General features: G+C 39.9%; 1 long non-coding RNA gene across 1 annotated transcript; it reads right to left on the reverse strand.

The window, feature by feature from the left end:
- Positions 1-14,370: 14,370 nt before the first annotated feature.
- On the reverse strand, positions 14,371-18,493 carry LOC145553267 (uncharacterized). The gene is made up of 2 exons (XR_014089570.1): positions 15,933-18,493; positions 14,371-15,592 (listed from the first exon to the last, which is right to left on the reverse strand). It is a non-coding gene; the product is annotated as an uncharacterized LOC145553267 (long non-coding RNA).
- Between the last annotated feature and the right edge of the window lie 53,596 nt (positions 18,494-72,089).

Here is a 72,089-nt window from a genome sequence, read left to right on the forward strand (position 1 = left end):
GCTTGTGTTCTACTGTTTACTACATTAGCTAGAACTAACCATTAGCAGGAGCTAACATAATTATCAGAATCTAATACCATTAGCAATTAGCTACAGCTAACATCATTACACAAGCTAATGCTTCAACATGTCAGAAACTGGGTGTCATCTCGTGCGGGGCTAGTGTTTCCAAGCTGCTGTTCTTTTTTCAGCAAACTCTGTTTATTCCTCTCCATTTCTCCTCCGGATCAAACTGAAATGACTGAACATTACACAATGCACAAAAATACTGTTCTGGCTGGATGTACCTAGCATCGTACCACCTCACATGTGTAATCTACCCAAGGTGCATTGCAGCGTAAACAACAATATCTATATGTAAAAATATTGTATTTAAACTAAACAGCCTACAGGATTTTTGCTGTATTGTTTTCACACCTGAAATAAATCTTTCTCAAATTAACTCTCTTTAGTAGTTCACTGTGGATTTCTTTAACCATTGTGTGTAGAAATGGAGTCCAACCGACCCCACACACGTAAAACTTGTATCATTTACCATAGTCCTTTACATTTACCTCAGTCCTCGCACGTACAAGGGTTAAAAAAAATATGTTTTTACTGTTCTGCTTCAAGTAACTCTTGCTTACTAAGTTTCTAAAATCTGACATAGCTTTCTCATTGCAGTAGGAAACAAGTTTCTGTTATGCCATAGAAACTGTCTTGATTCCAGCCACTGACAGGAATATCAGAATGAGACCTAAGACGTCCCAAACTCTGAGGAGTCTAGGATTATCTTCGCCCAACGTAAAGGTTTCATAAAAAGTTCTCTCATCACTTTGTTGATCTATTCCGAACCTGATTGGAGGAGGGAACCATGACAACGCCTGCAGCAGTGTTAGACAGATGGTATGCAGATGAAGTGGATGAACTAATCAAAAAACATGGTCTTCATTTATAATGCACTAAAATCTATTAATTATAGGTTATTTTTACATTGTGTCCCCATTTAAACTCCACCAGGTTTTAAACCACCTCAGTCTGTTTGATGCTCTCCAACATGTTTTCCTGCTTTCTTGCAAGAAAACAATTTTGCAAGAAAGCATTTTGTTTGCTTGGATGTGGCACTGCTACAGATGATGCAATTAGCCTTGCCATTCATTTTTTTTTCTGTTTCACTTAGAGATGCTCCAAGAAATGGACTGGTGATTGAAATGGGATGATTTGACCAGCACATTTGGTAATCGGCTAGCTGGAAGATGCAAGCTAAATGCCTTGTATCAGACTGCTAATCGGCTGCTATGACAACACTCATATGTGTGGAAGGTGCTGATGTTTGGATGAAGACGGTAGACTATTTCCAGTATCGGTGAAAGGTTTGGAAGATCAGAGGAAACAACATCAGGTGACTAGTGTAAGACTGGATGTTGTGCAGATCTGCTCTGCTCAGTGAACTCCAGCATGGTACTGTGATATATGTGATACTATCTTGGTAGCAAAGTGAAAATCACAGCAACTCAGTCATGAGTGGTAGGCACACAGGATGCAGTAGCTCTCCAGACTTTATGTGGCCTCCAAATTAGCTCCTGAACAGTGAACATGGAGCTTCATGGAAAGGCCTGCTGTGGATGAGCAGTTGCATCCAAATCTTACATCATGAAGCAAACAGCAGATGTTAGTCTGCCTGTAGTTTTAGCAATGGCAGCAGAGGAAGTGAATGAAGCCGTTCAGCCTGTGTTTCAAGAAGTTACTTTTTTCAAGGAGTAACCAGTAATTAGAAATGAAGTCACTTCTTGAAGGTAACTCTGCCAACCACAGACAAACTGGTTCTCAGTACTTTAGATTTCCCTTGAAATTATTCCCCCACTTATCTTTTAAATCCTTGTTAAAACTATACCAGCACTACATAAAGGAGACATTAGTTTATTACTGTGTGCTGTGTGAGTGACTTCTGGTCGTCTATGAAGAACTGTTCTCTACAGCAGGGTGTGACACAAGAGTGTAGGAACGAGTCTGTCATTGGGGGGACGCATATCGGAAACCTGACAGATCAGTAAATAGCTTGAGCAGAAATGTCAAACAATTATGCCATCAACACATCAGTAATGCGTTACTGTTATCTGACCCTGGTTTCAGCAACAAGTATTCTAACATGTTACTATTTACAATCCAATAATCAGATTAAAGTTATGCATAGTATGACCGTAATTCCAGGATGAACACTCACGTTAGCATTTGCCTCACAACTAGCGAGCAACAGACTCTGGTAGCACACACAGGCTACCGGATTCTGAAATATATTATTGGTCAGAAGACATTTGATTATTGGTCAAAATGCATTGATAAAAATTGACTGGTAATTGAACAGGTTCTACCTCTTTCTAAAACCAAAGTAGTTCATACAATAGAACTCAGCAGTTTTAAATTCAATACAGCAGTTTGACCAACAAAAATAAAGTCTAAAAAACAAGTTTTGTTCTTCTTGAACATCTCTCTACATCAGTGCAATAGTTTGATCTACAAAATAAATAAAAATTATACTTTTCACATCTAACAAACACCTTAGCTCCTCACTGTTAACTCAGTCTCACTTTATGAGGGGCTGTTTAGGACAAAATCTATATTTTGTCTCTCACACATTACAAAAAACTCACGCACACTCAAAAAATACTCAAATTGCGTATACACACTACTAAAATGTCACAGGCACACACATTTTATCTTTCTCGCACACATACACTGTACTAACAACTCGCACACACACACAAATATAAAGTTCTATATATATTTAAAAGCACAAATATACAAAGTAATAGAACATACAGTGAGCCAACAATCGAAGCTTATAGTTTAGGATCAACGCATGCGCAGTTTGATCAAAAAATTATGCCCCGCCTCTTCCGTGACAATTCTCACACATTCAAAAAACGAGTCTCGCTCTCACACATACATAAAACGAGTCTTAGTACTGTGTGTGTGCGTGCGTGTGTGTGCGGGTGTGTGTGTATGTGCGTGCAACTGTAGTCTTGTGTATGTGAGAGAAACATCTGTGTGTGTGTGCGACATGTTAGTAGTACAGTGTACGTGTGCGAGAAATATAAAATTTGTGTGCGTGTGACATTTTAGCAGTGTGTGTATACGCAATTTGAGTATTTTTTAGTGTGCGCGTGAGGTTTTTTTAGTGAGTGAGAGATAAAACATAGATTTTGTCCTAAACAGCCCCTCATATCACTTTCCAGCTCTGCATTCAGTAACTTACTTTGGTAAGTTGAACCCTAAAAAACACTGAAGTAAAAAGACAATGTTTTTTTCACTTGTCATTTTTAGCCGCAAACATCCATCCATTTTCTTGACACCCTTGTCCCTTGGTGGAGTCGGGAGGGTTGCTGGTGTCCATCTCCAGCTGACGTTCCGGGTGGGGTGTGGAGTCACCCTGTTGCAGGGCAACACAGAGACACACAACCATACACACACATTCACACCTAGGGAGTGTGAATGTGTGTGGAGAGGCCAATTAACCTGACAGTCATGTTTTTGGACTGTGGGAGGAAACCAGAGTACCCGGAGAAAACCCACCATGCACAGGGAGAACATGCAAACTCCATGTAGAAGGGCTGGGAATCGAACCCAGAACCTTCTTGCTGCAAGGCAACAGCTCTACTAACTGTGCCACTGTGCAGCCCGTCAGCTGCAAACATTTAACTAAAATATGTACTATTATGTGTTTCTGTCTGCCTCCCTCTGACTGTCTGCAGCCTGATGCTCCTGCATAGATTCATGTATTTACAGACACTACAGTAATGTAGTGTCAGAATGTGAACTAAATATAAAAAGTATGTTTTTATCATACAGAATGAGAATTTAAACAACTTAATTTTCAGATGTATAGATTATTATACATCTAAACTCTATTTACTGTGTAGCAAACATTTTCACAAATTTATTTTTAAACCTCTCCTCAAGCACTTTTCTTATTGTCTCCTAACCATTACCCTTATATTGTGGAAATAATAAAAAAAATATTGAAAGTTGAAAGAAATTAACCTGACATCAGTCTCCACCTGTTCTCCTTTGTGGTTTTATTATAATTAATGTAATTTAATATCTTCACACTCTGAAACTCCACCTGGCTCTCATATGTCTTCCCTGACATTCTCCTCTCATAATAAAATAGTTTAGTTTATTTAAAAATTAAAAACAGTTAATGCATATTTCAATAAATGAAGACCTCACCAGAGCTTCTTCACCTTTCTTCAACATCATTCTAGCACTGCTGTTCTCCTAAATATCTAAATACTATAATATAATATAAATACATGTTAAGTGGTCAGTATGATCAGATTTTGCTCACTTTAAATAATAAAAAGCCTCATTTTGCTGCTGTTTCAGTCTCATTCTAAATCATTGTGACTAGACTAGCTAACCTTTAAACAGTTAGCAGTAAAATATTGGACATGTGACTGTTCCAGAATTAAAACTGCTTAACCAAAAAGATTTAGTTCTATATATGAAAGAAAACTGACAAGATGTTATAAACGAGCGATATTCATGGCAACATTCCTGACATACCGTTTATCTCGGTCATTCACACGGAGTTTCTCTGACTTTGTCTGCTGCTGCCTTTACTCTGAGTTGTTCAGATGGGGGAGGTAGGAAAGGGAGGAAGCGCTCTGCTGAATGCGCTGTTGTGCGCCTTCAAAATAAAAGCATGCAAGTGGAAGATTTTAAAATTCTTCGTAACTGCGGTGAAATTATTGGGGGGACGAATGTGGCTCTCTAGAATATTGGGGGGGACATGTCCCCCCGTCCCCCCCGCTTCCTACGTCTATGGTGTGACATCTATAGATACAGAAGAACCATGTGCAGGAAGCAGAAAGTTGCTGACGGTTTGTTGCTGCACTTCAGGCGGCATCCGTTCACACTGTTTCCTCTCATGTCTAATACTTTAATTAGAAATCCTGCCCTCCATTGTGGTTTAAAAATGAATCAAATTGTTACAGCCACCCACTATAAAACCAGCAGGCAAACACAGGAACACAGAGGAGTTTGAAGCTGTCCTCCCTGTTGAACCATGTGAAGCAGACGGAGGTAGTGACTGTCAGTCAACGGAAACTTTCTGTTTCCAGAACTTCCACAGCAGCGCGTTGTTTGCTTTGGGCTTTGAATGAGTTTTAACTGAGCCCACACTTACAAATCAGACTGAATTTTCTCCCAAGAATAAAGTCATTAGTTTTCTGTGTAATGAATTGGATTCTGCATCATTAATTGGTCACCACAACACCTGCATGGGCTTTTTTCGATGTCATAGTCCTGAGAATTTCTGGTAAGTGTTTATCATGCAGCTTTTTAAAAAAGGTATTGACATTTGGAATTTGCTTTTATTTACTTTATCATCCTTGGTCTTTGCAGAGAGCTTAGTTTAATTGGACTTTGCTGTAGTTCAGCAAACGCTTGTTCAACTGGAAATGAATTTAATTTGGTGTTTGCCAGAGATTAAGGAAAACTCAAAACCCTTCCAAGGCATGAGAGGAATAAACAAGTTAACAACTAAAAGAAAAGAATAAATGTTCATTAAACTGACCAGAGTGTTTCCTATAATCCCTTTTGTTTGGCAGTGACATGCAGTCATAAAATATTAACATTAATAGAAAATATTTTGGTAACACTTTATTTGAAGGGGTGTGCATAAGACTGACATGACACTGTCATGAACATGACATAAAGAAGCCTTTATGAATGTTTATGACAGCTGTCATGAAGTGTCATTTGGTACATAATGACACTTTTAATGCAAAGTTGCTCTTAAAGTTGCATTAAAAGTCCATTAAAAGTGCCAACTTTGCATGATTTTGTAAATTATGATAATTTAATACCGATAAAAATTTGTTATAAAATTATTACTGATTGCACTTTAAAAATTAGGCAACTTTATGTTATTAAAGGTAAAGTTTAAACAGTATTGATTTCTTGGTTAATGTCAAGTTGTCATAACAAAGACATTTTGAATAAAGTCAACTTTGTATTAAAAGTGTCATAGTTTACCGAATGACGCTTTCTGACAGCAGTCATAAATATTGATGAAGGCTTATTCATGTTCATGACATGTGTTATGTCATGTTTATGAAAGTGTCATGACAGTCTTATTCACCCCCTTCAAATAAAGTGTTACCCACACTTGTCTAGTTCCAGTCTCATTTATTTTCAGGGTTGCAAACACGGACACACCGCCATGCACACACACACACACACATGCACACATGTTAGTTTGAGCCACGCCTGCTTGTCTCTTGGCTTGGTTAGCTGGGCCATGAATTATTTGCAGTGCTCCAACAGCCCTTGTTAATATGATGAGAGTACAGACGACTGGGCAATGCCTTCACACCCACACGCGCACACGCACACACACACACACACGCACACACACGCATACACGCACACACACACACACACACACACACATGCAGAAGAGTCCAAACGGTGAAACTGATTAAAACCTGCAAACACCCAAATTATCCCACTTGGTGCAGCAGCTGAGCAAAATGTGCTTGTCAGGAAGCTTATTTGCGGATGTGCCTGGTCATCCAGAGAGCAGCAGACGGCACACAGGCCAGAGCGCCACAGATCACAGCTGGCATCAAGGGTTAGGAAAGCTTTTAAGCAGCAACTACTAGAATTAAAATGTGTACTTTTCCAGTTACTTGCAAGTGTGAAAGCTTCAGAAATATAACAGTAGAAAGAGGCAAAACTTCAAATTGTATATTTTAAATTCAATGAGATAAGGGCACAATCTTTTTTTTAATTATTTTATATAAACATACGATAAAGCAGTTTTACTAGTGCAGCTAATAATAACGTGAAATTACTCTCTGTGAAGAATAACAGGAATAAACGTTTGCCAACTAAACATTCCTACATACTCGAGCAGTATATGAGCCGCAGTGAAATCTCAACCGCAGTCAGTTGAGATTTCATATCGCCTACGATTCTCGTGACAAAGTCCTTCATTTCCCACAATCCCAATGGATGCCAACAAGTTTGAAGAGTTAGTTGGTGGAGAAGCCCCGTTTCTTCTCCACCAGGGCAGTCACCGCACAGCTGTCATTTTGTGACAGGGAGTGGCAGTCATTATGCCTGCTTTCACTGACTTTCAACGTTATCAGCTCAGTGTGGCATATCAAACAGTTCCATGTGGGTATCGTATCCTGCTGGGCAGTTACTACATGATACAGAGTACACAAATGAGAGTACGTCAATGCGGCAAAGATATCAACGCATTGACTTGTATGAAGTGAAGTGTGCTGGAGGAAGTGTAATCCTGGGCTCTTAGTTCAGTTCACAAAATAAAGGCGTGACCAGTTGTTCTTCTACAGCAAAACATGTGGAGTTGTTAGCTGGAAACTCCTGGAAATCACATATAGAGATCAGAACCAAGACATTTCTGTTCCGACTGTCTTCATTCAGAAAATGATGTCCAGCAAAGTTTGGTTCGGTTGAAGTGAACTCTGCCAAGTAAGACTGTTTCAAAAGCAGGAAGTGCGGGGCATTCTCAGTAAATGCTTTAAAACAAGCACAAATTTCAAGTGCCAGCAGGAGAAATGACTTGTGATTGTTGCCAAAGACAAAAGGGAAATCCAACAACACAAAATCTGACTCCACTCTATTTCTGTTTACATTTTGTGAAGAAGGAAGTTGTGATACTTACATGGTCTCCTCCAGTGGTTCTTGGTGCAGTGCCACCACAGGGGAGGAAGGGAACAGGTTATTCAAATGTTTGGATTCATTTGACACCATGCAGTGTGGAAGTGAATTGCAGCAGTTGAAAACTGGAACAAATATTGCCGTTTTTGTCGCCAATCTAGCAGACTATTAAGTGTGAAAACCTCCTGAATCATCAGTTGTTAAACTATAAACTAAACTATAAAATCTGGATAAGCACTATTATAATATACTGGTCTACTTGTCCACCTTATTTCAAATACTGAAGTTAGTTTGGTGATGTAGAGGTCAAAGGTTGTGTAAATGTTACTTCCTTGAGAATCAATAAAGATAAAAATAATAAAAAAAATAATCTGGATAAGCAGAAACCAATCTGTCTCCACACCTATAATGTTCTTGCTCGATAGCTTATGTAATTACATAAAAAAGAAAGAATGAGCTGGATAAGTATTGATTTTGGAGGAAGCGTTCATTTATTTAAATCAATGTTTCCCAACCCTGGTCCTCGAGACATACTGCCCTGCATGTTTTAGATATTTCTCTGCTTTACTATGCCTGATTCAGCTGATTGCAGTTTAGCAAACACTTGAGAATTGAAATCATCTGTGCTAATGCAAGGTAACTCCTAAAACATGCAGGGCAGTGTGCCTCGAGAACCAGGGTTGGGAAACACTGATTTAAATAACCACAAACCCCCATCCCCCAACATGGAGAGGAGCACATGGACAGGAGCACACGGAACAGCTTCAGCTAGCTGATGCTTTCCTTCATCTTAAATATAGCTGCACAGATTCCTTTGCAGACATGTGCTTCGCTAGGTTGAAATAACGGTAAAGCTGTGAATCACAGCATGAATGTCAACCTGCAAATCAAAGCTGTAGCGGAGAGCTGAGCTATTACTCCTCTGCTCTGGCAACAGAGGTGACACTGAAGCATATTGGAGCTGGATTAAAAGGAACTAAATACAGAGAAAATGAGGTGGAGGTGAGAGGGAGTTAAAACAAGGTGTGCAAAAATGAGAGGAGACAGGAACGGTGTGAGAACAAGGGTGATCAAAGATGACATGTTGGAGGGATTTCAGCAGCAGCAGAGAGGATGTGTTTATGTTTGAGGGTTCGCGATGTAAAAATATTGCTGCTGTAAAAACTGTCTGGTCAATAATTGTGTTTATTAATTTTAAGTAACTTCTCCAACTATTTTCATTTGCTTTTTTTATTCTTGACCCATCCCCTCCATCTAAACACTTGGATTTCACTTGAATTTATTTAAAGCCCTAGTATTATTTGATCTTAGTTTTCAACAGTCTATTTTAGACAATCCCCTAGATTACTACAGAACATATTGTTTCAGTGATTTGGTTTTAACATTTCATCACGAAGCAGAGAGGCTGTTTCTGCATGACTTGCTGGATAGTAAGAACCACTGGTCTATTTATACATCTGTGCTTCACACATGCAGTCTAATTGGATAAATATGTTTCAGCCCTGAATCATTAACACTTCCTCATATGAGTGTGAAACATCATGTCATGGCTCATGACTTGGCTCTTAAGCCTATTAATGAAAATCTGGTCATGTGAGGAACGTTCAGTCAGACTCTTGGAACAGCGTTACCGTTCTAGATGGAATCTGTTGGATACCATGTGTTGGGGTCCAGGGATTTGGGATGATGGGGTTGCTGTCTCACTTTTTATCCACAAGAGGGCATCCTGAGGCTGTTGCCTGTTGGTCTACAGCTACTGATCCAGCGCACCTGCTGCTAATCTCATCATCACTTCACTGCCAGAGTGTCCCCTATGTTTGGTACTTCAGGCCCCAGAGTAATCTTCTCTGTACTTACCTTGTCAAGAATTCTCCTAGTGAACCTCTGTGTACCTTTTCCCCAGGTGCTACCTTCAAGAAAGTGTGAACCATCCTGAAATCGTGACACTGACAAGAGACCTGGGCGACCTGTGTGGCTAAGCAGTGGATCCCCCCACTTACCAGTCTGCCCTCCAACGCCGCCTCTCCAGCCGCCCTCTTCCTCCCATCAAACCCTGGACACCCCCAGACGCTTTTCCCCCTGGTCTGGACCCGCTCCCAACCACATAAGATCCACCTAACTCTGTTTCTTCTCTAGTCTGAAGATTCCTACTGGTACAGGTACCTGTCCTCCTGTGTTCAGATGTTTGGCGTGTACCGTTGAAGAGATTCTGGCCCTAAACACTGATTACTCACCATCCTGTCTTTTTCTTTGCAATAAACCCCTTACATTTAAAACCTGTGTTCTGAAGTTGTGTTCTGCATGTGGGTAAGAAAAGTGGAATCCAACATGACACGATGTTAACATTTCAAACTGAACAGCCTCATTCTTTCTTTCTTACATTTCAGAATGTGAAACGCTTTAGAGTAGTTCATGGTGCAGAGAACAGAATTACTGCCAGTCCATGCAAATTGCCAATTATATATCTATCCACTAAGCCTAGTCAAGTGTTTCATTATCCTGCAGCTGAAGGATCCTGCATTGTCCTTCACCTAGATCTGACAGCTACTTTTCTATAAATATTTGATTAAGGGAAATACTAAATCAGCTTCCTCCTAGAGGGTAGCAGTGGGCACCATACACCCACTGTGTGAGTGCGCCATTACTCTGTCTAAATAGTATGGCTTCCCTCTGTTGTCAAGGTCGTTACATTTGACCTTCCCCGCCCTCCTGGCAGCTGTAACTGATGACACTAACAGGTGTAATGGCCACTCGGGTCCACTGGACCAAAAGTACGTAAATCGAAGGTTTTAGCTTTGTGAAGAGAGTCCCAGGCCAGTGCAGCCGTAGCCCCCACCTACACCCGCTCCACTGTGCCAAACAAGCAAGGAACAAATAAAGCTCACACCTTGGTGATCACCTTAGTGTGAAAAGATTGTAGGGGCAACATTTTTCCCAGGCAACATATTTGGATGAAATGACCTGGGTGGTAGATGCCAGGGCCCAGACTACAGCAGTAAGGGAAAAACTTTGACTTTACCTGAGTACTGCTACTTTATGCATTTTTATAAAATTACTTCTAAAAATAAACCAAAGCCACCAGCTGACAGAGGAGATATTATCTGAAGGTAAAAGTATTAAATATTTTGTTAAGCAAGAACTCTTAGAGAGGTGTGTGTACTTGAGTTTAAAAGTATAGTACGGGTCAGGGCAACAAGACAGAGGAATGGATGCAAATGCAAAGGTTCTTAAAAATGAACCACAGTAAAGCATCTTATTTTTTTAAGGTCATCTAAACTAACCACAACATTTCGTCAAAACAAAACGCAAGTTTTTTCAAAACTGATTTGTTTCGTTAAGGAAATTTATTTTTGAAATGTCAAATTGCACAACTATATGGTCAAGAGAAACAGCTACCATTTCATTTTCTGAGTACGATGTAACACTGTTACACTGTTGGCCAGTTATTTTCTGTAAGAAGTCAGGTACCAATGTTATGGATGTTTATCCTAAAATCGCAAACTCTGGAATATTTCACAGCTGGATTGAGGAAAGTCAAACAGATCTTAAAGATTCATCCTGCTTCAGCAGTGTCCTACAAATACAGTTTAAGCAACACTGACTAATGAGACAGCAAAACTCCTACACACCTAGACGGCAAACCGATATGAGCTACCTGAATTTTTAACTTTCTGGGGATGAGTTATGAACAGTTACCTACACAAACACGCATTTAGGCTTCCATCAAGAAGCTGCTGTTTGCAGACAGAATAATGAGGCCAATCATTTAAAGGTAATATGTTCTGTAAAGTATTTTCATCAGTTACACAGGGACACCGCCAAGTCTCCACATGTTTATGTAAATCAAATTTTGTACTACACCGCCTAGCCCAGAAACAATAACAAACATGGTGGCATTCTGTGTTTTTTATGACAGTGCTACAGCGCCACCATTTGGCCTGGCAGACCTACTACAGCAGTTCCTGTGGCACTGCATCCTGCATTTTTTCTTAATCATTTGCAAAGATTTACCATCCAATCCAATGTATAACATCAAATATCATCAAATTCTGCATACGGCTTACTATCTGTGTGTCCAGTACCTGTTTTAGCAGGTAATATAAGCTTTTATCCTGGCTTATTTGTCATTCTACTGATGAAATCTTTGAAATATATATTCAAATGAGTGGTAGTTTTATGAAAGACGATAATAAAGACTTTGAAGCAGAAAAACAGTGATGTTTCTTTAGACTTTGACGAAGAAGATTTCAGGTTCAGGTTAAAAAAAATGTTCTGCCAGTGTTTGTCCTTCAGTTTGAGGCAAACTTCCTGTGCGTGACCTTAGGTGGCGCTACAGTCACAGCATAGTCTGAGTTCGGCCTCCTGCAGGCGGATCATCAAATCTCTGCTCTACTGTTTGGCCTCGTCCCATTCTTCTTCTCTGCTTTGTTCTTGCGTTCTTTCACCTGTGGCTCTTTCATCTTTTAAAAAAAATCTCTTCTCATTTTTCCCTCCTTCTCATCATTCCCATCATTTTTATTACTTCTGCTCTCACTTAAATGTGGAGTGGCTCGTTTCATCAGCTGCTTGTGTTGAACAGCGATCTATTTGCAGCCTATCGTATCTGTTGAACATGATCCAGGGCGTCGCTCTCTTTCTGCCACTGCAGCCATTAGTCTTTTTGGCCTTTCTATTCTATTCGTGCTCTCCTCTTCTAAACTTTATGTCTCCTTCATTCGCTGATTGATGTTCCATTCCAACTTTGCCTCTTCCTGTTTTTGTCTGTGTTAGGTTTATCAAAAAACATGAATCAGCTCTTAAAGGAGAACTGGAATCAAATCTCAAAATATTCATATTTCATGAATATCATTTGGTCCATTCTGTAAAACCTTACAGGCCTCATTTTCTCTGGCATAAAGATAACATGTTTTTAGCGTGTTTGTCAATAAATGCCAAAGTGAATTGATTTGGGGGGGGGGTAGCTACCATCTTGGGTTAATGACATTCACTGTGTCTCAAACAGTCATCAAAATAATACCTAAAAACAATGCTGCTTTCCAGTTGTCTATTGGTGGAAGTGGAAGACTTCTTTTCTTCATGAAAAACTGCCAGAAGACTATGGGAGTAAATGACCCACAACCACAGCAGTCTGAACTTAGGTTCAGACTGCTGACCAGAACAGAGTGAAAACTCTCCTAATTGTGATTCTGATGATCTGGGATCTCATTTATAAACGTGGCGTACGCACAAAATAGGCCCTGACACTGGAGTATGTCACCTGGATGGATCCAAATTATTGATAATATTGATATCAAGTCGGTATCGGTATCAGATAGATACTTTAGTGTAAGATCCCTCCTTTAAATGTTGTTTTATTTTGTAGTTTCTCAACTCCTTGAAAAAGATGTTTCAGTTTTGGACCGAAATATATTTTTGGACTTTATTTAGGGAAAATTCACATAATCTATCATTTAAGTGTTTTGTAGACACCTATAAACTTTGTCCAAATTTTATCCTGATTTGAACAAAATAATTCAAGAGATAAATACAGGACTATTAATGATGCTTATATCATTTGTTGGAGCGTCCTGAAACACTCCAACAACGACAAAGGATTAAAGCTGGGTGTGTTAAACTTAACAATAACTTCGAAGGTAAGTTAATAAATCGTTTGTATTCACCATTATGCCTCATGTCTGACGTAGCTACCAGGGACAAGCTTACAAAGATGCTACGTAAATGTTAAGTGTTTTGATTATCTGTGCAGTGTCCAATCTACATATCTATGCTTTATATATATATATATATATATATATATATATATATATATATATAGATCTATCTATATTGTGCCCAAGCTATCAGTCGAAGCTGAAGTTAGCTTCCGAATGTAGCATCTAATATGGAAAATATCTAAAGGACGATTACACTTAATTTTTCACTATCTTGAGCTTTTTTAATGTGTTGTACTTTAAAAACAACACCTATACATTTCAAACCTAACAAAATTAATCTGTACTAATAGCAGAATAAATCCAATTATTTGTGAAACCTTCCAACTGATTTGTGAAATTTGTAAAATGTCAATAATAGATCCCAGAATGCATTAGATCTGAATGATCAAATTGGCATTATTTGTTATTTTAACTTTACATAGAAAGTATTTCTATCAGTTGTTCTTTCCATTTTATATACAGTATTTGCTGTTTTTTTATCTTAATGCTTACCTGGCCAGTGGAGGTGGCAATGTACATCCTCTTGATTACTAACAAAATGTCAGGACCACATGGACTGAGCTGGTTACATCAGATCAATCTGAATCTTTATTTCTCATAAAAACTATTTCTTGTAATTTTAAGACATTGTTATAAAATTGCATCTTTATTCTGCTGTAACGACTGCATTCTTGCAATTAAAAATTCTTGTAGCCTGACCTTAATAATAAAGGCACTATTTGAAAGTATTTTCTGTGATTTTATTACAGAAATTGAGGACGAGAGGAATCGATTAAAATCAAATCTGGTATGAAAAAAAATCTTGTCATCATCCAGCCTTATTCAGTATATTGAATTATATGACTAACTACATATTACTTAATATTCACATTTCTTTGCTGGTATTGCCTAAAAGTGTTTCATTTTAACATCTCACTTGAATTCCTGATCTACATGCAAATACTTGATATAACGTAAACACAGAGAAAAGGGGAAAAAAAGGTTTGTGAAATGTAGAGATAAAATTTTATTGTAGGTACAAACAGGATAGCAAAATGAACAGTGAATATATAATATACTTCCTAGCTCAGACATCAGACTTGTTGGTCTTTACTGGTGATGAAAACTCGTCAGGATAGAAAGACCGGCTCAGCCCAGTCCAGGATGACAGTCAGGATAGCCAACAAAGTCTGCAGGTAGATTTTTGCATATCTGGTGCTCCAGTTTCCAGATCATAGTTTAACCAAGTAAATAAAAAGTTAGTCCACATTGTGATGATCTGGCAGACCGTGAACTGATGGACGCCGTACCGGTCAGCAGGTCCAGGTGCTTGGATCCAATGGAAAGGTGATCGGCACAGCGGCTCAATCATGGCTCAGAAACACATCACAAGGTGTTACGATGCAAACCTGAAAAATTCAAAAGAAAAAAAACTAATAGGCGTTCATATTTAGCTGCACAACGTAATCAAAACTAATAACTCCTCAGCTCTTTCTGAGAGTTTTGCTTGAAAATAAAATGACAATATCTCAGGAAATTAAATGTTTAAGTAAAATAGTTCTGGCAAAGAAACTGCAAAAATGTTTCAGAGGTGTAACAAAACTGAAGTTACTGAGTAAGTGAACTGAAATATTTACTTTTTAGAAAATGCATGTTAAAATCTGAATACTCTTGAAAGTGTGCAGCTGAAATTTTAAAGTTTAAATTAATTTAAACTACTAGCAGGCAAAGCACAGGGTTTGCTCATTACCAACAGTAATACAAAAAATGATGCATATGTAACCAAAGAACAGAATTTACTCGGGTTCAGATAGCAGTTTACTATCAACCAGTTTATTTATTACAAGTTACTGGACTGAAACACATCCAACTTCGTCTCAACACTTTGTCATGCAGTTTTCCTGGAAAACCCACAAAGAGAAAAGAAAGAAAAAAAACAATTAGGTCATAAAGAATCCTTTCAGGGTCCTTGGTAAAAAAAAATAAATTAATTAAAAGAAGCTGGCCAGCAAAAGAAAAAAGTTCATATAGAGCTCTATATTTGTGTGTGTGTCTGATGTGTATGAAACAATGAAAGAAGTTGTCCTGGCTGGGATGGCGACCCAGAATGACAATGGCAGCCGATGTCCACAGTCACAGAAATTCCGCAGCCTCTCTCTCTTCCTCCGCAGGCACAGGAGCACCTTCCCAGTGTTCCTTTCCCCAATATCAGCCACAATAATGCACTAGCAGGAAAACATCATATATCAGGCATAAAGAAGTCAAGGCTATGCAGAAGGACGGCAGAGACTAGCACGTCTCTGCTCCGCAGCAGCTCTGAGGCTCCATTTTAAAACAGCACTTAAGATTCGTTATCAGGAATATAACTCCATAAAATAATAAGCACCTCATGAACATAGATGAAAATAAAATATTTCACTTAACACGACAAACTCGACAGTCATTTTAACTCACAATACCCACGGTTAAACAGGAGTTTGGTTTCTAAAACATTACAGAATTAGCGACAACTTAGTACATAAAATTAGAACACATACGACATTACAAATCTCCAGTAATGCTCACCTAGCAGGAACAATCATATATCAGGTATAAAGAAGTCAAGGCTACGCAGAAGGACGGCAGAGACTAGCACGTCTCTGCTCTGCAGCAGCTCTGAAACTCCAAAGCCCGGGAGTTTCCTTAGTAACTGCAGTTGGAACGCTGCCATAAAGTGATGTCGTACTTTGCTCTTAAAGGGACACTACCCATAAAGTAAAAACAATACAGAAAAACAAATAACACAGAACAAACAAATTAAATACAGCTGGGTTACATCCTCCCCCACTTAAAATGTGACGTCCCCGTCACTACCAGTAGTCAGGGACTGAACTAACACTGCAAGTTGTTGTTGCAAGGACGCCAAAAAACTACAAAGCAGTATCTGCTGTGTCGGTGAACATGAACTGTGTTGTTGATAATGAACTTTAGAGCCGACCTGATAGTCACTGAGGTAGGCTGGTTGAACTTGCCATCTTTGGGATCTCCACTCCGTCTCCAACATCTGGTCTCCAAGTTGCTGGTAGGAATCCGCAGGGGAGAAGCATGTCTCGATGCAGAACCCTCTCTCTGCCATCTCCGTCCTCTGGCGTGACAATATAGACTGGGATACTTTCGTCAGGCTGATTGACAACAATATGAACAATGGGTTCCCACTTGTCAGAAATCTTGTGTTTCTTTCTTAGACTCAGATTCCTTATAAGAACTCTGTCACCTATTTCCAAAGGCATGGCAGTTACTTTGGCATCCCAGCGCCTTTTGTTCAGCAACATTCTCTTCTATGCATTTTTGGAGGCCAACTCATAAGCATGCTTAAGTTATTTCTTTAGGTCTCTCACATACTGTGAATGCGTTTTGTGGTTGTAACCTTGAGGGCTGATGCCGAAGCAAATGTCAATGGGGAGACGTAGTTCTCTGCCAAACATTAAAAGAAAAGGAGCTTCTCGAGTCACATCATTCCTAGTACAATTATAGTAAGGGCTATAGATACGGGCTATTATAGACAGCCCGTATCAAAGGGCCCGGTTCCACATACTCCTGGAGAACCCCCCACAGGGCCCCCCGAGGTCCACAAAATACATGTAGACTGGTTGGGCGAACTCCCATGCACCCTCGAAGACCCTGCTGAGGGTGTAGAGCTGGTCCAGTGTTCCACGACCAGGACAAAAACCACACTGCTCTTCCTGAATCCGTGGTTTGACTATCCGACGGACCCTCCTCTCCAGGAACCCTGAATAGACCTTACCAGGGAGGCTTAAGAGTGTGACCCCCCTGTAATTGGAGCACACTCTCCGGTCAGCAGCACACCATTCGCACTATAAATAGTGTTGGTGCTGCCCTGCTTCCCCCTCCTGAGATGCCTGATGGTAGACAAGAATCACCTCGAAGCCATATGGAAGTCTTTCTCCATGTCCTCTCCAAACTCCTCCCACGCCCGAGTTTTTGCCTCAGCGACCACCCGAGCCGCATGCCGCTTTGCCCGCCGGTACCCATCAGCTGCTCCTGGAGTCCCACAAGCCAAAAAGGCACGATAGGACTCCTTCAGCTTGACAGCATCCCTCACCGAAGGTGTCCACCAAGAGGTTCAAGGTTTGCCGCCGCAACAGGCACTAACAACCTTGCGGCCACAGCTGCGATAAGCCGCCTCGGCAATGGAGGCACGGAACATGGTCCACTCAGACTCAATGTCCCCAATCTTCCCCGGAACGTGTTCGAAGTTCTCCCGGAGATGGGAGTTAAAGCTCCGTCTCACAGGGGACTCCGCCAGACATTCCCAACAGACCCTCACTACATGCTTGGGCCTGCCAGGTCTGATCGGCTTCCACTCCCACCACCGGAGCCAACTCACCACCAGGTAGTGGTCAGTGGACAGCTCCACACCTCTCTTCACCCGAGTGTCCAAGACATATGGCCGCAGATCAGATGAAACGATGACAAAATCGATCATCGAGCTGCGGCCTAGGGTGTCCTGCTGCCAAGTGCACATATGGACACCCTTATGCTTGAACATGGTGTTCATGATGGGCAATCCGTGACGAGCACAGAAGTCCAACAGCAGAACACCACTTGAGTTCAGATTGGGGGGGCCGTTCCGCCCCAACCACGCTCCTCCAGGTCTCACTGTCATTGCCCACGTGAGCATTGAAGTCCCCCAGTAGAACAAGGGAGTCCCCAGGAGGGGCACTCTCCAGTACCCTTTCTAAGGACTCCAAAAAGGGTGGGTAATCTGAACTGCTGTTCGGCCCGTAAGCACAGACAACAGTCAGAACCCGTCCCCCCACCTGTAGGCGGAGGGAGGCTACCCTCTCGTTCACCGGGGTAAACCCCAACGTACAGGCGCCAATGATGGGGGGCAACAAGTATGCCCACTCCTGCCCGGCACCTCTCAAGGTGGGCAACTCCAGAGTGGAAGTACATTCAGCACCTCTCAAGGAGACTGGTTCCAGAACCAGAGCCATGCGTCGAGGTGAGGCCAACTATTTCTAGCCGGAACCTCTCAGCCTCGCACACTAGCTCCAGTTCCTTCCCCACCAGAGAGGTGACGTTCCATGTCCCAAGAGCCAGCTTCTGCAGCTGAGGATCAGACCGCCAGGGACCCCTCCCTCCCACACTGCACCCGACCCCTTTGGCCCCTCCGACAGGTGGTGAGCCCATTGGAAGGGGGACCCATGTCTCCTCTTCGGGGTGAGCCTGGCCGGGCTCTGTGGGTAAAAGCCCGGCCACCAGGCGCTTGCCATAGTGCCCCATCTCCAGGCTTGGCTCCAGAGTGGGGCACTGGTGACCCGCGTCCTGGCGAGGGAACGCTAGATCCAAGGTTGTTGTGCATCATAAGGGGTCTTCGGGCTGCGCTTTGTCTGGTTCCTCACCTAGGACCTGTCTGCCTTGGGTGTCTGGGGCCTAAAGCCCCAGACAGCATAGCTCCTAGGATCATTGGGACACTCAAACCCCTCCACCACGAAAAGGTGTTTTCTACAATGAAAACACAAAATATTGTGCTGTCCCAAACCGCATCAGCCTGCGCTATATCCCCCAGTGGAAACAAGGCATAGGCCTTTGGAGGACGATTTGTGAGTGTTGGCAAACTTGAGGTGAGAGACAAAAATGAGGAGATCTTCCACACTTGACTGAACTTCATTGTAGCAGCTGCTGAGAGCTGATGAACTGGTGAGGTGCGGCTGGAGGCAGCCGTCTTTCAAGCTGGAGCTTGATGATGTTTGATAGCCAACAGGTGCTTCTTGTCAAAATGAAAAGCTCTGTGATGGCTCCACTTCACTAGCAGCTGTCACCATGACAACACATGGTAGGGAAAAGGAAACCATGCAGGGAGGACAAGGGGAGAAAATAAACCAGATTCCTGACAGTTTCACACAAAACGAGGCCTTCCAAGGTACCTGAAGAAGGTTTGGGATTAAAATTGAATCATTAATGTAAATACTATATTTGTGTTATAAATGGCTATATGATGTTAAGCTACCCCCTTTTATCCATTGCAGAACACCTTTTGTGCTGTGATTCTCAACATTCCTTGTACATGTAAACACAACAACCCCACATCTTATAAATGTCTTTTAAATGAATATATAATTCCCAATGTGTATTGAAATACCACGAAACATATTCTGTAATAACGCCATGAAAATAGCTTTTTCTTGGATTGTGTTCTGAGTATTATCCTTTCTACAAAACCCTGAAAAAAGGCTTTGTGAAGTTGAACATGTGACAGAATTTAAATCAGATAAATTTTAGGACAGGAAGCCAATTTCTTAAGGATCAGGGTAATGTAATGGGCAGGAAAGAAGTGTGGATATACCAAAGTTTATTAAGGGCTTTGGGTAATCTCCAATAAGCATGTTAGAGCAGCGGCTGAATCCACAAGTTATGAAGGCATGGATTGAGTTTTAGCAGCAAGAAAAGAAAGGGTTATGTAAAACCACATCACACGCATATAAAAAACAGTTGAAAATAATGAAAGTTGAATGAGTGGAGAAACAAAACAGTTACAGATGCTCAATTCAATTCAGTTTGTTAACTGCATGTAGCGCCAATTCAAAACATGTAAAGGCAAAAACAAAAATGTCTATTCAGGTGAAAGAGTATTCCAAGTCAAGTACATACATTCCAAATTTAGTAAAGTTATCAAATAATCCAGTCAAGTTCTGTTTGTTATTTAAATTAGTGAAATAGTTCTCAGTCTAAAGAATCCCAGCAGATTGCATCAAGTCCTTGAGTTGCAGCATTCTCTGCTGGATGAGCCTGTAGCGACAATAGACTATTGATTTTGCAGCATTCCCTCGTTGCAACAGTAGAGAGGAAAAACTCCCCTTTAACAGGAAGGAACCTCCAGCAGAACCAGAACCTGGCTCAGTTCAAGCGCATAAATAAAACCGAAGAGTGCCTGTATGCCTATGGATATCTTAGAAGCTGCATATCGATCGTGTTTCAGTAGGTTATTCCATTTTCAGGATTTCTCTTATTAGTTCTAAAGGAGGGAAACATGCCATGTGTAACCACACAGCAGAACTTTTGTGTCTGTTTGAAAGACGTTCTGGGTAAAAATTGGAGACCAAATGGATTCCAGCGAATGAGGAGAAAGGGAGTACCAGGTGTTGAATAAATAAAACCTTCGCAGTTCAACTGCAGAGCCTTTGTTCCTGAAGCGTCTCCACATCAGCATGTTGAAAACTGACAAAATACACCACAAAGTATGTAGTAAAGAGAATTGGTTCAACACAGAGCACAAGTCCTGAAGTGTGCAGAAGATTTATCGCTCACATGAGATTTAACTCTAGTGCTGTTCCCTTGATACCTACAACATGTTCAACATATTGTGGTAGTGATTCTTGAGAATAGGGACAAAATGGGTTTTAATTTTCACATAATTTTTATTTTTTATTTTTCAACCTGATGTATGCAAATATGACAAATAATATTTTGGAAATGTAAAGATGCTAAGGTGCAGGCTCCCAGTTGCAACATTTTTTAAAAAATTACATTTTTAATCGACCTGACCTATAACGTTGTCATCACCATCTGACAAAAATAAGTAAAAATTTCTTTTTAATGACCCTTTTAGTGATATTTTTACTTATTTTGCAGACAAATGCTTCTCAAGAAATAAAATAAATATTATTTAAACAAAAAACAACAACAGTGAGTAAAATGAAAAACTTGATACATGTGAAGTAATGCAATTTATGTAAAATACATTAAAATGAATTGGTCAAATGATCAACTGTTTGAGTAGCAGCACTGAGACCTAGCAAAACCAGAATAGACATAAATCTGTTATCTGAGGCGCAGAGAAAGCCTATGACTCTAAGTAGAGCTGTTTCAGTTCTGTGATGACCTCAAACAGGTCATTATCATTCTGGTGTCTTTAAAGAATGACAACAAAGCAGGGAGGAGGAAAAGCTAAAATATGGATCTGGATGTTTGTGGAGGAAGTCAACTTCAGATAAGATGGAAAAAAAACTATGCTAATTGGTGAATTTTTCAAACAGAGTGAGGAAAGAAGTAAGAGGTAATAAAAAGAGACACAAAGAGTGAAATACAGAATGCATTTAACAGAACTGCTCAGACAAAGTAAAGTGTTTTGTTTCTCTGTTTCAATGACAGCAGAATAGCTAAGGGAGAGAGAGAAGATTCAGCTTTAGGCAGCAAGCAGAAGGGATAGATGGCGAAAGTGACTGACGGTTACCTTGGAAGGGATTATGTGTAGGAGGTATGAGGGGGATTGTGGGATGTGTGGAAGGAGTGGTAAACTGTGACAAAATGAAATAAACAGCTTAAGTGTACTCCATCTTTGTGGGCCTGTTTTCTTGGGCAAATAATCCTTTTGATCCACAAAACAATGCCAAGAACTGAGAAGTCCAGAGCGTGATACAGAGGTGTATTCTGAATAAACCCCTTTTGGTCCCTCATTCATCATACACTGGGACAGGTCGGCTACAATTTAAGAAAACATTTTTCCAGTTTATGTTTATGTTTTAATGTCTTTGCTTCTGAAATGATGAAAATTAACTTCACACATATCAGAGCCCAGCTTACCTTTTAAGGCGTTTTTAAAATGCTCGACACTGAGTCAAACTGAAAATAAATACTAGAACTGCAAGCAGTTACCAGCAGGTTCCAAGCCCCACCCAGCCGCTCCGCCCCTGGTCAACCCTCTTCCCATGAGCTCTGTTGCCCACATCCCACTAGTCTGGTAACACTAGTAATTACTGACTTTGAAAAAGTTTGATGTGGTTAGACCTAGTGCCCCCTGTGGGTTACAGTCCCTTCCAGTCACATAATCAAGAGTATGCAGCAATGAAGAAGAAACAGAGATACAGGGATAAAATGTCAGTCAGTTTTTACACTGCTACATCTGGCTCAGCCACCGTCAGTCAGACAGAAGACATAACAAAACCTTAACCATAACGAGCAACATGCAAACACAGGTTATATATATATATATATATATATATATATATATATATATATATATATATATATATATATATATATATATATATTAGAGGTGTGCCGATCGATCGGTCACCGATCATAATCGGGCCGATTTTTGTGAAAAAGTGCATGATCGGTGATCGGCGATCATTGGCTCTTGTTGCCGATACCGATCACCTGCATCTCATTTCTCAGCCTGCCTGTGCAGCTGGTCTCCTTTTTCCTTCACACCGCACAAACGCGCAGCAACAAATCCTAAGCGATGTTGAACTATAACGCACTGAGGGAATGGGGACGTTTGCGTGTTGCGGTGGAAAATTGAGGCATGCATCAACACAACGAAGCTAATACGACATAAAAACAATGTTATACTTGACGGAGTTTGGCTACATCGAGGCTCACTGCAGTAAAAACGACATACGGAGGATCAGATAGCAGGTAAAGCAGCGCACAGCTACAAACACTCACCCGGATTATTAGCATGACGGTCAGAAAGCTAAACAAATAACCCACAAAATTATTTAAGTCTTCGAACTGCGATGTAAGACGCTGGTTCTGCTCTCGCTGTTGAACCGCTGCTATGCGCTACAGGTAGTAATATTTCCCAGACGGAGCGCCGCATCTGCTCCACCTGGTAGTGACTCTCACACCGAACCTCTGTTTAAAGCTGCAGCATCTAACCTAAAAAAATACATTTTACATACATATTAAAACTTTCGCTGTCCTAACATGAGACAAATAACCCCTGAAACAATAATCGATCTCCTCTGCCTCCTCCCTGTTCTGCATAATTTCTCCGCTCAGTCAGAAACAGCCACTCAGAACTAGCAGTAATCAGCTAGCCGCCATGCTATCAGGAAGTTTTCATTCAGTTACTCAGTATTGTTTATTGTAATGGATCCTGTATTTGCCTTTGAATATTAAGTTTTATACTTGAATTTCTTTGGCAATGTTTAGAGGTTTTATTTAGACTTTGTGCATTATTTAGCCTCTTCAGAGACTTCATATGTTTTCAGTCTGTTAAAGATAGTATTACAGATAGCAGTACAATTTGCACAATGCCTGTTTTGTTTAGTTTTCTTCTTGGAAAAAGTTATTAAAAAACAAGTTTTTGTCTAAATTAAGGTGAATTCATGGTTCCTTTTTCCACATAATGCAACCGGTAGTCTTTATGATAAAATAAAATAATAATAATAATTATGTGATCGGTATCGGTTATAGGTGATCGGTATCGGCAGGAAAAAACCTGATCGGTACATCTCTAATATATATATATATATATATATATATATATATATATATATATATATATATATATATATATATATATATATATATATCAAATTCATACACCACTTTTAAGCATACTTAAAGATGCTTTACATGGACTGGGTAGCACAGAAAAATAATAATATACTTGAAAAAAATAAAATAAAATATATATATATATATAATTTTTCTATAGAATACATTTTTGACATGGTAATTCTCCCGCTTTAAACATCTTTTTAATTATTCGAACATGTAGCTATTAATTAGTGCAAGCATAATCCCTTAAGGTCGCACAGATAATTAACACAGAAAACAGATTATATCTCAACATTCCAAACAAAAAAAGGGTCAAAGAAATGATAAGTGATGCAACAGCTATACAATTATCTGTAATTAAACTGATGCAACAGTTTAATTACAGATAAAATAAAGGGAAGGATAAAGTTAAATAACTCAGGGTTTGTCTTTATTTTTACAGGAACCACAGGAACTTCACTCAGAACTCACTCACATTTCCTGCTTCACCTAAAATTTAAATAATTAAATAAAATAATCCTTTTTATCCACAGAGCAATGCCAAGAGCTGAGACGTCCAGAGCGTAATATGACTATCCGCTATTATGAAAACCCAAATGTGACACCTATCTAATTTCATACTGTGCTGACATGTGTCTGCGGATCCACATTTCTTTTAGAAACTTCACCTGCTTTCTCACATGTGATTTACTACAGTGTACTGTATGCAGCATGTGACTTTTTTTCTTAAGGCAGATACAAATGATCATTTATTCTATCAGTATCAGTCAGTAGAGTTCACACTAGACTTACAACATGGCGCGAGTAGCATGGAGACAAAATGACGAGTGACGAGTTGATTCAAACAGGGAGTGGAACTAAAAAGCAGCTATTTTTCATTTCAGTCTCTTTATTTAAGTATTGTTAGGAAAATAAATTTAAAATATGCTAGTTTTTGAACGCAACTATATGTAGTTGGGGACAAGTGTGATTATATTACGTTTAGCAACAGTTAACCTTGGTGCATGTGAAATATTAAGAGCATGGATATTTTGAGTAGATTTTAATTTTGGTAGATTTGGATAATGATTCAATTCAAAATAACAACTGATTTTCTTAACTTACATAAAATCACAAACGGTTTTGAAAAGGACCTTCAGTAGAGAATGTCTTCTAACAGAGGAAACAGATGTGCTGTGCTAGGCAGTTCACAAAAAACAAAAGTAATGGGGAAAACAGGATGGGAGAGAACGTATGTCTGTTTTCTATGAGGTAAGAAAAACACTAAAATCTTGAGAAAACAAAACTAGTATTTGGGAATTGCTCAGGCAGGAAAACGAGTAAGGTCTAGGTCAGTGTTTCTCAACCTTTTTTGGGCCAGCGCCCCCCTAGCCTCCATCCAGGTCCCTCACCGCCCCCCACCAAAGAATTTGTAGACTACTTGCACTGACAATTATTTTATTATTAATGTTACTATCATTATTGTAGATGTTTAGAATCGGCGCACCGATTATGTTTTCCCGTACACTTCAGCGCGCCTCAAGCTCCTTCACCTCGCGCACATAACGGGGTAAATGTAGCGAGTTTTGCCCTAAACGTATCGGCGTCTGGAGGAGAGGGCTTGGGGGGGTGGGGGGGGTGAGCGTATATGTTTCTACGCTCCTTCGTGGGGGGCGCCGATTTATGTTTTCGCATCCACTTGAATAATGTGTAGTTGCGCCCCTACCCATGGCATTTCAACAATATTATTTTACCTTTTATCTGGAAATAGTGTCTGTTTATTCTTGCCATACACTCCTCTGTATTAATTATTGCTCGAAAGGTCTTGCCATACCAGTTTATTCCCCTGTATTTACTTTAGTTTCTTAGTTTATTCTTGCATTTTGTTCTTCATTCATTTCCATTTAGTTTCATTTGATTAGTATTATCCTCTCTTGGTTTATTGCTATGTCCACTTTAGTTTCTTTCCTGTTGCTAAATTTATTCTATCATTTATTGACCACCAGTAATTTTCACTCATCACCTGCTGCGCCGCCTAATCGTCATGTGTTTCATAACGTGTGTTGATTTTTCACTGTTCACCGTCGGATTCTTTGTTTTTATGCCATAATTCACATCTATAGATGAAGCGGGCAAAACGGAGCGAAGAACGGAGCGCCGTTTTGCCCGCTTCTCATGTTTCAGAGTTTTGCACAATGCGCGGTCGGGAAACGTATCGATGGAGAAAAGGCAGACTGATATAAACCTTTTAAAACAACGGAAACAATTTATGCATTCTGATGACTGAAATTTAAAAGTGCTGTGTTGTTCTATCACCCCGTTTCATACCGGACCACTTACAGCACCGGTGTTAACGCTATAAACTGAACGCTCTCTATTGTGGCATCACCCATGGAGGGATTTCTTTATTTAAATGGCTTCATTTTTCAGAGGGATACAAAGTCGTGATTTTAGTAATTACATGTTTATAAGAGCGGTTTTCTGTTGTCCTTCCATGGAAGCGGGCAGCTTTCAAACGGAAATAAAACACTTTTTAATATAAATTGCTGCTTTGACATGATCACAGAACTGCCTAAACATATGTAGCCTACATAAATACCAGACAAAGTGAATCACAGCAGCTTCATCAGCCGGTGTAACGCTGAACAGATGCGGAGCGGAGCCATGAAGCTGAATACTGAATAGAAGAAGAGCTGCCATCGATACAGCTGCAGCCAAGCATGATTTAATGTTACACAATACGTTTTTACCAAATTGCTCAAAGTCTAAACTGGTATTGTTGTGGATTTAAGGTGTAAAGCTTCCCTTCGACCAAACGCCCCCAAAGGCATCCCAGCGCCCCCCTTTTGTAAAAATGTCCGCCAGCGCCCCCTGCCGTCTTCTGAACGCCCCCTGGGGGGCGGTACCGCCCACGTTGAGAACCGCTAGTCTAGGTGATAAATAAATCTCTGGTAATTAGGGTATTTGTTCAAATGTTTAGGAAGGGACAAAGGGAGAAACTCCAGATGTAACTGGCATGAGAACATCCTGTTTTGAGAGTAACTTTTGCTCTCTCTGCTCTCTGACCTTTACTCTCTCTTTCTCTTTTTCTTTGGTTTTGAATAGGTCTTAAAGAAGGTAACCAAACCATCTAGATCATCCCATTTAAGTAAGTAATTTGAAACTGCTTAGAGATTTAGAAGAAGAGTACACACCTTCAATGCATATATTCAAATTAGACAACACCTCTTAACAAAAGCCTCCACTTCACAGCAGCAAGCCGAATTGCTTTGTCTGCAGCTCGTGCGGACGAGCAGTTCCCAAAGGCACCTTTGCCTTTTCTCTTATTTTTGTATTTTATTCATTTTTCTACTTTTCTCAGGTAATTAATGTCTGTTTTATAGTTTGGAGTTCTTGATGGTTTGGGTGTGATGCTGATCTGTTTTCTCTACGCATTTAATTGTCTGAATAAAACTCTAGATATGTCTGAAGTTAAATGGCGACTGGTTGTTATCTGTGTGTTTTTCCACTGTGTACATACAGAACTCTGAATTCGGGAAAGTAGAGGAAGACAACAAACAAAGAAGTTTGACATTTTTATCCTCTAATTCAACAGTAAACCCTTCCGACCCCACTAAGGGACAATGGTGCAAGAAAATGGATGGATGGATGGATGGATGGATGGATGGATAATTCAACAGTATTCACAACATTTGGTGAATTAGTAACTGCATCAGACAGCAAGAATACAAAATTGTGATGAAATCTATGAACTTGAAGGCCAGTCCATCCAACTGTGTCATTATTATTTCTCTAACATTTTCTCAGGCATACTGTCTAAGGAAGAAACATTTCTGGAGATCCCAGTGAAACGTGTCCTTTTTTACAGTTGGAAAACAGAGAGAGGAAACATTGAAATGCAATGAGCAAATTATATACATTTATTAATGAAACAGGTCTGAGATTTAAGTTGAATGATTAGAACGTAAGCAGTTCTGCTTTAGTTGCCAGGTTGGTTGACAACTAAGGTTGTTGAAGCTGCTTGTGGCCGGTGCTGACATTGTTCATCTGCTAAATTCCTTCGTTACGGACAAAGGAACAGATGAATATGAATCCTCCGTCTCTGGTTACTTTAGAGCCCTGGACCATCACACCCAAGCCAACAAGAAAGGTTTACCCTGGTTCCGCTGTACACCTCTCCCTGAACCCAATTCCCCTGGAACTCAAGTAAGATCAGCTTCTGTTCACCTGTTTGAATTTTCCTTCGTCCATTGAACACACCATTAACCATTCTCTCTAGTTGGCAATCAGACGACTTGGTTGCCCTCTTCCCACTTCCCCCTGGATCAGGGCACACCATTTTGTTTATTCAATTATTGGTTACAATAAACTTTGTTCCTATTTTCATCTGTTCTCCTGGTTGTGTTCTTGCATGTAAGTAAAGACAAGAACCCATTATGACAGGTGGATATCGGAGATAAGTGGAAATGTTTATTATATGTAAAGGTCATTATTATATATGTTTATTCAGTGTTAAGAAAATATATTTAAAATATGCTAGTTTTAAAAGTTAACCACATGTACAATATTATATAAAATGAACAGCGTTTTAAAATAAGAAAATTTGGTTCTAAATTGCCTCCATTGTCCAGTAGGCATCTCATTTGTAGGATGTTTATATTAAATATAACACAATAAGTTTAATTAAAATAGTTTAGTTTTAGTTTTCTATCATTTAAAACACAGTTCTTAACCTCTCTGTGGACGGAGCAGGCATTCACAGGGGGTCGTGGCTGTTTGTGAGTTTAACCTTTTAACCATCTTGATAAGATTTAAACGGCTGGTGTAAGACTGCAACATAGAATATCTGTAAAACACATAAACTAATGTGTAATCTCTCCTAGTTAACATGACTGAAATAGCCTAATTATAGTTTTCAGATTAATAACTTGTTCTGCCCTATTGACCTTTATGTTATCTGTAGATCTTTTGATCGGCCCTTTGTCTGTGTGAGAAAGAATCAGAAGAAGTTCCAGCTTTCACACTGATCTGTGAAAAGCCATACAACAGCAGGAGTCCAGGCCAGTATAGGAGAGTCTCTGCTTCCACTTTGTTTAGATAAAGGTGACAACTGGTGTTTGATCTTGAAAACAAATTGCAGGGAGTTTCTAACTTTAAAGAGGGTTCGAGACAGCTCATGGTTGGATGAGCAAAGATACGCCTTATTTGAATAAATTAAAGAATATGCCTTTACTATAAAAGTTTGTACACAGGAGTAACAAATCAGATTTGCTCTTGCAACTCTCCAAAGACGTCTTTGCTTTGCTTTTTTTTCTTCTTTTCTATTTGTCTCAGGTAAATGCAAGTCTGTTTTAGTGTGTTTGAAGTGTCTGTGTCGTCAATGTGATTTTATACTTTTAAATGTTAGAATAAACTGAAAATGTATGATGTGGAGCATTGACTGTCATCTCTGTGTGGCTTTTGTTTCCACGCATGGAATCATTGAATCCGGGAGCACAAGAGAATGTAACGAGCCAGAAGTTAATGATTTTATTCTCTTAACATTCAGTTAAAAATGTTAACTATGATAAAACATAGCTCACCTCCAAATCATAGTGCAGCAAATAGAGCAGCTGCTCCTGTCATCTTTTATCCACTGCCTTTTCTTTTTGTTACGTCTTATCTCTTAAAATGACTCCACAGACTATCACTATTGCTTCTACATCGTCATCCGTGTTTGGTCATTCTGAATTCCCATATGGTATGTTGGGGGTTTTACTGGATTATCCTCTGAAATCAGCATGTTTGTAACTGGAATCGGTTCATGTGGTGTGTTGCCTCTGCTGTGTGGCTGGAGACACGAACCGATCGAACCTGTTGTACTTTTTTCGGCTCGTGTCCGTGTGTGATCAGAGGTTTGGAGAATCGGCCGACAATTCTTAAATCTTGCCGTTGTTAAGGAAGAATTTTTATATTACAATTAAATTTAGCAGGACGCTGGCTCTGATTCTTCCTCTTGATCCCGGGTTCTCTCGCGTGGCCACGTGTGGGGACAAAAACACAACAATGTGTGTTGACGTCACAGAATTACAGAATTTAATCCAATCAGAAGAAAGTATAAGATAATACAGGAAACTGAAGAAACACAGATACGAACATTGTTACCTGAGACAAGAAGACAAAGAAATATCAAGGACGTCCTTGGAGAAAGAGCTGGTGCAGAAGTAAAATAAATCAGCTTTTTCTAAATTGTTTCCCTTGTGCACAAACTTTTATACCTGTAGGTGTGATTTCCTCTTTAATGTATTCAAATAAGGCGTATCTCTACTTGACAAATTGGAAGGCATCTCTGGCCCTTTTAAATTTAGAAAAGTCCCGCAATTTCTTCACACGATGAAACACCTTTTGTTAAATAAGGTGGAAGCAGACTCTCCAAATTCATGGTGGTTTATGGCTTTCACAGATCAGTGTGAAACGCTGGAACTTCCTACTAATTGTTTCCCAGACAGACAAAGAGCAGATCAGAGATCTTGGAAAACAATCTGCTTTAACTACAGTAAAATATATCAATAAGTCAGAATATGTTATAATTTTAAAACTATAATTATGGTATTTCAATCAAGTCATGATAAATTCTAAAACTAACTTATTTTAAATTTATTTTCTTAACACTATCCGGCCTCCTGTGGCTCTACAGCCATCTGGGCCAACAGAAACAGATGAATGAACCTCACAGGTAGCTGTGAAATTCTGGTTTCTCTTCTGCTCTGCCAGGAACAAACCTTTAATACTGTACTTTTAATTCAATGAAAAGTTCTCCAAAAACCCAATTTGTTCTTCTGCACTCAGCATCTCCAAAGTTTAGTCCTGATATCAAACCAAAAGCAATAGATAATATCAACAGAAAATAATGAAGTACAATTCCTGTTTCTAATTAGGAATTAGAAACAAATAAGAATTAAGACATTCATTCACCATAAACCTAAGTATTTTCTAATACTAAACAAAACATTTTCATTTGATTCTAATATAGTCAGAAAAATACAATTTCAAATACATTCATCATTAACTAAGTTAATTCTAAAACAAGATAATAGAATTTTCAGTCAAAACATGTTATTAATAACTAAGAAAAATGTCTTACAAATTAAATGTTAGTGATTTAAAACATTTTATGTTATATTCAGTTTTTTTCACCATGTCAGATGTTAGTTTTGGAAGACTTCTCATCCTGGTTACGTGAACCGACCAAAGTTCCCTTTCTCAGAGTAATTCAAGTGATACTGTCCTCCACCTTCCTGCATATGTTAATTTATGACCTCCTGTCTTTAATGATAAGACCCCAGGGGTCTGAGCCGAAGCTCTCCTGCAAATCTCGATTCTCCTTTGTACTTTAAATGCTTAACCCAGCAATAGTTCTTCGGGTTTTAAATCACTAACACAAACCTGTTCAAAATTAAGAAATGTGTTCAAAAAAGATTAAACTGAATTAAACACTAAAAATAAAAATTTTCTCAACACTCTACGTGGCGAAGCAGTTCGCTCATTAGCGAGCCGGTCGCCGCATGTTACGATCCAGGATAAATCCATTCTCCTGTCTCTTCTCTGGGCCTTTCCCCTTTGCAAAGAAACTTTCCAAAGACATCTGTTTCTTACTCATTTTGCTGCTTGTGGGCTCAGTGTTGGTGCGCAATTAACCGAGAGAATCCGGTTAAAGAATTTTCAAAATAAAAGATCCTCCAAACTCAAATAATACATAAAACGGAAAGATTTAATTATTTCTTTTGGGGACCACTGCTGTAGATTATTGGTTACTAATGTGCTATGGTTAGATGGTGTGTTAAAATTAGCATTGTCAGCTATCATGCTAGCAACAAGCAACGTATGATACCCATTAAGCTAATATAATTTTAACTAATTTGAGCAATTACATTGGTTTTTTTTATATACTGCATGAAGTATGTTTTTGTAGTCACCATGCTAGTGCTAGGCTTAGATGCTATATTACTATGTGAGCTAGCTTCAGGGTTTTACCCAGTTTTAACTATTACATGGATTCTTTTCACTATGCATGGAGAATGTTACTGTAGGTCAACATGCTAGTGCTAGCCTTGGTGATAGCATTATTTTTGAGCTAGCTTTGGCTTTTTAGCTAATTTTAGCTTTTTATGGGGTTTTTACTCTGCATGGATTGTGTTACTGAAGGTCGACATGCAAGTGCTATCCTACTCAGTGGTGGAGAAAGTACTCCAAAAATTTACTTAAGTAAAAGTACAAATACACAGACAAAAATGTACTTAAGTAAAAGTCAAAGTACCACATTAACATTTTACTTAAGTAAAAGTAAAAACGTACTGGCTTTTAAGTATTAAGTATTAAAAGTAAAAGTACTTTCTGAATGCATTGCCTAATCACTAATATCATTAAGTGTACCAATCGTATTTAATTTTAATACATCAGTAATGTGCCATTTTAATGAACAAAGCCACTGATAAAGCATGTTTTTATTGAGTTTATTCTGTAACATAGTTTAGACTTAGATATGTGATTCTATGCATCATAATTTCAGGGATGGAAACATCTGGTCTCCTGTCCTAACAGCATGAACTTCACTTTTTTTGCCACACATTTATTTAGAAAGAAATCCAACTGGCAGAGGAGGACATGGAACCAAGGAGCCTCGTAGCAGAGTTGTAGTCTAGACCACCGAACCCAAGACCAAATCAAAACCAGCACCCCGTGCTACATGACAATAAAATTAAGTGCACCTATCAAAATTGCTTCTCAAATTGATCTGAAAGATTCACTTTCCCATAAAAACACCTAGATATTAAATACTTAGAGCTGAAATAAATTTAACCAGTATCAATTCAAACTCTTCTTCATTCTGTTTTGCTTTCATCTCTGTGCCACAATACACAGAGGTCTCCTGCCATCCCTAAAAAAATAACACCCTGGGCGGTTGCCCATATTGCCAATGTCAGAAATAATAATTGTCTGCACCATTAAACATAGCAATTAACAACGCTCAACTATGAACACTGTCCAAGGCCCAATAAGCAAGAAGTAACCAAGCAGGAGGAGCACCGTGACTGTTCTCATCCTCCCTCCTGCTGCAACGTCTGCCACCATGACAGGTGACGAAAACAAAGAGCAATGAGCATGCTCTGTGTTGCTACGTTCTTGTTTTATTTATTCGCCAATTAAATATAAAGATATTTTAATGAAATAAAATAGATACTGCAGTGTACGCAGAGCATTACAAGAACAAAGAACGGCTCTCACTGAGGCTTCAGTACTATAGGACTTTAGTCAAGATCCGTCCAGAAGAATCGGATCATCCATGAATGTCATATTACTTCATATTACTATATTGCTCTTTGGTCACAGCGTTGTCCCATATATGCAACACCTCAGTCAACACCTCCACAGTAATTCAGCGCATGAGTGACAACTTTTTTTCATCGCAGATGCAACACCTCTCAGTCAAGACAGCTAGCTTTGCTAGCATCACGTCCACTGAGCTTACCTTTCTTTAAGCTTTCCTTCTGTAGCAGGAAGAAGCCTGCCCCAATATTCAAAACACCTGGCCCCTAATCACCTCATGAGGGGTGGAGAGTATAAAGGCAGACTCTCACCTGGTTGCTTATGCTGGCATTTGGTCACACGTCATTGGGAAGGTTGCTTGGGTAGCATGCAGGTTTTAAAGCTCTAACATCAGTAAGTAATGTTTCTCCTTCAGCATAAGACCTACAAATTCACTATTTGACTTGAATTGTTTACATCTAGAAAACCACTGGAAGCTCCTGCTTGGTACTGGGGTGTGGCTGTAATTTACCCTCCCCAGTGCAGTTTGCACATAAAATGGTTATGTATTGTTTTATTGCACCCATACAGCTCCATGACACCAACAATAACAATTATTTATATATAGCACATATTGGAAAGCTGATCCTCCTGCTATGGGCTGGAAAGGATCCTCTGGGTTGGGGTGAAGTCATTCAGCTCTGGTAGGTGACAATGGTTTTTTCTGTCTTCTGTAAATCACCTACTAATCTTTTGATTTAATTCCAGCTCTGACACTGCTGCAGCTCACTGGAGACCCTGCTGTTTTGTTTCACCGTTTTGTTTCATTGCTTGTCTGTTTCATTTTTGCAACTGCTTTGTTTAATCTGTTTTGTTTATTTAGTTTTGGGTTTTCTTTGGTTTGAATTTGTTACTTTGGAACATTCTATTGTTTTGTGTAGCCTCCAGCCTCACTGCAGGTAGCAGCCATGGATTGTTTTAGACTATTCTATTAAAGCATTGATTATTTTAATTGGTTATGTTGGAGGTAACCTCATTTTAGTCTTTGGCCAAGTTTAAATTGTAGTAATTGTGTTTTTTGTTGTATTTGCTTGTTTGACCCCACCCTCTTGTCTCCAGGCTGAGAGCTGACGGTAGTGGGAGGGGCCTCCTGGGAGACTGGAACTGTGTTGTGCGAGTGGCCGGTGTTGGGGTTTCTTCACGATTGAATGCCTGTTCACAAGTGTTTGGGGTGATTTATTTTGGATTTATACATTTATTTTAGGAACCAGTTCCCATTTGGACTGCCCTCCCCCTGCTGGTAGGCCTCAGTACTGTACACTCCCTTCCTATTGTGTTCCTTATGTTGTGATTGTCTATTTTTTTTAACATGAAACAATAAATGTAATCCCTTTTTTGGAAAAGTCTTGTTCTCTCTGGTCACGAACCTCGAGCCTACTGGCAGTGTATTTCCTTGGGTGCAATTCCCAAGGTGGCGTTGTTGACAACTTCTGGTTACCCTGCTGTGAGAAGAGTACCAGACTCCTACCCTAGTGTTGCCACACTTCCAAGTGACGTTAAAAATTGGACAAAGTCCCACCGTCTGTGAAAGCGAAGCGCTGCTGATTTTATTGTATGATTTATGCAGCACTATTATATTACTGACGCTCAGAGGAAACCACTGCGCATGTCTTGGAGCTCCGCGTGCGAGTAAAGGGGGAGGCAATGTCACGTTATTGCTTGGATTTTACGGCGCCACCTTAATCCCTGAACTTCACATTTTAACGGAAAAAAGCACAACGCAATTTGGATGTAACGAGTAACGCGACACTTTTGTAGAAATGTAGTGAAGTAGAAAGTACAGATACGTACTGTAAAATGTAGTGGAGTAAAAGTAAGTATCCATTATTAAATCTACTTAAGTAAAGTACAGATACACAAAAATTGTACTTAAGTACAGTAACGAAGTACATGTACTTCGTTACTTCCCACCGCTGCATGTGATTAGTATTTGCTTATTTTACCTTATAAACTGTTGTGCACTGTTCTGCACCCATTTCTATTACTGTTTGGGTGGGCTGGATTTTCACAGGAAATGCACAATTTCTAGTTACTTTTTGTCTTTCAAATGTCATTTTATTCATTATTAGAAATGTGTTGATATGGCAAAAAACCAGGTGTAGAAATCAAATTTAAACTCACAAACAAATCCCCATACAGCAGACACAACCACACAAAACTAAACTGAGGTAAAATAACATTTACACAAATTATAAAGATGGTACATAAAATTAATGTCATTTAAAATAACCAAGATAAAATACATCGTCCACAAATGCTTGAAAAGAAAAACAATAAAATAAACTGGACATATTAAATTCCTTAAGAAATTAACGCGCCAAACTGTGTTCTTCAGGAAGCGAATCTGTCAAAAGCATTTGCTAAACGAATTCTTGATCCTTTACAGCGTCAACTATGGAGCAGCTTCAAAGGAAAGACCATTTTGATCTTATATTGTAAAATAAATTTTTCATTTTTGTTTCATCCGGTTCTTGTCAGTTTCTACTTATCTATTTGAATCCAAATTCAGCTGAAATTGACTCTTAGTTTACTTTCATGTTAGCCTATGTTCTGCAGGTTAAGTGTCGCATATGTTTGACTGAACTGTCTTATTTAAATAAATCCACTTTTTCAATGTTGAGGCATTATGAGACCAGGCAAGAGAATGAAGTCCCAGATACACCTAGGTGAACTCAGATATACAGCCATTCTACAAATTACTCAGTTGCTTTTTGTAAATTATTTCATATACAGTAATCCCTCGCTGTAACGCGGTTCACTTTTCACGGTATCGCTGCTGCGCAGATTTTTTTGTGCAGTTTTTTTTCCACAGTGTTCTGCGTCCTGATTGACCGTATGATGGTAAAAAAAAAACAGTCTCCGCGCTTCTTCTCTACCTGAGTGCCAATAACGTTACGGTATTTAATACAGATTGGCCATTCAGCAGATGGAAACTGAAACTTTGAATGCCAGCTGGAAAAAACTGTGGCTAGAGGCAGCGCAAAACCCGACCGGATCGCTTGACAAGATCCATCGCTCTGCCGTAGATACAGCTGTGAGTCTCGCGCGGCAGGTTGAAGGAGACGCTTTGATGACATGACTCCGGATCACATTAATGCCCGATTGATGCACACGCACATCCGCTGATCTGAAAGCAGGTTTTGTTCTTTGGTTTCAATGTAAAGTATTTATTTATGCTGTGTAATAACTAAAACATAAAGGTAACTACTTCACGGATTTCGCCTATCACGGGTTATTTTCGGAACGCAACCACTAAGAAAAACAAGGGTTCGCTGTAAATGAAATGTTTACTTCGTTCTTTTCTATAGCAGGAGAAGTTTTGTCAAAAAAGCTTAACAGACTAAATTTCAAAATGTTGTAAAAACTTTTATTTTATTTTATTTTTTATATATAAAAATCTGTGGGGGGGAAAACAATCCACAAGCATCCCCATTCCAAACACATTCACTTAAATTTTCACTTTATGGTACATGTTCACATTTTTTTATTGACTGTATATCAAATATATTTTAAATGTAACTGAAGATATTACATAATACAATATATAATATTCAATAAAATACAAAGAATTAAATGTTATTGTATAAATCAAGAATTAAATCTTATTGTATAAATCACTACGTTGTCTGTAGGAATTTTTAATGTCATGCAGTGAAATTCAGTTCGCATATGTGGTTCTCTCAGGGTGTGAAATAAAAAAATAAATAAAGACAGTGGATAATTGTTTTTTTCTAGAAAATTGTCAACCTTCATACTAAGGATTTTAATTCACACTCAAAAATCCTGAGAAATAATAAATTTACGTAAGCAAAATATGAATAGTCCGAGGAAATATGTATTTTTCCCACAATGCAATTGCGAGACCCTTCTGCGCCCGTTTGTGAGACTTCTCACTGCCTCTGTCTGGGCTCCGTTGCTTCGGTAATTAACAACTGCAGCCAATGCAGTGACCTGAACTCAAACATTTAAAAGTAATTCTGGCATTTAAAATGTGCTGTGTCCCTCTCAGATAGTGGTTCGGGCCACAGTTCAGCTCATCTGAGCGAGACAGCAGCTCATCTGAGTCGGTGAGCTGAGAGACAGACCATAATAGACTGCAGCTCAGAGTTGGAGCGGTAGGCTCCGTTGCCATGGTAAGACTACAATTCTGAAAAAGGAACTTGGCTTTGAACCTACTCATTTGGATTACATTTTTGCATTACCTGGAAAGAAGATCTTTGAGGTAATCTTCACTACCAGTACCTTTTTCGAAAAATGATTGAGAACTTTAAAAGAGACCAAACCACAATTGGCAAATATTGAAATGATTTCCCTTACTCACTCTGAACCCAAGGCAGTTACTGTCCTTATGTACTCAGAACAAATCCGCATGGAGGATATTAAGACATGGCTCAAAATGAGAGGTACTGTGACACAAGGGTATGAGTTGAAAGATGAAGATGGTGTCAGAATGGGCAGCAGACATTTTTTTGTTCAATTAAAGAAAGACCTAACAACTGGAGAGACTCATCATTTACCACCCGTCATCCAGCTGGGAGCAATTAGGGGCCATGTCTTTTCCCCCGGTCAGCCAAAGGTCTGTCAGTGTGTAAGTGAGGCTCACAACTGCACCTTTCTGCGGAATGTCACAACACCCATTGCAGGAACTGCAAAGATAACGGACACTTGACCAAAGAGTGTCCCCACCCAGTAAACTGTAACCTCTGTGGAGAGGGAGGACACACCTTCAGAAACTGCCCAAGGTCATATGCCAATCGAGTCAAGTCTGTTACATTTCAGCCAGCAGGAGGGACTCCAAATCTGGGAGATCAACTACTACAAGAATCAACTGACATACTGGTGAGACCTGCAGATGACCAGCAGAAGGAGGACATGGAAGACCGAGAGGGAGGGAATGGAGGAGCAGCCAATCCCCCCGCCCCCCCACACACCTTGTCAAGAGAACTTCGACCAGCTGAGAAGCCCGAGCCCAGGAGCGACCAGCAGAATCCAACTAGGCCCGATCGGCCCCAACAACCGGAGAATCTATATAGCAGCCGGCAGATACAAGAAGAAGAAATGCTCCCTTTCTTATCTAAAATGACGAGGGTTTTGACAGAAGCCGAGAGAAAGATTTTAGACATTGTGGGGAGGGCAACAGGAGAGATTGAAAAGAGAAATCATGTATAGATTGGTGGACAAAGGAGGGAGGGCAATGCCCAACATAGAAGCTAAGTTTACTGCAAAGTTTGTAGTTCCGATCTAGAAAGTTTGCTTAGGAATGACCTCCGAACCCGTTTGGGTGCCCTTTGTAAAATTTTGGCTCGGAAGGCGAGTGCTTAATGCTTGGGGTAAGAGAGTGCCATTACAGATACCCTTCTCAGACAACTATCCACCCATCTTTAGGCCAGTAATTAAGACCTTCTATATTCGACTGCTTTTATTTCTAATTAACACTTCTCTTATAATGAATCATTCTTTCAATCAAGAGAAATCAAAAATACAGGACTACTCATCCTCTCAGGCTCTTATCTGTTCTGCTTTTCCCTAACCTTTCACCTACCAGATGGTAGGTAGATACCTCCAACACAACATCGGTGATCTTTAATTACAGTTACACCTTTTACACCATCTCAAGTTCAAATGTCAAAATCACATTTAAAACCTTTTAGTTTCTGTTCAATCTAATATTCATTTGTGTGTTTTATTCGACATTTATTTATAATATCATGATAATCATAACTTATTAGTTACTCTCATTATAATCTTAATGTGAGTTTTTACAGACGATGTTTTGAAAAGAAACCAAGAATACTCTGTTATTCTAATTATTTAAAACCAAAATTACAGTTACTTGTAAGTAAGTGTAAGTATTCTTATAAATAACCCAATATTAATATAAGTATTTTATTTTGGGTCTTATCAAATTACTCAAAATGTTTAGACTTTATTCTTCAAACCTTTAATCCTTTGAAACAAGGAATAGTCTAAACCAGTGTTTCTTAACCTTTTTTGGGCCAGCGCCCCCCCAGCCTTTATCCAGGTCCCTCACCGCCCCCCACCAAAGAATCACTATTGTAGATGTTTTGATTTTTATGCTTGTTTCTGTATTTATCATCAAAAATAATACACGTAATAATATAAAATAATATAGGCGTCTGCTAAACATGCAATGAGCATTCAAGTTAAAATTGGTAGGCCTAACAGCAGCCAATCAGAGTGGAAAAAGTATTCTTATTTTGTGCCATTTTCTAGTTGTTAAATATCCCACAAAATGACCAGATAAAATATGTACAGCAATGCCAGTTTAAACTTTGAACTATTTGCAAAATGACAGTGCTCTGCAACATTAAAACATGGATAGAACTGTAACTACATTAATCATAGCTCTTCTTCTCTCCAGTGATTGTCAGTTTCTGGTGGTGCATCTCTGCTGCCTTCAGGAGAATGGGACATCAGAGTATCATCCATAAAATTTCACCCACATGGCATTTATTGCCAAACCAGAGCTTTCAGTGGAAAAACAAAAGTTCCAGGTCCTTTTAATGCCATACAGAAACATGGATTATATCTTTATATAGACCTGTCTATTTATTTATAGATTAATAGTTTACTGGACAGAAATTACAAAGAACAAATCTGGTTCTTAATCAAATCCTAATGAGTCAAATTGAAAGAGTCATGGAGTCATTAGTCTCATGTCATTAACACTGACATGAAAAATAATATTGAAGAAATAAATATATAAAATCTAATTAAAAACATAAATAAGTGATCAGTTCTTTACTGTTATGGTCTGTAAGATATATTTGTTCTCAGTACTAGATGTGGTCTCAACAAACCCGTGGCACTTCAACAATATTATTTTACCTTTTATCTGGAAATAGTGTCTGTTTATTCTTGCCATACACTCCTCTGTATTAATTATTGCTCGAAAGGTCTTGCCATACCAGTTTATTCCCCTGTATTTACTTTAGTTTCTTAGTTTATTCTTGCATTTTGTTCTTCATTCATTTCCATTTAGTTTCATTTGATTAGTATTATCCTCTCTTGGTTTATTGCTATGTCCACTTTAGTTTCTTTCCTGTTGCTAAATTTATTCTATCATTTATTGATTGACTCTCACCATCAGCGTCAATAAATGATATTGACGCTAAACTCATCACCTGCTGCTCCATCTAATCGTCATGTGTTTCAAATAAAGTGTTGATTTTTTCACTCTTCAGTGTCGGATTCTCTGTTTTTATGCGGGACATAAAACGGAGCGACATCTAGTTCGTCGCTCCGTTTTATCTGCTCCTCCTGTTTCAGAGTTTTGTGCAATGTGCGCGTCTTTTTTTTTTTTTCTTTTTTTAAGCCCCTCAGGTGCAGGGCGGTTGGGAAGCGTATCGATGGGGAAAAGGCAGACAGACCTTTTAAAACAATGGAAACAATTTCTGCATTCTGATTATTGAAAAGTAAAAGTTATCTGTTGTTCTATCACCCCCGTTTCATACCGGACCACTTACAGCACCGGTGTTAACGCTATAAAATGAACGCTCTTCTATGGTGGAATCACCCATGGAGAGATTTCCTTATTTCTTTATTTAAATGGGTTCATTTTTCAGAGGGATACACAGTAAGAGTATCGTGATTTTAGCTACCAGTAGCAGGAGAACTAACAAACACTGAATAGAAGAAAAGCTGCCATCGATACAGTTGCAGCCAAGCATTGTTTAATGTTATGCTATTATGATCTGTCTGTCGTCTCTCTCTGCAACTGATTGGTATTCACTGGAGTGGGAAATATTTTTGTCTTTTTGTTTTAGGCACATTCCTCATTATCTGCTTTTTCATTTTGAAGATTAAATCAGTTACGTTTTTGGTTTGTTTAGCTTCATTTGAGAGAACAGACCCATTCTAAATGCAACAATTACTTTAAAATGTCTCAGCTCAGGACTCCATTGCATTGTGGGAAAAATACATATTTCCTGTCACTATTCATATTTTGCTTATATATATTTATTTCTCAGAATTTTGGAGTGTGGATTAAAATCCTTAGTATGAATGTTGAAATTGTTCTAGAAAAAAACAATTATCCACTGTCTTTATTTTTTTTTATTTCGTACCATGAGTGACAACCACATGTGGGAAGCTTATAGTCGTCAGTTTTGGACTGAATTTCATTTTGTATGATGTTCAGCCATTTCACTGTGACAGTGAAACAGGTCAGCCCAGTCATCTTTCATTAATCCATAGGTGATCATTTCATAAGATAACTTTTCTTTACACAAACCATGTAGCCATGGCAACATTAGTGTCCAAAAATTTTGTGCAAATGGGCATCTCCAGAATATATGTCTAGTAGTTTTGTTATCTCCTCATCAGACGCTGATGGCTGCTTGTACAATTCCTCTTATGCAGAAAGTCTTTTGTTGGAAGACACTGGTTAGTAATTTGCCAGGCTAAGTCTTTATGCACACTCAACAGCTTTACACAGTTAACGTTCCATGTTCTTCGTACAAATTCCTCACACATTTTATCAATTGGTGTCAATCTGTTACAATGGGAGATTTTCTCCTCTATTTTAACCCTTTTTAAATCTCCTGGTGCAATGTTATTTAGATTATATTTCAGTGCCTTAATCATAAATGTCGATTTATTTGAACTGGAGATCTGATTTCATCTGATATGTATTTCAGGTATTTTGATTTTGGATGACACATGTTATGGGTCTAAGTAATTGTGAGGTGTCTATTTCAGTGGAATGATTTTTAGTAATCAAATGTTAATTTTTGCGTATTGGAAATATAAATCAGATTAGAGCAGGGGTGTCCAAAGTCGGTCCTTGAGGGCCAACATCCTGCATGTTTCAGTTTTCTCCCTAGTGGTAGTAACAACCTCCTCAGCAAGTCAGTTTTCTTCTTAGGCCTCTAATGAGCCATTATTTAATGCAGGTGCGCTAAACCAGGGAGAGAACTAAAACATGCAGGATGCCGGCCCTCGAGGACCGACTTTGGGCACCCCTGGATTAGAGTATTAGGTTAAAATAAAAGAGGCTTTCTGGGTGAGACATGCTAACTGTTGAGAAGCAGAGTAAAAACATTAAAAAGAAGTGTAAACAGATGTTCACGGATGAGCGGACAGAGACAAGAGAAGTGAGAGTGGGTGAAATGTTAGGTGTTTTCCAAAGGCTAAGAGGTCACGTAGGAACCTCCCATGTGGATGGTTGAGTTGTCACGTATATCATCCACATAAACACACATGGAAACAAAAGATATACTGGTCCTTCTCAAAGAATTAGCATATTGTGATAAAGTTAATTATTTTCCATAATGTAATGATAAAAATTAAACTATCATATATTTTAGATTCATTGCACACCAACTGAAATATTTCATGTCTTTTATTGTTTTAATACTGATGATTTTGGCATACAGCTCAAGAAAACCCAAAATCCCTGTCTCAAAAAATTAGCATATTTCATCTGACCAATAAAAGAAATGTTTTAATACCAAAAATGTCCATCCATCCATCCATTTTCTTGCACCCTTGTCCCTTAGTGGGGTTGGGAGGGTTGCTGGTGCCTATCTCCAGCTATTGTTTCGGGTGAGAGGCAGGGTACACCCTGGACAGGTTGCCAGTCTGACACAGGGCACACAACCATGCACACACACACTCACACTTAGGGGCAATTTGGTGAGGCCAATTAACCTAACAGTCATGTTTTTGGACTGTGGGAGGAAACCGGAGTACCCGGAGAAAACCCAGGCATGCACAGGGAGAACATGCAAACTCCATGCAGAAAGACCCCAGGCTGGGAATTGAACCCAGAACCTTCTTGCTGCAAGGTAACAGCTCTACCAACTGCGCCACTGTGCAGGCACAGTGGTGGTTGACCAAAGGTTGACCAAAAATGTCAACCTTCAAATAATTATGTTCAGTTATGCACTCAATACTTGGTCAGGAATCCTTTTGCAGCCTTCAATGTGGCGTGGCGTGGAGACAATCAGCCTGTGGCACTGCTGAGGTGTTATGGAGGCCCAGTATGCTTTGATAGCGGCCTTAAGCTCATCCAGAGTGTTGGGTCTTGTGTCTCTCAACTTTCTCTTCACAATATCCCACAGATTCACAGATTCTATGCTCAATTGGCAGGCCAATTGAGCACAATAATACCATGGTCAGTAATACCAGTGGTTTTGGAACTGTGAGCAGGTGCCAGGTTGTGCTGAAAAATGTAATCTTCATCTCCAAAAAGTTTTTCAGCAGATGGAAGCATGAGGTGCTCCAAAACCTCCTGATAGCTGCTGCATTGACCCTGCCCTTGATAAAACACAGTGGACCAACACCAGCAGCTGATATGGCTCCCCAGACCATCACTGACTGTGGGTACTTGACACTGGACTTCTGGCATTTTGGCATTTCCTTCTCCCCAGTCTTCCTCCAGACTCCGGCACCTTGATTTCCGAATGACATGCAAAATTTGCTTTCATCCGAAAAAAGTACTTTGGACCACTGAGCAACAGTCCAGTGCTGCTTCTCTGTAGCCCAGGTCAGGCTACAGAGAAGCTTCTGCCGCTGTTTCTGGTTCAAAAGTGTCTTGACCTGGGGAATGCGGCACCTGTAGCCCATTTCCTGCACACGCCTGTGCACGGTGGCTCTGGATGTTTCTACTCCAGACTCAGTCCACTGCTTCCGCAGGTCCCCCAAGGTCTGGAATCAGCCCTTCTCCAAAATCTTCCTCAGGGTCCGGTCACCTCTTCTTGTTGTGCAGCGTTTTCTGCCACACTTTTTTCTTCCCACAGACTTCCCACTGAGGTACCTTGATACAACACTCTGCGAACAGCCTATTCGTTCAAAAATTTATTTCTGTGTCTTACCCTCTTGCTTGAGGGTGTCAATGATGGCCTTCTGGACAGCAGTCAGGTCAGCAGTCTTACCCATGATTGCGGTTTTGAGTAATGAACCAGGTTGGGAGTTTTTAAAAGCCTCAGGAATCTTTTGCAGTTGTTTAGACTGACTTTGTTGATTCAGATGATTAGGTTAACTGCTCGTTCAGAGAACCTTTTCATGATATGCTAATTTTTTGAGACAGGGATTTTGGGTTTTCATGAGCTGTATGCCAAAATCATCAGTATTAAAACAATAAAAGACATGAAATATTTCAGTTGGTGTGCAATGAATCTAAAATATATGACAGTTTAATTTTTATCATTACATTATGGAAAATAATTAACTTTATCACAATATGCTAATTCTTTGAGAAGGACCTGTATAAACTCTAAGAACGGGAAGCAATGGTTCTTTGTTCCTGGTGTCGGAGTAGAGCGCACATGATGCAGAAGGACCAACAGTAGAGGACGGCGCCCTGGAATCCAGGGATAGGCTAAAGGCTCTGCACCACCTGTAAGGGACCAGACCCGTGTAACCACAGTTCCAGGATTCCTGATTCGACCGCTGCCCTGCTCTCTGCCTCAAAGACCCCAACTCTGCTGCAATGGACTTGGTGAATGGACAAAGGTCACTGATTGACTGGGATCTAAGAGTCTGAAGGATATAACGGACTGGACCTGCTTTGTTCCATTTTAAGGGGATTTTCATCTCAACAAGACAGGATCCTGACCAAGAACGTCGAAATTTCTGTTGCCAAGGGACATTACATCTACTGGGTCCAACTGTTCCCCAAAGCCTCTTAGAAAATCTAGTGATAGGATAAGGAAGGGATAGATGATGTGGTTGTAATACGATTTCTAAAAATTGTTCATTGTAATTGGTAAATCTTTTGAAATAAGCTGCTGTCACTTAACCCTGCTAAAGCTACTAATAAAAATATATATAAATTTGTGTTGACGATTGTGGACAATGAAATTAATTCTGAGTCCAGAATTACTAATGTTTCTTCTAATTATTGTGAACTATGTGCATGGTTCTAGGAAAATGGTGGCTCCATAGGTTTCTTTGGTGATGAGTAAATAATCATCCTGGGGTTCAAGCCGAGCCACTAAAATTTATCTAGTCTGCAACAAGTGCTCGTTATTATAAGGGAGAGAGCTGCCGTTAACAAAAGTGATTATTGGGGCTAGGTAACCGTGAGAGCTACTAGGTTAATTGCCTAAATAATTGAAAAGGGTGATAAGTTTTGGACCGTAGGCAGTCAGAGGGTAGACAAGTCCTCCAGCCACCAGCTTAAACAGAATGTTTTCTAGACTATCCATGGAGTAAAAGCCCTAGGAACTAGAGACTTTCCCAACCCATTAACTGGAGAGCTGGTCAATAGTCAGTCTATGAGAATAGAGAGGGTTGAGGTGGGGCTGGCTATTGCGGAATAACAGACAACACTCAACCTTGTTTTTATGTTCGTTTTTCACAAGTTATGTTGTAATTTTAACTCCGAAATCCCACTAAAAGTAATAGCTCCCTTCTCGGGATCAAGCTGAAATTTTGATACCACTTTTGTGGTGGTGCACACAGCGGTTCGGGTCACATTAACGGTGACGAAAGAAAAATAAATAAATAAACCGCTTATTGGGTGTAGAACAGTAGGTTCCTGCCATGCATTGCATTGCAGGCCCCAATCACTGACATTAATATTCCTGATGAATTTGTGCTTTTTTTGACAGCTGTGTTTGTGAATGAAAAAGCTCACAATGCAGCTTAATTTGGCCAAATGAACAAAGGAAATTGACAGATAATAATAATTTTTTCTCTTGTCTCTTTATTCGTGCTTTATGTCAAAAGTCTGGCCTAGAATTCCTCTGACAGTTTGATGTCAACATACATTGGCCAAGGGCAAAGGCAGACAGAAAAACATGAAGCAAAAGCAGCAGAAAACCAAAGAACATGTACAGTATGACATCAGGAAGAAGGAAATGGACTAAGGATAAAATCGAAAAGAACAGAGGGTCAGAGAGAGGAAAGGACAATTGGGGAAGGCAGAAGTAAGAGAGTCGGGTGAGTGAGGGGGATCAACTGAAAAAAAAAGAAGGCGAGGATTTGCAGATGCATTCCAGCGTGGAAGAAAAGTACATAATCATGCAGGACGGGAATCCATCCCTGAGCTGCCTAATAAGGCCCCCTGTTAAAAGACATGTCACTCTGAAGAGAGGGAGGCATAAGGATGACTGGCACTCTGAATAATACAGCAGCAGAGGGCTGCTGTTAAAGGGAAGAAAATAAGGACATGTAGGAGCCGACTGAGGGAGGTAAATGAGGTTCAAGCTTTTACTTCGCTGAGATAATTCACTGGTTTATATGCCTCAACAAGAACATGCTCCTCTGCTGATTAAAACATAAAGACTTCTGAATGAAGATGCTTTAGAAGAACAATGTGATGTGTCAGAACAATCAGAGGTCAACAGCTGCCTTCGTCTCTGTAGTGAACAGCCTGGGCCTTCCTACGATACACTGCTCGATTCTCATCTCCCTACAGTGGGATTTCTCCCATTGAGCTGGATTTTCTGGTGGAATTTCATCCGTGCCAATCAGCCAACAGAAGGTGAAGTTGTGACGTTAATTTTCTTACATCACATCACATTAAATACATCACAGCCAAGCATTAGCGACTGGGTAACATTAAAAACCTTGAGGTTCACACTTCAAGAAAGCAATCGTTTCTGAATAGCCAAGAGCCCAGACCCTCTGTTAGTCACAGCTACCTAAACTGTGACTAGAATGAATATTGTAAAGTTATTAGTATGTTCTAAACCCAAAATGGAAACCATGACCCAAGAAGAGGTTAAATAGTCAGCATGATTGTTGGAAAAATCAACCAGGAAGTAATATTCGAACAGGAAGAGAAGGTGTACATACCAGAGGCTTTGTCATTTTCGGAGACTCAGATCATGCTTGGCTGGAACACTTGAGGTCTGGACAGACAGAGAGAAAAGTAACAGGGAATAGAGATTATGACAAACATAATCTAGAGTATGCCCATGTGGCTCTGTCAGGATTTACTCTGATAAAACTTGAAGGATACACCAACCGGTTCTGACTGGGGAAGGTTGTGTCTGTTCTGTGGTGGACAGTCCCAACATTCTACATACAGTGTCACACAAAAGTATGTAACTCCTGTTTAGATTTACTTTTTTAATTTAAATTCAGGCAATTAGACACAACATATAGAAATACATATTTCTTTAACATTAATTTAAATGATATTAAAGGGTATCTGTTAGGATGAGCAAGACTACTTCTACTTTCATCAAATTAAGAAGTTTACATGCATCTCATTACTTGGTAAAAAATTACTTTCAAAATTACAATAGAACTGGTTGAAATGCTGAGACAGGTGAGTTTCTACCATGCACCTTTTATTGCGACAGAGATTAAAGTTTTGTGGTGGCCACTCAGTATGCTGACTGTGATTTGAAATCAACTTTTTTTATGTTTACATTATGTTGTGAGGTTATCCCCTCATCAAAAACATGCATTGACTGTTGCTTTGATCGTTGTCTGCATGTTTGAGAAATCCTTTAATCTCCTGTGGCAACCATTCAGCTGTTCACTCCTTCCCTGTGACTACCTCACTCCTCAGCTAATTCAGACTAGCCAGCAGGAATTAACAAACACCTGGTGGAACTGCACATCCACTGAGCTCATTATAGGAGCTACTTCTCTGGTAAAAATGTTATCAAAGGGTTAACAGAGGAGCCATGTTGAGATGACTTCTTGAAGGCAGAGTTTCAGAAAGAGCAGTAGTTTTTAAAACAGAGAGGCCCAATTTCAAGATGCTAAATCAGGTCATATTTGATATATATTGCATTTCTATAACAACTGAAGTTAGCATAGTAACTTGATTGACCACAACTGACAAAAAAAATTTTCTGTCTCTTCCTGAACCATTGAGATTGTTAATGTAGATCTCAACTATATATAAAGCTTTTTGAAAATGTTCACCTCATTTTGTGACATTTGCCTTTATGGCCAGAATTCTCAATGAACGTGTGTGTTGATGTTTGTGCGTGAATACTTGAACACTTTCTATGAACTGAGACAAACTAGATTACACTGTCAGCATTCATGAAAAAGCAACAAAAGAAGTCCTATTCCCCACTTATATGTTGCGACATTTGTCTACAAGGTTCAGAAGTATGACTGAAATGTGTGTGTGTGTGCGTGTGTGTGTGTGTGTGGGGGGGGGGGTGCGTGTGTGTGTGTGTGTGTGCGGGGGTGTGCGTGTGTGTGTGTGTGTGTGTGTGTGTGGGGGTGTGTGTGTGTGTGTGTGTGTGTGCGAGTGTGTGTTCCTCCTGACAGCACTGAAGGCCACTAATAGCCCATGGCCTGCTTTTTGCTCACTGACATTTGGCAAAGCTAAAGTGGGGGTGGGATTGGGGGGTGTAGAAGAGGATGATTGACAGAAGAAGAAGAAGAAGAAGAAGAAGAAGAAGAAGAAGAAGAAGAAGAAGAAGAAGAAGAAGAAGAAGATTTTTTTTTGATTTTTACCAAAACATTTATTTCACAATAATAATAATGGTATAACAATGTACATTCACATAATCGTTGAGATCAAAAACAAGAAACAAAAACAAAATAAGAACATAAATAAATAATTTACGTTAATATTTCGTTAAAATTTAGTTCTCCTTTTTCACATACATTGCACAATACACCATTAAAACCCCACAACTTTAAAAAACTATTAAAATCCCCGGTGGCTCTGTGGAAGCAATACTCTAGTCTGATCCTGGCTTTCACATTACACTTCCACAGAGCCACCACATCGATACGAGGTCCAGCCTGTATTTTGTCTCTTCGAGTTAGATATATGGCCATTTTTGCCTCTGCAATTAAGAAATTTAAAATGCGGGATTTAAAACTGGTGGCTCGGCTGTGATGCACACCGTAGATAAAAACGGAATTGGTAAAAACCATGCCAAACAGGCTAAAAAGTCTCATTAAAAAATTAAAAAAACTCGTTAAACGTGCACAATCCATAAAAACATGAAAAACACTCTCTGGCAAAATACAAAAAGGACACTCGTTTAAAACCCCCGAACCGACGACCGATAAAAACGCGTTTGTGGCTATAGCTCCATGTAGGATCCTCCACTGGAGGTCCCCAGTCCTTTTTTTTATTGGAGGCTTGTACAAGACTCTCCATTGGGGGGTCTGTCCTTTGAACTTTCCATCCCACACGTTGGTGGGTCTTTCTTTCAGAGTTCTTTTGTTCAGTGCTTTTGTGCAGGATCTGTACCATATTTTCGAGTTTGTGTTGCACAATTCCAACTCATTCACATCTAACAGGGGGCCGCTGTCTTCTCCGAGGTCACTTTTTAGGGTCACCTCTGGAAAGGGGTCAGTCTTGTCGGGCAGACGCTCCTTTGTCGTGTACAGCTGCAGGAGCCGCCTCTCCTCGGCCGACAGTCTTTCCTTGACCCGCTCCAGGAAGCGCCGTGTCACCCTGACGGACCGGATCCCGAGCAGCGAGCCCACCTCTTGGACATTGGAGAGGTCCGCCCGCACCAGCTGCTTCAGTGACACCGTCCCGGATCTGGACAGCGCTTCCGTCAGACCTGGCACGCCTCCGTCCTGGACGTCTAATCTTGCTCCGCACACTAAGGGTTCCGCTAAAAGCCAATGCAGAGAGTTATTTGGTTTTGTTCTTTGCAATTTAAAAAGCGCGCAGGATTTTAAAACACCCTGATAAAAAAGAGGTAGCCCCTTTAACTTTAAAAGACTAAAATCGGTTAAAAACAGAGCAGCATCCAGCCCCAGACAATTGACACGTCTGAGGATACAGCTGGCCACATCTTCCCACACAGGGGATTCTGTCAAGTACTTTTGTATGAACTGAATACGAAAGGTTACAGTTCTGCTGGCCAGGTGGACAAGGCTCTGACCCCCCTCCTCTCTCGTTAAAAACAAAACGGACTGTGGCACCCAGTGTCTACTGGTCCAGAAGAAATTAATCATTTCCGTTTGTATTTTTGCAAGTAACCCTGGTGGTGGGTCTAGTACGTTCAATTTGTGCCACAGTTGTGACGCCACCAGGTTGTTCAGGACCAAAACCCTGCCCCGGTACGACATCTGGCCGTGTATCCACCTCCATTTGTTCAGTTTGTCTTTGATTCTTTGTTCGACGCCTTCCCAGTTCTTTTTTACAATGTCTTTGCTGCCTAAAAACACACCGAGGTATTTAAAACCGTCTTTTCTCCACGTGAGCCCCCGAGGGAGAACCGGGAGTCCAGCAGGCCACCTGCCGACAGCCAGCGCCTCGCTTTTCCCCCAGTTCACCCTCGCTGCGGACAGTGTGGAGAAACTCTCTGTGATCCTGGTTAAAATGCTCGTGTCTTGTTGATCTTTTACAAACACAACAACATCATCGGCATAGGCAGATAAAACAACCCTTTTGCTAAAACCAGGTAAAAGCAGGCCATGAACTCGGGAGCGTATTTTCTGGAGGAGGGGTTCTAGGGAGAGTGTGTAGAGCATCCCAGAGAGGGCGCAGCCTTGCCGCACGCCTCTACACACTCTAAAAGGAGCACACAGATCACCGTTGATCTTCAGCACACTCTCAATGTCACTGTACAGTACCTGGATCTTGGCAATGAGACCCTCGCTGAACCCGAACCCCCTCATGGTTTTCCATAGGAACTCGTGTTCAACGCGGTCAAATGCCTTTTCTTGATCTAATGAAATCAAGCCCGTTTGTAAACCCAATGGACCGGAGACTTCCAAAACATCCCGAATCAGGTAGATGTTATCTACCATGGACCTGCCGGGGACGCAATAGGTCTGGTCCCGGTGGATGACTTGCTCCATAGCTTTCCCCAGCCTCGCGGCCAGGGCCTTGGAGAGGATTTTGTAGTCGGTGCAGAGGAGGGACACGGGGCGCCAGTTCTTTATGTCCTGCAGGTTGCCTTTCTTTGGCAGCAGCGTGATAACCGCCCTGCGGCAGGACAAGGGGAGCGAACCGGCGGACAGGCTTTCATTGTAGACCTCAAGCAAATCTGGGGCCAGAAGGTCCCAGTAGGCCTTGAAAAACTCCACTGTGAGCCCATCGACGCCCGGGGACCTCTGGCCCTGCATGCCGAGGAGGGCTGCGTGGAGTTCACGGAGGTCTAGGGGACGCTCCATCCCGGAGTTGGTCTCCGCAGAGACCTGGGGTAGCTCATTGCAGAACTCCCCAAACAGTTCTTCGTCCTCCCTATATTCGCTTTCATACAGCGACCGGTAAAACTCCACCGCCCTCTTTCTGATCTCGCTCGGTTCGCTCAGTTGCTGCCCCGTGTCCGATAGTAGAGAGTGGATCAGCTTCCTCTGCCCGTGCTTCCTCTCCAAGCTGAAAAAAAAGCCAGAGGGAGCGTCCATCTCCGCGATGTTTTGGACACGGGACCTGACCAGTGCGCCTTGGACCTTGTTCTCCAGCAGGTTGGCTAAGGTTAGCCTTTTGGATTTGAGAGCTTCAATATGCTCTCGATTTCCTGTGGATTCACTAAGTCGTTCTAATTCCACTATGTTTATCTCCAGATCCCTGACAGATCTGGTAATGTCACGGGTGACGTTGAGAGTGTGCTGTTGACTCAGCAGCCTAATCTGCACTTTCCCATGGTCCCACCACTGTCTAAGACTCGTGAATTCTGATTTTCTTTGTCTAAAAACCATCCAGAAGTAAGCTAAAACCTCCTTAAAACCCCGATCATATGTTAGTGCTGAATTAAAATGCCAGTAGGCGCTTCTAGGTAAAATGTCTCTGATAAAAACACTACCTAAAAGCAACGAGTGGTCTGTAAAAGCTACTGGTAAAATTTGGCATGTTTTAAACACATTAAAATTGTGTTTAAAACAATAAAAGCGATCAAGACGGGCTAGAGAGATTTTATCTTCACTGAGGTGGGACCATGTGTACTGCCTGGTGTCTGTGTGCATCCTCCTCCATACATCCACCAGGCCATTGGATGAGACCAGCTGCCGCAGAACGTGTTGGGCTCCTGGATGCGGCTCTGCGTGATTTCGGTCTAAAAACTCATTCTCTGTGCAATTAAAATCCCCACCTAAAAAAACATAATCCTCATCTCCACAATCACCCAGCCGTTCCCCAATTTTCTCATAAAAGCGCTTCTTCTCTGCATTGGTGGTGGGAGCATAAATATTGATAAAAACTATACTAAAACGATCAAACTTTGCCCTAACTAAAAGGCACCTCCCTTGAACGACATGTTCGATTTCTGTAGTGTGAGGGGTGAAGGCCCTTGAGAAAAGTAGACCCACCCCTGCACTCTGGGAGGTGCCATGGCTTAGGATGGTCTCCCCCCTCCACTCTCTGATCCAGTCCGTTTCCGTTAAGCTGTCGCTATGTGTTTCTTGTAAATATGTGACGTCGATTTTCTTTTGGCTTAGCATTTGGTAGATTAATGCTCTCTTTTCCGCCTCCCTCGCTCCGTTAAGGTTCAGCGATGCTATTTTAAAATAATCCATATTGGGTAAAAGGAGGCTAAAACCAAACACAAAAAAGACTATATAAAATGATAAAAGGCTATTCTGCATCATTTAATCAGATTTGTTTCCTTACTTTTGTCATGATTTTCTTTAACCTGAACATGTCTCTGTCTGAAAACCCCGACGTCTCTTTATTTTTTATGTGACATTTTGCTGAGAAATAAAATAGTTTTAAATCGGGAAAGTAGCTCTCTATTTTCACCCCTCTGAATCCCTTAGTTTCTCTTAAGAAGTTCCTAAAAGCTTCTATTGGGTATCTGGGTGCTCTGCTGCTTGCTTGTGTGGCTGATATGTCACTACTATCTGAGATGTAGCTCTCTGCATCGCTGCTATCTGACATCTCATCTTTTTCTGCATCCAGCTTGTACGCCTGCTTGCTGGCTCTCTCGGCTGTCACCACGTTTCTTCTCTTGCTTCGCCTCTTTAGAGGGGCTGAAGCTTCCAGCTCCATGGCTTCCTCTATTTCACCTGTTACCTTCTTTACTTCGGTTTTGCACAACACCTCTGTACTATTTTCATCTTTGTTTTGTTCTCCCGCCTGCGCCTCTCTTTCTTCTCCCTGGTCTCCGAACTCTAAAAGTTCTCTACCACTCCTCACCTCCACCTGCTGGTCTCCCTGCACACCATCTCCCTCTCCCACCTCACTCTCGCCACCACCGTTCGTTCTACACACCGCTACCGTTCATCCCGTCACCACACACCACTGTGCTCTCATCCTCTCTCTCACTTTCATTCATTTCCACACTTTTCTTACTTTCACACACCACCACCTCAACTCTACCTTCTGCTTGGTCTTCTGCAGAGGGTTCCTCCGCCGCCGCGCTGGGTTCCTCCGCAGCCGCGGCGGTTTTCTCCGCAGCCGCAGCGGGGCCTCCCGCAGCCGCAGCGGGTTTCCCCGCAGCCGCAGCGGGTCTCCCCGCCGAGGTCGCTGCGGGTTCCTCCGCCGCAGCAGCAGATTCTCCCACAGCCGCAGCGGGTACCCCCCTGCCTCACCAGGCGGACCCTCCGCTTGCTCGGCAGCAGCGGACTGCTGCTGAGCCGGACCTGGTGGGTTCTGTCCTGCTCTGTTGGGACACATTTTAGCGATATGTCCCTCCTGGCCACAGCCAAAGCACTTCATGTTTGAGGATGTTGCAAAAAGGATGTAATCAAAGTCATCTACTCTCACACGAAAGCTAAGGTTTAGTTCTTCGTCTCTCCGGTTTAAGACCATAAACAGTTGTCTCCGATGGGAGACAACATGCTGCAACAGGGGGACTTACACCCTGACGGCACTTTCTTAATCGGTGACACCACCTTGCCGTGTCGCGACAATTCTTTTACAAGGAACTCGTCGCTTATAAAAGGGGTACGTTTGACAGGGTTACCTTCGTGGAAGGTAATGCAAGCGGAGAAACCTGCAAAAAACAAGCCGTTGGCTGTGATACCCACCTCCACCAACCGTTGGGCCTGCTCAACCTTCTCCACGAATAGCACCACCGCACCACTCATCCGGGCCGCAGATCTAATTGCGCCGTGCCCGATCAGTTTCCCGACCGCCAAGCACACTTCCTCCACGCTGCACGGAGTACCGGCGCCCACCTTGACGCCATTCTTCCGTGTCAGCGTGGAGAAAGGACCACCACCGACCACCACCATGGCGTCAGACGCCGGCCAAGCCAGGCACGCCTGACGGCCACACCCAAACCCCGAAACACAAAACCCCCTGATCAAACTGTGATACAAGTTAACACAAAAACACAACTAAACTATAAACATAAACACCAAGTGAAACAATGATACGAAAGAAAAACGCAAAGATAGGAAAAGACCCACTCGCTCTCTCTTTCGCTCTTCTTCCGCTCTCCACTCACCCTCCTCTCACACGAAGAAGAAGAAGAAGAAGAAGAAGAAGAAGAAGAAGAAGAAGAAGAAGAAGAAGAAGAAGAAGAAGATAGAAGCGGTTGACAGTTTGCTTCCAAAGGAAAACAACATACATCAGTGAAAATGGGGAAAGTGAAGGCTGGTCTGTCATCATACACACTCCTCAATTATTCATCAGCCACATTAGCAGAGATGATGAATTATATGCATTTTGTTGTTGCGCAACACCTCCCCCCCCTTCTCTCTCTCTCTCTCTCTACTTCCCCTTCTGAGAGGAGGGAGATGTTGCAGCCAGCTCTCCATCTAACGGGTGAATTGAGTTTCCTAAATCTGATGGGATTTTACACTGTCCAGAAGTGAAGTAAACTCTGTTTAAGCTGGCGTCGAGAAAGACTAGCCTGGTTTCTAACAACCTCCGCCTCCAGATGTCCCACCCTTCTTGACCCTGTGAATTAGCCAGATTGAGCAACCTGCAATCAACTAGCTTCACAGAGCACACCTGTTAACGGTCACTATTTCTCTTTATAACAACGTGCACTTGTTACTGAACCAGGTTGGTTTTAGTGACTCGTGCGAGTCCCAAGGGTGTTGTTTTGGCTAAAAGCAACCTATGAAACATTTTCCACTTTTTCCTCCCAGAATCAAACTTCATAGCTATTTTATGACCATCAAAGAACTTTAAGGTGACTCATTAATTGAATATCCACAACATCTTTTAGATTTTCTTAATGCTAATTATTTTATTAGTAAGGCAATTTTGCAAGGGTCAGTACAGCTTAATTAAGTAGCAGAAATAATCAAATAAGTAAAATCAATAATCTAGCCTATCTTTCCCTAATGCTGACACTGTGAACTAAAAAAGGGAAACTTTGAGAGAGACGGACAGGCATCTTGGCATCTTGAACCCCAGAACTGGCCTGATGATGAAGAAGGTGTTGAAGCAGCAGGAGGCTCCCAGTACAGGAAGAGTATTGACTTAGAGCGGCAGGTCTTGGGCCTTGGTGACTTCCTCATGCGCATAGCGGTCCTCAGCTTCTTGTCTTGCCTTCTCTCCCTTCTACTCGTCTCACGATCTTCCTGGTCCCACGGAAGGAACACACCAGTTCTTCCTCTTTGCCTTTGTCTTTATCTTTGTCTTTGTACATCTTCATCTTTGCCTTGGTCTTTGGGGGTCTAAACCCAGCTGTTGAGAGAAGTGCGATTTGAAGCCACATGTTGCTGGGCTAACGGGGTTGGTCCCCATGTGCAGAACAGTCTTCGGCTCTGTGGCCCCGGCTCTTCTTCAGCTGCGGAGTTCTTTGTCCATCTCGATCTTGGCTCGAAGCTGCCTGAAGGATCCAACCAAAGATTCCTCTTTTGCACCCACCTTATAAAGGGTTTATCCACCCTTTTGGTGGATTTGCATTGGCTAGCTTCGTTGCTGTGCCTCTCATTGGCTGACTGCTTGGACAAATGATCTCATATCCATAACCTTGGAGACCTCATGACCTGATGTCTGTTCTAATGTCCCCGAGTTGCTCAATAGTCCTCCTACGTCTGTTGCTTGCCCAACCTTTTCTTAGGAAAGTTAAATTTAGCAATAAGGCCTTGGTTACCTCCGCTCTCCTATCAGTTCCTCTTTCCCCCTGACTCTTCCCCTACCATCTACCTCCAACACAACATCAGTGACCTTTAATTACAGTTACACATTTTACACCATTTCAAGTTCAATGTCAAAATCACATTTATAACCTTTTAGTTTCTCTGGTTTAGTATTCCTTGATGATTTTATAATAACCACAACTTATTAGTTATTCTTATTATAATCATAATGTGAGTTATTAGACACTTCTGAATAGAAACCAATAATAATCATTTATTCTAATTATTTGATACCAAGTTACAGTTACTTGTTTCACCTTTAAGTACTTACATAAGTGTAAGAGTAAATTTAAATATTCTTATAATCAAAACAACATCAACCACTGGTTAAACCAATATTAATTATTGCCCAATTATAAGTTATTATACTTTCTGCCATACTATACTATACTTTCTACCTGACTATGATTTTTTTATGATTAAATAGAAAAAAGTAGAATTAAAGCAAAGTTTGCAGGACACAATAACAACACACACAACCAGATTTATTTTATGACCGTCTGACTCTACTGTTGGTTCTTGATGTCACCTGTGTAATTAATTTTAAAGGTAACATTATTTATTGTTGTTATTAAACTAAAATCTCCAGCATGGGGAAGTGGGATGAGCTCGACTTTTCTCGACACCCCCTCCTCGAGGTCAGACCTTTCACATGCTGGGAACCCAACACCCTCCTGCAGGTCGGCGTTATCATCCCCTGGAAAGAGAAGATGGTCCTCTGGGATGTAAAGATCCTTAGTGGTCACAAAGGCTCAGCAGTCTTCAAAACTCCACTGCTCTTCGACAATTTTCTCCCTCACATTTACTGTGTCATTAACTTCCACTGCAATAATCAGGCTTGTTTTCAGAATCAGGAAGCAAGACCAATTTGAATAAATATGAGCCAGGCCAAAGAGTGGAACATCACGAGTCAGATGTTCAAGAAGCCAGAAACACATTTTGCTTTCTGGCTTCTTGATGGTCTGATTATAGATTTTAAAAATGACATCAGCTTAATCAGTAAGTCAGAGAGGGATTGTAAAGTACATCACACTTAATGGTATTTTATTTTACAGACAAATGTTCAAGCAGGAATTTTGGTGTTTGCATGTTTCTGGTACACTCATAAATCTGATGCACAAGTGACGCCCATGATAATTTAGCAGCAAAAAGTGTTTTTGAAATGAAAATGTTACATATTTTGTCTATATATAATTTTAGACTAATAGACCCTGCAACTAATTTCAGAAAAAAAAATATTGAGCACCGCCACCGTCACTAATACAATGATGTTTCTTATTACGTTAATTTTCAATCATATTAAGTGAATTTTAATTAGTATTTTTAAGGCTAATTAATGATACCAAGGAACATCTAGTTCTTTGGCATCATTTTGCCTACACAAAATGTATCATGCTCATCTAAGGTAAAAAATAAAACTAAAGAAATTATATATATGCATATGTATATATCTTTTTTCTCAACAGGTTGTTAGTTACAAAACATTCAAAGTTGAACAGAAGTGGAAAACAGGTCAGAAACTGACACTGCATAAATTATCCCATAATTAAAATTCAGCAGTGATTTGTTTGTATGCCTTTAAGGCCCCGTTGCAATATTTATTTTAATCCCAGGAGCTGGTGAACGACACACCAAGGAGCATCTTGTCAAAGCCTGCAGTTCAGTGTAATTCAGCACAATTGGCCACCAAGGAAGCAGTTAGAATGGAGGAAAGCTTTCTTTTTTTTCATTCACAGTTGGTCGCATCATTAGCATGGCTGGGAAAAGAACACAGCCAACTCTTCACTCTGCAGGACTCCAAAACACAGCAGCATGACATGGAGGATGGCTGAATACCCATAAAGCCCATGGACTGGCATGCTGAACTTGTGAACTCTGCAGCTATGTGGCTTTATGTTTGGTCCACAGCGTTGGCAAAAACAGAACGCCTGCCATACAGAGAGAAATCCAGAAGGGAAAGAGAGAGCGACACGAAGATGAGGAAGGGCAGAGAAAAACAAGTCACAATAAACAACAGAATTAGACAGAAGAAAAGCAACCGCTGTTTATGACACTGCATATGCTGAGGGGGGCATGTAAATGTAGGAGTCGTCTCAGTGTGTGTCCTCTGCACCACCTGGCCTCTGACGAACAGGCTTCATAGTGGCAGGTGCCGGCTGTGAGCATGAGCTACAAGCCAATTTGCCAGCAACACACACGGACTTAGTGAACATCCACACCTGACTTCTTGGAGACATACATCAAGGGGAACAGGAAGTCCAGGGAATGATCAGGAAGTAGACAGCACTGGCAACCATAGGGAATCCATATGTGCTTGGATTTCATTTTAATCAAACATCCTAAACAATTCCTCGTGCGCCGACTTTAATTGCTCAGTCTCTGGAACCGTAGCCTACATGGACTGAATGGCTGCCTTCACTTCCTCCTCTGGGGTTGACAAAACTACAGGCAGACTACAACTATAAAACAGTACAAAAATATAATTCACAGCTTATCTTCTGTTTGCCGATTGGCTTTGTAACCAAAGGTTTAATAACAAAAAGATTCTTCAGAATCTGTTAGCAACTACAAAAAGAACCCATCATTCAAGGTTTTTACCAAACTTTACCCTAGAGCAGTGTTTCTCAACCTTTTTCGGGCCAGCGCCCCCCTAGCCTTTATCCAGGTCCCTCACCGCCCCCCACCAAAAAATAGGCTACTTTCTACTGACAATTATTTTATTATTAATGTTACTATCATTATTGTAGATGTTTTGAATCGGCGCACGGATTATGTTTTCCCGTACACTTCAGCGCGCCTTACGCTCCTTCACCTCGCGCACATAACGGAGTAAATGTAGCGAGTTTTGCCCTAAACGTATCGGCGTCTGGAGGAGGAGAGTTCGAGGGGGGTGGGGGTGAAGGCGAGCGTATGTTTCTATTCTCTTTCGTGGGGGGTGCCGATTTATGTTTTCGCATCCACCTGAATAATGTGTAGTTGCGCCCCTACCCATGGCACTTCAACAATATTATTTTACCTTTTATCTGTTTATTCTTGCCATACAGTCCTCTGTATTAATTATTGCTCGAAAGGTCTTGCCACACCAGTTTGTTCCTCTGTATTTACTTTAGTTTCTTAGTTTATTCTTGCATTTTGTTCTTCATTCATTTCCATTTAGTTTCATTTGATTAGTATTATCCTCTCTTGGTTTATTGCTATGTCCACTTTAGTTTCTGTCTTGTTGCTAAATTTATTTTATCGTTTATTGACCATCAGTAATTTTCACTCATCACCTGCTGCGCCGCCTAATCGTCATGTGTTTCACATCATGTGTTGATTTTTCACTGTTCAGCGTCGGAATCTCTGTTTTATGCCATAATTCACATCTAGTTCGTCACTCCGTTTTGCCCGCTTCTCATGTTTCAGAGTTTTGCGCAAAGTGCGCAGCGTTTTTTTTTTTTTTTTTTAACTCCCTAAGGTGCAGGGCGGTTGAGAAACATATCGATGGGGAAAAGGCAGACCGACATAAATCTTTTAAAACAACGGAAACAATTTCGGTATTCTGATTATAGAAATATAAAAGTGTTGTGGTACCGTTGTTCCATCAAATCCGTTTCATGTCGGACCACTTGCAGCACCGGTGTTAACGCTATAAAATGAACGCTCTCTATTGTGGTATCACCCATGGAGGGATTTCTTTATTTAAATGGGTTCATTTTTCAGAGGGATACAAAGTGAAGGTATTGTGATTTTAGTAATTATATGTTTATAAGAGCGATTTTCTGTTGTCCTTCCATGGAAGCGGGCAGCTTTCAAACGGAAATAAAACACTTTTTAATATAAATTTCTGCTTTGACATGATCACAGAACTGCCAAAACATATGTAGCCTACATAAATACCAGACAAAGTGAATCACAGCGTCATCAGCCGGTGTAACGCTGAACGGATGCGCAGCTGCGCCATGAAGCTACAAACACTGAATAGAAGAAGAGCTGCCATCGATACAGTTGCAGCCAGGCATGATTTAATGTTACACAATACAGTTTTACCAAGTTGCTCAAAGTCTAAACTGGTATTGTTGTGCATTTTAGGTGTAAAGTTTACCTTCGACCAAACGCCCCCCAAAGGCAACCCAGCGCCCCCCTTTTGTAAAAAACGTCCGCCAGCGCCCCCTGCCGTCCTCTGAACGCCCCCTGGGGGGCGGTACCGCCCACGTTGAGAACCGCTACCCTAGAGCTAGATCCTAGAAGCTTCCATTAAGTGTAGTGAAATTAGCTGCCTCCTTCTTGGTTGACAGCAGACACTAGTGATGTGATGTTTATAAACATCACGCACATCACAAACATCACTCTGATTCTCACTTTGAAAGGCTTTTTAAACAACAGAGTTGAGCCTCAGTAAAAACTTGCCTTCAGACATTGCTCTGGACACCCTGCAGCAGCTCTTATTATTCTAGCTAACTAAAAATGTATTTGTTTAATTGGTGATTAAGTAAAATACAAAAAAGAGCTGAACATATGAGCACACACAGAGAGGATGAGGATGGTCATGTTCTTTTTGGTTTCTTCTTGCTTATTTCTCTTTAGTTAATGTTAATGGATAAGTTAGTATGTTGTCTTTATTGTTATGTAACTTTGAATGATGGCACTTTGTGAATGATGATTCGTTTGATTCAAACAGCAACAGGTCTCATCACAGACACTGAGGTGATATCACTGGTTTGCATTTGCAGCACTTTTGTGGGAATCGACAGCAAGTCATCAGGTCTGGACCCCATCAGCTGCCCTCCCAGCTGACCTCCAGCAGCCTCCTGTCCAATCGATAGCTGCTGAGAACAAATTGCATGATGACATGTCCAGGTCAAGCGAATAATGGCAGCTATGTTGCAACAGTGAGAAGGTTAGCGATAGACCATGTGATAAATAAAACTGTCTTTCTTATTGTCAGGATTATGATTAAGGAGCGAAGTGTCAAACAAGACGGGACACAGCAGAAAAACCTGCAACATGTTTAGGTTTCCGTTTTACATGTAATTAAAATGTTGGTTTTCAACATTATGGATGAAGTAAGCTTTGACTATGTGTCGGTTTTAACAGATGGTTGAAAACAAACACTTTCTAAGAGGAACCATTTTAGATTTGTTAATGCATACTGATCAACCTCAATCTATTTTCATCTGTGATTTATAACCCAGGTGTTCCTTAGCTGGTTTCAGGCTGCTCAGTAATACTGCTGGTTTTTGAAGAACAGAGAAAAAATTTGCCTCAGAGAGAAGATTTAATTAGTAAAGCTTTGGGTTGTGGTTCCAACATGCTTCACAGCAAAAGTCCCTTTTATCAGAGAACTGCTGATTCTTCCCGCTGTTTTCCAAAACCAGTACAATACCACTACACTACTATAAAATACAGTCAATATGGAAAAGCTGCCAGTGAAAAGTCCATCCATGGTGGGACGTAATGCTAATTAAACACCTGATTATAATAACCAGCTGCCTCTATAGGATCACAGAGTGTTTGCTGCTGCAAAGTACAGTTTCTGTTCATTAATGAGGGTCATCAACCTACAGACAGAAATATTCTTCACTATGTTACTGTTTTCATTCATAGTAACTGGGTCAAATGCCGGCGCCATCTTGTGATGTAGTGAGAACAAGTCAAAATGAAAACAATTAAGGCTGAAAATGGAGGACTGAGTACGAAGCGATGAAGAGGAGGCAACTGGTTCTAATGAACAGCAACACTGTTTTGAGCCAGGTAGTTCAGGAAGTGACAAGAATTCAAAATAACTTCCTCTATTTTTCACAAAAGTTTTTAAACTTGCTTGAGGTGGTTTTTGGGGTTTGTTTTTTTTTTAAAAGAGTTAATGCCAAATAAGTTCTGACGTAGCAAACTTTCCATCCACTGGTGGGTCTGTGCCTTACCAGAGACACAACACCCTGAAATAATTCCAAAGACCAAACGTACAGCACAGATGTGAAAACACATTATTATGTGCAACTACACATTATGTGTAGTTGCGCCCCTACCCATGGCACTTCAACAATATTATTTTACCTTTTATCTGAGTAGCCCTCACAGCTGCATAACCCCTACAACCACTCCAGTTAACGGTAGCTCCTCTCCTAAAATAACGCACTTGTTAACGGCTAGATCAAGTTCAGTGACTTAGATTTTAAGTCCCAGGGTCATTATTTTAACACTCTCCAGAGGAAAACACAAAGCCGCCCTATCCCTAGAATCATGTATGTTAACTTTACCATATTTAGGAGAACCAACAATAATTAAGACTGACACAATTAAACTCACTGTTCACCATTCTCATTGGAATTTTAGGATATAATTTTATTTAAGCAAGCTTTAGCATGGGCATATGACAGGTTAATTTCCCAAAGGTTATAAAAGAGGTAAAAATACAATGAAATCAAATTAAAATCAATCACATCCTATCCTTATTCTTATCCCTAACCTGTGTCACTAAGTTTACTGAGCGAGGCTTTGGGGGAAGCTGGTCAACTCATACCCGTCAGTGTCTGTTGTATTTCATTACCTCTCTGTTTAAACCGCGACTCCGAGCTGAAGCATGAACGATACTTCAACGTTTTCCGTCATCTGACAGGTAGCACGTCTACTCCACTTTATTCACCAAAAACGTTTTTTTATAATTCACCAAAAACTGTTCTGTAATTTGGAACGTTCGCAACATTGAGCTCCAGTTAGCCACCTTATCTCACTGCGCGAGAGGCAACTGCGTCACGGGCAAAAGGTAAAAGGTAACAAGGTGACAAGGTGCATTTGAGTTTGGAAAACATGAGGAGACAATCTGACTTGCTTTAGATATTAAAACTGAATATAAAATCCTAAAAAAATCTCAAAATTACTATAACTCTAAATTGCATATTTGGCAAATAACTTATAACGCCAAACGTATCATATGTGATACATGAGTTTTTGAGACCTCCAAGTGAGCAGTGCGACATTTATTTCCCTAAAAAACCCGATGTATACAATTAGACACATGTAGTGCACTGATAATCCAACAGGGGGTAGTAACTTCCTCACCAGAGGCCTTTCCACTGATACTACAAGACTGCCAATGTCAAAGGACTGGGACACATGCGGTTTCAGCAGGAAAACTTTGCCAATTTTAGAAGGTTAAAGGTAAAAAAAAAAAAAAAAACATTGTTTTGGGATGAACTATCAATAGGAACACTTACTGAGTTGATGTAATGTAAAATTACTTAGTATTTTATCATAATTTGTTTGTAAAACCGCGTTGAAAAGTGATTGATCAAATTTGATACAGTGGGTCAGTTAACTCGAAAAATCAGTCAATTGTCTTTTTTACTGTACTTCATGTATTTTACATCACGTCAAGCAATGTACAGTCTTTTTCATATAAACTAATGACATGTTTGCATGTTCATAATTTGGTAAATTTATAGCTTAAAAATAGATATGCAACTTGCACCTTTTGCTTATTTTCAATGAAAACTGACCAATTCAAAGATAAAATAAACACTCTGTTTTTTTTGCCTGTGTGTTTTTTTAGATGGCAAAGATGCACTGTTAAAGATATTCTGAATAATAATAATAATAATAATAATAATAATAATAATAATAATAATAATAATAATAATAATAATAATAATAATAATAATACATTTTATTTGTAGGCGCCTTTCTGGACACCCAAGGTCACCTTGACATAAAAACAAGCAAATTATAAAATATATACTGGTAATAAAAAACATAAAAACACAAACAAGATTTATAAGACAGTACAAAGATAATTAAAGGTTGTATGCTAGTTCAAACAAATGGGTTTTGAGTTTGGACTTAAAATATTAGAGAGACTCGATGTTCCAGAGATCAGGTGGGAGTGAGTTCCAGAGTTTGGGAGCAGAGCGGCTGAATGCTCTGCTCCCCATAGTGACAAGTCGAGCAGGGGGGATGGTGAGATGGACAGAAGAAGAGGATCTGAGGGAACGGGTGGGTGTGACAATGTGAAGGAGGTCCGAGAGATATGAAGGTGTGAGGTTGTGAATTACTTTAAAAGTTAGAATAAGTATTTTATAGTATAATATGATTATGGATGGGAATTCAAGTGACATCGAGCAGCTAGGGGAGGATAAGGATGAGGAATGGACTCCTGCAAGGATTGAGGAACACCCAGATGGCGGAGATGATGAAGAAGAGGAAAACCCAGATAAGGATGATTATGATGAAGCACCAGAAATCCCAATGGACAAAACACCAAAGTAGAGCACTTAAAACAAAGAGGAATCTACTACATAGGCACAGTCCAAATGAACAGGTTGAAGAATTGCCATCTGATAGATGAGAAAGTACTGAAGAAAAAGGGAAGAGGGTCACTGGATTTCAGAGTAAACCAGGAAAACAACATCATTGTGAGATGGTATGACAAAAAAGCTGTGAACCTGCTCTCTTCTTTTGTTGGTGTTGAACCATTGGGCAGGGTGAAGCGTTGGGATCGAAAAGCCAAAACCCACATAATGGTTCCCAGACCGGCCATTGTTGACACTTACAACAGGTTCATGGGAGGCATTGACCTTCTTGATATTCTTTCTGCACTGTACTACAAGTTCAGCTTCAGATCCCGAAGATGGTACATCTACATTTGGTGGCACACCATCACAGTTGCAGTAATCAATGCATGGATCCGTTACAGAAGAGACCTGGAGAAACTGCATCCCAGGCAGAAACACCTGCCCCTGAGAAGGTTTCAGGCCTCTGCTGCCACTGCCCTCACAAGTGCACGAAAGGTCAAATAGTGTGGCAGACCTTTGTCCTCTCTGGAAGCAACCCCAACCCCTCATAGGAGGAGGAAAACCACTGAGTTGCCCCCTGATGTGAGAAAAGATGGCCTCAATCATTTCCCAAAATGGAAACCCGACAGAGATGCAAGCACTGTGTGGGCCACTTTGCCCATGTGTTCTGTGAGAAATGCAGAGTGCATCTTTGTCTGAACAAGGACAGAAACTGTTTCCAAGCCTATCATAATGCAAAACAAAAAGGTTGTGAGCCACAATATGTGTAGAAAATAACTGAAATGTTATGTTCTCGAGACTGCCGCCCTGCCAGTTCCATTGGTGGATTTGTTATTGATGCATAATTGTAGCACTTTTTATGTTTGGAATTAACAATTTATCTGAGTTGTTTGTGTTTTATTATGTTTTTGTTTGTTCAAGAAAAAATAATATTTGAGCATTGTGACCCAATGTATCAAATATGATACAAAATGAAACTCATATATGGAAAATGATATTTGAAAAAAAATGTTTTGTTTGTTCAGAGGGACCAATAAAGGCTAGAGTTTCAAAGAATTGGAATTTTCTGTCAGTTATTTCATTGTGTGGGCTTTACAGCCCACACAATGTGGGCTTTACAGCCCACACAATGTTACAGGGTTTTTTACAGGGTTAAGACGAAATGAAAAGTTTTGGACTTTAACTCAACTTGAGGCTTTACGAGTCACTTGCAAAACAACGACTCGGTTACACATTCTCTGGCCAATCTTGTGTTTTTGCTGACCCCCTGACCTCTCCCACTATCAGGGGTCAGCTGAGGTTAATTATCTAATAACAGAACATGTTGCCTCATTTCTGTTGATGCACGCTGAAATACTGAAGCAATGCCACACACCATGTTTGGTACTCACACACATACGCACAGACACACTCTTACTGTCTCTAACATATTTTAAAGTTTGAAATAATTGAGACTCAGTGCTGCTACTGAGTGTGCTTTGTTTGAAATGTGGGACTGGCTTAATTGGAATGTTAGAATGATGTATTCCTTAGAGTTTGGAGGAACCTGTAGGAAGTTACACAAGAACTACTTGTATTTTAAACATTTTTTTAAGTGGAAATGCTGTGGGAAACAAATCTGATGGGTTATGGCTGTAAAGCAGCAGGTTGTGATCCTAAGCACAAGTTTGCTTCTGTGAAATACATTTCAAACTTGTTGCAGTGATGTTTTACTGTGCAGTGCAGAGAGACACAAATTACGTGAACAGCAGCTCCAGTTGGAACAAACACACTGACCAGAACCTTCTTGGTGCAAAGCAACGCTGCTGCAATTCTCTTCAGTTGTTCATTCAAAAAGGGCCACATTTTAAACAAGAAAATATATATAAAAACAAAGTTCCAAGTCCTCTGACATTTAGTGAACAGAAATAATTTTTGGTAATTCTAACCAACCTATAGCAAAAGAAGCTTGGTCGGATTTAACTTCAGACTGGAAAGGGAAAAAATGTGTTTTTATTTGGTGTATGAAGACAAAACATCACTAACTAAATAACCTCCAGACTGAAACTTGTCCATAAAAACAGAATGTTACCATTCTTATGATTTCCTTTAGGAGCAGCAACTGTTTTTTTGTTATTGATTGCAAGAAAAACAGCCGAATATTTTCTATAGACCACAGATTCCATTAAAAGTCACTATTTGTTTCCCACTGTGGGAATTATTCCAGACAAATAAGGCCTACTTTATGCAAACATGAAGCAGAGCAGCAGCTGAGAAATGAATACGAGTGAATGACGATGATGTAAATAAATTATAAGTATTTTTTCATACTGCAGCCAACCCAGTTACATAAGTGTCAGGCTGATTATTGGATGCTATTTATTTCCATATAAATATCTTTTTTCTGTGGAGTAATGAGAAATGCAAATTTGGTGTTGACAAAACATAAATCTGTCAATTTTTGTCATCTTCCTTTTCTTCCTGGGTGAATGTGAAGCAAAAATGAAATAAAGGCCAACAGAGAATCACTGCAACTGGGTAACTGTGGCGAGAATTATTCATTTTCATTGCTAAGAACGATGAAGACAAAAGTTGTCATGATGTGGGATGGAGAACGGTGAAGAGACACAGGCTGGACCCAGGTTTGAAGATGAATAATGATGAGTTCAATGAATAACTCTCACAAACACAGGAACAGGCAGAAGATGAATGAAGAGACATGAGATGAGGACCCGACAAGAGACAAAGACAACAGGTGGACTTAAATACACAACAAGGGTAATCACAGGAACGAACAATCAGGACAGGATGGCACAGAGACTCACAGGGGAACAGAACCAAATAAACACAGAGAAACCTCAAAATAAATACACAGAAAACACAGATCACTTCAAAAATGTTAGTTGTATGGCATGAAGAGCTGGAAAAGTGTAATTTTAAGACTTTATGTTCTTAAAATGCAGAACCAGAAAGATGGTGGAGGCTGTATGCAACTCCACCTACATCCTCCATCCACTGGCCAGAGGTGGTACAGTTTAGAGTTTTAAACTGTAATCCTTACAGTCATTACAGTTTCAAGAAATCCAATCAACATGGACAACAAATTGTAAGGTTTTCGTTAAACTTAATGGAACTCCAGAGGAGGCAAAGGTTCTGGTTGTTCGGGACATCGCTGACCTGGATAAGTACAACTAAATGCTTTGCGTTATATCTGGGATCTCAGGTGATTGCACATGACACTCAATTAATATGTCTCAGTTAAACAACATGTTGTCCTCAATATCTATGGACACAACATTAACACCTTTAACTAAAGCTGATTACCCGGAACTGAAAACTTTTGACTACACTGAATATAAGAGTCAGGACAAGGAAAAGGATTTGGACCCAGAAAACAACTTTTTCTATAACATTGGGAATAACTGTTGCTACTACTCGACTCAGCAATACAATATAACAGTTAATGCAGACAATAAATTCTCCATAATACATTTCAACAGCAGAAGCTTATATGCGAACTTTAACCACATCAAGGACTGTTTAAGCCAATTTAAACAACCTTTTAGTGTCATCACTATCTCTGAAACCTGGCTTACTTCTAACAAGGGAGCCGATTTTGAATTAGATGGTTATGAATTTAGTTATATTAATAGAGACGGAAAGATTGGTGGAGGAGTAGCTGTATATGTGGACAGCAGTTTTAGATATAAGCAAATTGAAAACATGACTAATGTGGTTAAAGATCTTTTTGAATGTTTAACCAAGGCAAACTTCATAGCTATTTTATGACCATCAAAGAACTTTAAGGTGACTAGCAGAATCACACCCAATAGAGTTACATTAATAGAAATATATATGGAAAAAAATAAAAATGTAATTGTTAGCTGTATATATAGGACTCCTGGTTCTAACATAAACCTCTTCACAGAATGGTTTGAGAAAACATATACAGCTATAACTTCAAAGAACTACTTTATTTGTGGGGACTTTAATATTGATCTGCTGAATGTCAACAATCACAAATTGACTGAAGAGTTTATTAATACTACATGTAGTCTGAGCCTTTTCCCTCAAATTACGAGACCTAGCAGAATCACAGCCAATAGAGTTACATTAATAGATAACATATTTACAAATTTAATAGACAACACAATAAGCGGATTGTTAGTTCATGACATCAGTGATCATTTACCTGTTTTTGTTGTTTGTGACATCGGGCACATGAAAGTCAAGACTAAAAATAATCCAATTATTAAAAGATTAAGGACGGAAAAATCGATAAATGTATTTAAAGACGAATTATCTAAACAAAACTAGGAGTCAGTATTAAAAGAAAATGACATGGATAAAGCATATGATAATTTTCTGAATATTTTTAAATCATTATATGAGAAAAATTGTCAGAATGTAGAGTCTATTTCTGCAAATAAATATTCTGAAACTCCATGGATCACAAAGGGATTGCAAAATGCCTGTAAAAAAAGAATAAGTTATATAGAGACTTCATAAGGCATAGATCCACTGGGGCAGAAAATAAATACAAGAAATATAAGAACAAATTGACTGCTGTTTTACGAATAGCAAAACAAGATTATTATAGTAAACAGTTGGACAGAAATAAAAAAAATATTAAAGGTATCTGGAATATTTTAAACAGTGTTATTAGAAAAAACTCCAAACATGTTAGTTATCCACAATACTTTACAAACAATGGAGATAAACATTTAAATAACATGGAAGAGATAGTTCATAATTTTAATAAATACTTTGTAAGTGTGGGCCCTAAATTGGCTGAGGAAATCCCGCAGCCCACAGGACATGAAATACTAAATGATGTATTAGTTAGAAATCCAGATTCCATGTTTCTTACAGCAGTGGAGGAAAATGAGATCATAGATATAGTACATAAATGTGAAAATAAAAGGTCAACTGATTATGACGGTATCGATATGTTAATAATTAAGAAGGTGATTGTGGAAATTATTCAACCACTAACATATATCTGTAACCTGTCAATTCAAACAGGAATATTTCCACAAAAAATGAAAATTGCGAAAGTCATCCCATTACCAGCCTGTAGAGGAGTAGTATTGCATTGGATGAAAAGTTATCTCAGCAATAGGCAACAATTTGTGCAGTTGGGTGATGTCCAATCCTCATGCATGGACATTGTTTGTGGTGTTCCCCAGGGATCAGTATTGGGGCCAAAATTGTTTATTTTGTATATAAATGATATATGTAAGGTCTCCAAGAGACTTAACTTTGTACTATTCACTGATGATACAAACATATTTGGTACGGGTGAAAATTTACGACAGTTGTTGCTTGAAATGAATCTAGAGTTATATAAACTGAAAGAGTGGTTTAAAATTAACAAATTGTCGCTAAATTTAGATAAAACAAAGTTTATGTTGTTCGGTAAGTGTAAAGAGAAGAGTGATTTACAAATAAAATTGATAATATCACTGTGGAGAGAGTGACTGAAATTCGGTTCTTGGGAGTACTGATTCAAAATAAGATCTGTTGGAAACCTCACATAAAATATGTCCAATCTAAAATTGTAAGAAGTATTGCAGTTCTTTCTAATGCTAGAAAATATTTCAACTCCTCTGCCCTATATATTATGTACTGTTCACTTATCTTACCATATCTATGTTACTGTTTGGAAATTTGGGGCAACACTTACAGAACGTCATTTCAATCATTATGCACATTACAGAAAAGAGCCATCCGTTTAGTTCATAACGCTGATTTTTATTGTCATACCCACAATCTATTCATAGATTCTGAAACTCACTGACTTGGTAGAGTTTCAAACTGCACCGATTATGTTTAAAGTCAGAAACAAAATATTACCAGTAAATATTCAAAAATTATTTTCTGATAGAGTGGGGGGATATGACTATAGAGAAAACCTCAATTTCAGAAGTTTGAAGGCTCGAACAACAATGAAAATAATGTGCATTTCTGGTGTTGGTGTGAAGATCTGGAATAAACTCTCTAAAGAGCTGAAGCAAAGTCCAAGCATGAGATATTTTAAGAAAGGTCTCAAAATAGCTATTATTCAAAGGTATAAGGAAGAACAAGGGGGATAATCCTGGCTGGGAATTAAAACTCTAAGTATGATTTCATCAAGTGGGTGCAGGTCTGTGCAGGTGTGGGTAAATGTATAAAGGTATGTAAATAGTTGTGTATTTTGTATATAAGCAGATGGGTGTGTATATGGGTGTATGTATGTATATGTGTATAGGTGTATGTATATGTGAATAGGTATATATGTATGTGTACAAATGTGTATGTGTGTGTATGCAGTACTTTCATTTGGCTGAGGAAATATTACTACAATTATTATTTCATTTTGTCAGGAAGGATATTGGAAACTGAAAATAATGTGATAAATTACAGCTGGAAAAGGGGTATGATTATATAAGTTATACTTCTTCATACTCCTTTTCAGACTCATAATCACCGATGTGATGTGTCTTCAAGAAATTTATTATGTACTTTGTGTTTGTTCTACACTGCCGGTGAAAGGTTTGTCTGAAATAAATTACTAAATTACAAATAAATTACAAATTGTATAAACTGAGAAACTCCATCCATCCATCCATCCATCCATCCATCCATCCATCCATCCATCCATCCATCCATCCATCCATCCATCCATCCATCCATCCATCCATCCATCCATCCATCCATCCATCCATCCATCCATCCATCCATCCATCCATCCAAACTTTAAAATATTTTAGAGAGTAAGAGTGTTAGGTATTTTCTGAAACCTACATGGAAAAAGAGAACCACAGACAACGTATATGAATTTTTAGCCGACTTCTGCAGAAGGAGAAAAACTCTGTCAGCTCCTCCGAGCTGTTCACAGAGCATTCTGCCAATCTTTGGATACAGCTTGTCTTTTATTATCAAACTTCAAAGAGGGAGGAAAGGCAAGATAAGACAGCAGAGGAAACAGCTGAGGTCGTAAAACATTTTACCTAAACACAGCAAAGGTCGTAAAACAATTTAACATCTGTCCCATGATCTGAGCCCGGTTCAAATCTCGGTCAAACTGTTTCACATGAAGATAACAGGCAGCTGTGACTTCTAGGTCAGTTCACACTTACAGTTTAAAGAGGAGAACACTTTAACCTGATTAACATTAAGTAACAACAAAATGATAATACCAAAAAATCCCTATCATTCCCCCCTGTTTATCATTTTACCATGTGTATAAACCGTAGTCAAAAGCCAAGCATAGAAAAGAAAAGAAAAGAAACAAAATAGAACCAATAAATGCAAGACTATTATTATTAGTTTTTTTTTCTTTTTACCTAGTCTAAACATAAAAATTACACAATCAAGAAATGAATATAAAGAATAAATGAAGTGAATAAAAACAAAAGAAAGAAACAGCAATAAATCAAATGCAGGTTTCTCATCACTAACACCACTTGTTTTCACATTTTCGGTGTAGGAATCATTCAGCAAATGAATTAATCTGTTTATTGATTACAGAACATCATCATTGTTCAGAAAATCGTCAGAATCTCAAAACAAGTCATCTTCATTCGTCTCATAGGATGCCTGCGTCATCTGATAGCTGACAACAGTTGTGTTAATCGCCTTAAACATCATACTTCGTAGACAAGGAATAATGCAACCCGTAAAAAGACAGAATAGAACAAAAACAATCAGAATAGGTGTCACGAGCTTTAACAGTAAAGTCCACCACGGACCAGACGTGAGCCATGAAAACAAATCAAAAAAGGATGAGCCGCGTTTTCCACTCTCCACATATTTTTTAAGATCCTCCAGCTCATATAGAGCATCAGAAATGGTTCCTCCAGTTCCTGTTTCGTCAGGAACGAATGTACAGCACGCTGGGCCAATGATTTTACAAACACCTCCCTGAGAGGCTGTGAGCAGGTCCAGCACAACACGATTTTGCAAAACCATGTTTCTC

This window comes from Poecilia reticulata, chromosome 10 (assembly GCF_904066995.2).
Source record: "Poecilia reticulata chromosome 10, P_reticulata-male-v2, whole genome shotgun sequence".
In the NCBI taxonomy this organism is placed as follows: domain Eukaryota; kingdom Metazoa; phylum Chordata; class Actinopteri; order Cyprinodontiformes; family Poeciliidae; genus Poecilia; species Poecilia reticulata.